Source organism: Netta rufina (genome assembly GCF_964035555.1).
Source record: "Netta rufina genome assembly, chromosome: 10".
Taxonomy (NCBI): Eukaryota; Metazoa; Chordata; class Aves; order Anseriformes; family Anatidae; genus Netta; species Netta rufina.
In genome coordinates, this window is record NC_140133.1 from 9,107,458 (window position 1) to 9,179,546 (window position 72,089).

The 72,089-nt window shown below is 38.8% G+C and overlaps 1 protein-coding gene across 1 annotated transcript; it reads right to left on the minus strand.

The window, feature by feature from the left end:
- Positions 1-22,369: 22,369 nt before the first annotated feature.
- Positions 22,370-39,023, minus strand: RFT1 (RFT1 glycolipid translocator homolog). Its single transcript, XM_084292491.1, has 13 exons — positions 38,915-39,023; positions 38,714-38,799; positions 38,312-38,428; positions 36,364-36,553; positions 35,689-35,790; positions 34,575-34,709; positions 33,584-33,662; positions 33,259-33,309; positions 30,957-31,087; positions 29,632-29,776; positions 27,762-27,867; positions 26,228-26,477; positions 22,370-25,302 (listed from the first exon to the last, which is right to left on the minus strand). The coding sequence occupies exons 1-13, from the start codon at positions 38,975-38,977 to the stop codon at positions 25,138-25,140; spliced, it is 1,620 nt and encodes a 539-aa protein (XP_084148617.1). The 5' UTR covers positions 38,978-39,023; the 3' UTR covers positions 22,370-25,137.
- Between the last annotated feature and the right edge of the window lie 33,066 nt (positions 39,024-72,089).

A 72,089-nucleotide genomic window follows, 5' to 3' on the forward strand; every position in this document is an offset into this window, starting at 1 on the left:
AGTTCTAGTTCTGTTTTCTCCAGAAGGGTATTAAAACATTTTCTTCCCTTGTGCACTCTAAAAAGATGAGGAAAAAACGAAAGAAACGAAGAAAGAATTTCAACTTGAGAAGTGCTTTTTAAAACACAAGTGCTACTCATTAATTACTTTTACTTCAGTCATTCAGCTTTAATATACAACCCCGCATCTTTATCACTTCCATTTCACCCATCCATCAGAAGCTATGGGGCCCCAAACCCCTTGTTTCTAATGATTATTTTTTTTAAATGTTGGGATTTTTTCCAATTGGTTGCTTTATTTTTTTTAATTTTTTTTTTGGGGGGGTGGGGGGGGGGAGGAGGGAGGGATGGGGGACAAGCTGAGTACTGCTACCAGGTATTAAATGATTTTGGCTGCTTAAATGGTAAACACTTTATTGACAGAAAACCTTTTCAAGGCAGAAGAGAGCCTCAAGCAGAGGAAACAGCTTTTCTATGTCCCATTAACTCTTCAGAAACAGCACTAAATTGGTGTTTCTTTCTCTGAAATAAGCCTCCCAACAAGACTTTATTAGCATGCCAAAGAACCAAAGTTAAAAACTCTAAAGTGTTGGGCACTATCAAAGCACCAACCTCTGCACCAACTGCATCTCAGAGCAGTGGAAAGAGGTCCTGGGTATCACTCCTTCCCTAAAAGAGTGGCCAGCAGGTCAAGGGAGGTGATCCTCCCCCTCTACTCTGCCCTGGTCAGGTACCTGGAGTACAGTGTGCAGTTCTGGGCTCCCCAGTACAAAAAGGACAGGGAGCTCCTGCCTGGAAGAGTCCAGCAGAGGGCCACAAAGATGAGACGGGGCCTGAAGCATCTCCCCTATGAGGAAAGGCTGAGAGACCTGGGTCTGTTCAGCCTGGAGAAAAGAAGACTGAGAGGGGATCTTAGTAATGTTTACAAATATCTTAAGTGTGGAAGACAGAGGGATTTGGCCAACCTCTTTTCAGTGGTTTGTGGGGATAGGACAAGGGGCAACGGCCACAAAATGGAGCACAGGAAGTTCTGCACTAAGATGTGAAAGAACTGCTTCACAGTGAGGGTGACGGAGCACTGGGACAGGCTGCCCAGGGAGGTTGTGGAGTCTCCTTCTCTGGAGATATTCAAGACCTGTCTGGATGCCTACCTGGGCAACCTGTTCTAGGGAACCTGCTTTGGTAACAGGGTTGGACCCAATGATATCTCAAGGTCCCTTCCAACCCCTGTAATTCTGTGATTCATGGTCTTCGCTTGCACAACCACATACTTACTTTCTACGGGGCTCCCTCCTCATTTTGTATACAAGCTCTCTAAAACTGTAAAGCTGCAGCTTCCTAGTATTTTAATACTCCGTTTCAAAACCCATTTCCATCAGTAATTTAATAAGCACACCTTATTGAGATGCCTGAGAATAACATAGATGGAAACCTGTAATATGCTGCTGACAGATTGTTTTTCTCAGCCTACGTACATAATCTTAAGACTAGCAGGAACATTACCATATCTCCAGTGTAGAAGTACGAGATTGATGCTGTGCTGTCAGGCAACCAACTACAAGCTAAATATCACACTTCTCAACACATGTATCTCCCAAGTTCATTAAATGCAGGAACTACATAAAGGGAGTTATGTAACAGAAAACATTACCACCAGGTTTTCAGAAATCAGCACAACAATAAAAGCACATTTGCAAATCCAGTTAGCTAAGACTGAATCTTATATAATGGTTATGAATTCTCTCCTAAAAAGTTTATAATTCCCTAATAAGATGAATGTCTCACTGTCTATGCTTAAATCTAATATCAAGTTCAAAGATTTCTTGCAGAACTGGTGCTGGTCAGATAGCTGTTCTAGTGCTCCCACAACAGCCTAGGACTGCTTTGCCTGTGGCATTAATATAATTCACATAAAAACTATAAATTCAGAGTGAGATTTTCTTCCTTTCATAGCTGTGAGTTGCAGAAGGAGGTATGAAGGACCAGCAGAAAGTTTAGTGTCAGAAATGAAAGACCTGAGCGTTATGGGAAATGAATAAAACAGTCTGCATGTAACATCCCTTGAATGCCACAGAAACTGAAAGAAGGTAGCAAACTGTAGCGCCAATTTTCAAAAAGCACTCTGGGGACATTCCAGAGAAATACAGGCCAGATCTCAGGCTTCCACAGCAGGCAAAATGCCAGACACGATAACGAAAATTTAAGGATACATGCATAAACAGAACATATGGAAGAAGAGCTAACACTGTTTCTAGAAGAAAATCACAACTCACAAGCTACTAGAGTTCTTGGAAGGAGTCATGGAGCATATGGACATGTAATATACGCTTGATGTAGTCTAACTGGATTTCTGTAGGGCTTCTGATAACATTTATCACTGAAAGTTCTTATAGAATCTGCCAGGGAACAGAAAGATACAAGTTGAATGGGTTAAATGTTCAGCTAAGAATGATACAGAAATAAACGCATCATCTACTCCAGGAGGCCTCTAGCGTGGTCCCACTGCTCTAAACGCAATCATGTGGGGATCATAGCACAGACTTCTGCTAAAGACTGAACTGTTCAAAATATTCGTAATTCATCCGGAGAAGGGGTGAACACCAAGATGACAAAGTTTGCTTACGTTACTAAAACATCTATTATAATAAAAACATAATTTGACAGCAAAGAGCTGCAGAGGGTTCTCATTGTGCTGAGTGATTCTGATTAAACAGCAGGCAAAATCCCAGACTGATAAATGTAAAGTAATGTATACATAGAAAGATGATCCTAACTTTTTACACACAGTGATTGACTTTGAAATTGCTATTACCACTCAGGAATGAGATTTTGAAGTTATACATGGTTCTGTAAACATATCAACTCAGTCTTCATTAGCAGTTTAAAAAAAATCAAATGCTAGGAGTTATTAACAAAGGAATAAGTGCACTCCCTTTTCTCCCCATCATAACAAAGCTGTCAGACTAGAAAAAGCACAGAAGACAGCACAGACAATCAAAGAAACGAAATAGCTTCCATTCAGATGAACAACCGAATACATCAGCTCTATGCCTGAAAAGAGACAGCTAAGAGTACAAGAAAGATTTTTAAGATGCTAGAAGCCATGGAAAAGGTAGATTGGAAACAAGTGCTCAATAGCTTTCATAATACAAGAGCCATGGGATGTCAAACGAAATTGCAACATGTAATTACACTGTAGAACGCATTGCCTTAGGATATAAAAGCTTACACAGGTTCAAAAATTAAGTGGAATACTGGAAGCATGAGAGAAACGTTAGTACGTGCTTATCTTGCTCTTCAGTGTTTTCCTAGGCATCCACTTGTGCACTGCCACAAACAGGCTTTAGGTTTAAGGAAGGAGTATGAATATCTGCTGGGCCAAACAAGTGTACTACAACCCACTTCACAACACACAACACACTCTGTAACAGATTTAACTTAGATGAAGTGTTACTGCATATTCTGAGTGGTTTAGAAACAATACAGAAGAAGCCTAGGTAACTCACTACGGAACTTTCTCATCTTCACAAAAGAAGAAAAATCACTTAACGGACCCTACCCAGCTTAAGTTACATAACCACAAACTGTCAGAAAAGTCAGGGCAGAAGCAGAGGCTGCAATAGTTTTTTCTACTGTTTTGGAAAGCATATTAAGAAATTAACCATAAAGAACACAGTAAAAGATCAAAAAAAATCTGATCCAGAAACATTAAATTAAAACAAGAGACATTTTAGTAATAGCTCCAGATCTTGCAACTTGCCATATCAGGTTCTTCCTCTCACCAAGCAGAAAGGGACATTCCCTGTTTTATTGCTGTTTACTGCTTGTGAAAAAACATATAGGAAAATGCCGCTGTTGAATTCTTAGATTACTTGTTTCCAAGATTAACACTGAAGCAACAAATATGTTCTCTCAGCCTTACGCTAATTCTGGAGCAAGAGATAGCACCATCTGCTTTGACAGCACAGCTACATAGGAGATGTTGTTATAAACTTGTAACAGCTCATTCAGATTATTTGTATTTCAGTGAATTCAAATCAAGGTAACAATATGCTCGCAAAACAATCCAGAGCTGGGCACTTAGTATGACTACTAAATAGACAGCGAAACTAAGACAACAGAACTAATATTTGCTGACTGACCCAAAACAAGACTGGCAGGAAGAATATAGCTTCACTCCTGTATTTAACAGCAAACCTCACTTTCTGCACAGCAGCCACACAGTTTCCCAACCATGGGAAAAGCCTTCACTCCCGTATCCTAGAGTAATATGTAGAGCAGGCTTCCTTCTTACGGATTTGATCCCTTTTTGTTACGTAGTTTCAGCTACCTATGCAGAAGTCAAAGCACAGACAATATAACCTGCAGATCAGAAAACTTGCAATTTATTTCTGGTTCCACCACTGCCCTGCTGCATTGCCTTGAGCGCATTTTACCTGCCTAGCTAAACACAGTTTGACATCCCATTTTCTGCCTCTTGAGTAGTTTTCTAGGCTCAGGCAGGGCATTTGCAGGACAGGTAGGAAGACTGGGGGGCAGAACTGGTTTATTCATTGGTCAGCTTTTGATTTCAACATAAAAAGAGCACAACAGAGCGTGAAGTATTCAGGAAAGGTTGGTATCTAACCCTACCTTCACAAAGATGAGCAAGACTTATCACAAGGTACCTTTAAGGACTTTTGACTATGATTTCTGTGAAATAAGGGACAGTCCTCTGGTCTGTCCATAAGTAGCAAAAAAGTAGAAGTAGGATTTGTGTCATTCCTTTTGTTTAAGGAGCACTTTCCACAGTTAATTTGAGCAACAAACCCTAGAAAGGCTTTCTGCAAGAAAGCAGATGTTACAACTGTGCAAACAAAAGCATTTGCAAATATTTATGATTTATTTATAGACACTCAATGCAAGCTGAGTATTCTCCCTAAAAAAAAAAATCACAGAAACTTAAACAACGAAGCATATTTTTTTTCTGATATGCACATTAGGCACTGTGGAGATTAAAGCATATTCCAGAAAGAATAAAAGTAGCACACGAGGGGCCATCCAGTCATTTAAGTAGAAGAAATTTTGTATTCAAGGCCTTAAGCCACTAGTCCCAGCAGTAGGTACACATTGCTGCTATGAAATATGGTAATATCTTTTAAAACAACTTCAAATCGCTCCTTTCAACTTTTTTTTTTTTTTTTCAAATAAATCCATTGCATTTGTCAAGTAAGTTCATTAAAGAAGTGGGTCTTTACATTAGAAGAGCTAGAGGTTTAAATACAAGAGACCTTGGCAGGAAGAGCACTTATGGATGCTTTAAACAGCAATACTGGGAAGTGGAGAAAAAAGAAGAAAAAAAAAAGAAAAAAGGTAAGATCATTAACAGCTCTAGCATCTCCCAGAACATTCCCTTGTATAAATGCAGGAGAATAAGGATGTGGAAAGAAACAAGGAAATGCTCACAAAGTCCATCCTAGATTTGTGTCAGGAAGGAGAGGGATGCAGCAGAGATCTGGATTTTTGCTGTGTCCTTGAAGTCAGCCCTATGAGAATACACTTCAGTTTCTTCTTCAGACATAATAGGTTTCCGAGGGACAGCCTCGGGAAACCTGCTATAAAAAGTAAGGACTTTGATTACATTACTGTCAACATTTTAGGTTTAAAAGACAGACATGGGAGCCCACTCAGCCTTACTACAAAGGAATACCACCATTCAAACTGCACTGCCAATATACAGCAATGTCCCTTTTAAATAACAAGACAGCATAATTTTTTGATCTCTAAAATACATTTATACATACAAACTGTATTTAGGATAAAATATATCTTAATTTTAACTTGATTTTAATTGAAAAGCAAAATTTAATTTCTTCAATAAGCATAAGATCAGATAAAGCCATCATATGATCAACTTGGAGTGTGGATGCATCATGTGTGGATGACTTGTCATGAAGCCATCCTCCACGATAAGCTCTAGAACCAAAGCAGCAGCGTGACTGTGCTCAGCAGCTCTATGAACAGAACATCCAGAAATCAAACTAAAACCACAAGCTGAATTTTTCAGTTTGCATCTTTGCAAAAAGAACAGGCAAGGCCTCTGATTTCAGCTTCCATTAACTTCTGAGCACTCCAATTGCAAACTGATCCTGTAATCTCCAGTCAATTTATTTAGAGGCATTAAATGCCATGCAGAATCCCCAGTCATATTATCGCACAGTGCCTTGTGTAAGCTTGTGTGAAGAAATGCACATTTTACCCTGCATAAGCCACATCTAATTGAAATAAGACCACCCCTATTCTTGTCTAAACCAGCAAAGATGGACACAGCTATCTTTTATAGTCAAGTCCTGGTGTCCAAGCCGCCACAGGCAATGCTTTTAGTGCAGCCCATTTCCACACCAAACACAACAGTAACATGCCTGCAACCTCAAGTCTTTTGTAGATTAAATTCTGTAGAGCTTATACAGAGCTCCTGGCGCTGATAAAACAAGCAAAGCATAGAGCAGAAATAAAATAATGCCATTTTACAGGGTGTTTCTCAAACTCTGGTCTACCTCCATATATTATGTCTGCTTCTTACTGTTAAAATGGACAGCAACACACCACAGGAACCTAAGGTCATTTGGTGTATCTGGGCAAAAACATGACTTATTTTTGATGACGTGTTTTCAAAACATGACTTTAAAAAAAAAATGAAAAAGTGAGTAAACCTGTGAATTTAAGTACTATTTCAAAGGTAGTCACACAAAGGATGAAGTTAAAGATCTACTTCTAGAAGGAGCTCAGTCTTACACACAGTACCTATTTTTCTCCTTTACCTCCCTTTCCCTCACCCTTCTCAATACTCCTAAAATGAATACACATCAAATAGATAAAGCAGTTGAATTCGTTAACATTTAAGTTTGTTCTTGCATATAGCTATGCCTTACATAGAATAAGCAATGAAGTGAGTATTCCAAATGCAGACTGCTAAAAGTCTGAAAGAGTCCTCTTATTTTCAGAGCAGTGCAAGTTTTTGCAAATATGGCAAAGGACTCATTTAAATAAGAACTCACCTCTTATGTTACATCACAGCTTCTTTTCCTACTTTTCCTCTCAACGTGAGTGTTCTTCATGCCAACTTTTGATCTAGCTTAAGTATCTTGTTTTTGTTTTTTAAAATAATGGACAAAAAATTACACAAATGCACATGAAAGCTGAATAGTCTCGTAACACACAATTAGAGCTGTCAATGTTTGAAGTGCCCAAAAACATACAAAATGCATTGAATCAAATGAACCTGCCCATTTGCTGTCACAATTACTTCACCTTCCCACACTGCAATTCATATTTATCATCCTTAAGTGCTTATATTGGTTTGGGATTATTTTCATTTTTTTTGGTAGGGCATGAGGGAAACAGTGCAATGTTTAAAATTTAATGTGGACAGGCTGATGTTATAATCATCTGTGCCCGGAAAAAGGTACCAAAATCCAAACTCTGTTCATCTCTGGACTGCAGTCTGACACGGACTTCCCATGTGCATCTGGAGGAGTCCTTTAACCTCTTTCTGCCCCATTTATGCCACCTACCAGACACTTCATTTATGCTCTAATGCTCCAAGTTACTGACATTTGAAGGGAAAATCTGCATTACTGGAAATGTTCAAAGCTAAAAGTACTCCTCTGCCTTTCAATTCTGTGAAGAGGTACAAAGTCTGGCCTAAAAAAGTGATATTCTAGAAACAAACAAGACTGCCTTTATAGGTGAGATTGCTATAGATAAACAGGAATGCTAGGGAGAAAAACCTAGGCAATATAAGATGCCAGACATTAGCTATAGAATGTAACCTAGCGGCTATGTAAAAATAGCAGTTTACCAAACCATACCCTTTGGAAAGTCACCATAGTGTTACCAAGCAAAAACGGCCACTCCAGGACCAGTTTTACCCATAATACTTGTCAGTGGTTCATTTACCTGATGAATCTAAATCACACAGCCTTTCCCCTGTGATTCCAGCCTCCTCCACCTTACCTTGATTAGTCTTTCCAGTGCTTCTTAGTGGTTCACATTGGCAGCACCTACCTCACTAGTTTAGTGATAACATCAAGTCACCTGAGAGGATACCTGAGAGAAATAATTAGAGTCCCTCAGCACAAAGGCAGACAGTAAGTGAAGCAAACAGTGACAAACAGAGAAAAAAATCTACAGCTTTCATGCTAGTGTAATTGATGGGAGTAGCTCACTTGCCAGAATCTAACAGGTAATTCTAGCATGGACAATGGAAATGAAAAGCCTATAGAAAAAGACATGTACCCAGCTACATTACAGCATGCACATGATCTTATTTGCCAAAGAAATTTAGTGTTCCATAGCAAGTAAAATTTCCTTGCACTACTGAAAACGTTAGTTTCTCCATTTGAAATTATGGCATGTCAATACTAATTTTAGTTTGATTTGATGAGGACCCCTGTATTTGTAGAAGGGACAGTTCAGACCATCAGCAGCCCAGGCAATTCTTTTTCCTGAAAAAAGTGAAAGGGTTATTTTAAAATACCCTTTCACACATAAGTAGACAAAATAATTGAAAGAAAAACTAATTATATAAGACCCCTAATTAACCCATTTGTCACCAACCCATCTGTTACCACCCAGTTTCGTCAATTTGTTACAACAAACTGCCTCATTACATTTAGCACAAATTATGAGAAGTATAAGCCTTTAACATTGTAAGGCAGCAGAAAACCTTCCCTCCTTGCAGAGAAGTTCCTAGTTGCCTAGAAAAGACAATTAGCTGTGCAGGCTGTTTGGTAGATCATTCACTCCATCTTTTGGCAGATGAAAGGACTGCAATGCTATTGGGTTCCCCTCTTCCTCCCCTACTCCACCAACTGTTGGAAACCCAGACTGCTAGAGATACGAGTCATTACAGCATTGCTTATCCCACAGGCTGAAAGCTTATCATTGAACATCTCACATTCAAAAAATAAAATTAGACGCCCAATAGCGATACCTTGCTATCAAGCAATAGCGAACTTGAAGCTACCGCAAGCTGCTGGACTCCAGCCCTATAGGTCTCTGTCCTCACTCAAGCCAGAAGTTATTGCTGAGTTAGTTCACAGAAAAAGCAGTATCCATACCTAAAAAGGGGAAGTCAGAACATCCTCAGAAGCACCTTAAAAAGCCACAAAAAAAAAAAATACTTTGACAAATATTAAAATTTACTACGGATGAAGGAAACCGCCTCATGCATTATTTACTGATCAATTCATTGGAGTAATGTATTTACTTTGTGCTTACCTATTACCACCAAGCTCTTTCATTAGCAGCTGTGTAAAACCAAAACAATGATAGAGAATTATTTAAATTATTTAAAAAGCAAACATGTAATAGCTGGGTTTTGTTTTGTTTTTAAGAAGGCTGACAGAACCAAGTAAATAGTTACCACAGAATTCTGAATGCATGTTTATGAGCAGCTTTAAATAACACAAAGACAATATCCAGCACAGTGAACATCAAAAACAGCTACAGCGTGGAACACCACAAAAGAAAATAAAATCATCTAAGGAAAGCATCACTTCTCTTTGTTTTGGGAAATGCTTTTACGTAACTTCACCTTGCCATTATAGCGTATTGCTTTAGGCTACATTAGCATGATGTGCCATGATATAAACCATGATTACATCAAGCAGATAAATGGCCTTACCGGAGCTACTTCCTGATAGTTCTCATTTGAACAACACTCATTTTCTTTTGTTAACATCAGAGAAAAGTAAAGTCTTATTTGTAAATCCATTTAAAGAAAAATAAAAAAAGGAATGCTTCAGTAAGAAGACAAATTTTTGTTAAATGTGTTCTCAGAAGTCCTGATTCCATCAATTAAAATATCCCCCAAAATATCCCTAATTCCACAACACAGAAACGTGTGGCAGAAATGCCCCCAACGGGAGTGGAAGCCTCATCCAAATAACATCATCAGCTAGATCCCTCTCTATCCCTCACATACCTAACAGAGAGGGAGAACCTGGGGAGCCCCAAATTTCACCAACTTTTACCTGTAATTTTAGAAGCAAAAGCCCCCAGAGAAATCCTTAATTGACTGAAAACTGTTTACACAAAAACAGCTTGGGGGAGGAGAATGCTTTGTACTTCACAGCTATAGATCAGATCACAAATAACAAAACCCACACAAGCTCTTCTCAAGTACTGCCAGTAAGTAGCAAAGTACACTTTCACAAACAGAGGTTACAAATAATAGCTTAGTTTAACCATTCAAGTTAAATAAAAATTATATCTTCATACTGAGAAGCAAATAAGGTAAGTATGTTAATGGACACTTCATTATTATAAGAAGTTTAACATTTAACAAAATTCATCTCACATTGTTATGCTGATGCATACAGACAGTAAATCCCACACAGCAGGAGAAAGAAAACCCCAAGCCTGGGAAAGAAACATCTGGAGAATAAGCGAATCTAGTGCTAGGGTAATGCTAACGTCAGTGCTAGGAGAATGTAACTACTGAAAGGCAAATGGAGATGAGGGGAGTAGTACAAAAGTGATGGGGGGGATGCCAGGGTGAGAAAAGTTGACAGAAAACAGAAGTGTATTAGGTTAAAGCCATTAAAAATCACAACTACGTGCTGAAACAGCAGTTATAATAAACATCACAGAGGTTGCATCATTACAAATGGGAAGGTTAAAATTCATGAAGGCTAGTCAGTGAAAAATGAACACAATTTCAAAACACATGTCTAAGCAAAAAGCAGGCCACAGTTTTTAGTTGTGTGTAGTTGCGTGCACATGTTCGGTTTGGTTTTTGCTTTTTTTTTTTTTTGGGGGGGGGTGGGGGGGGGGATGGATAGGGATTGCTGAAATTTATTAAAAAGGCTGTTGATTTTTATTAAAAAGGCTGAGCTAACTCTCCAGTATCTGGTACCAGTTCTAATGCCATATAATTTGCAAAGCCTTTTCGCAGGTTACTTTCGTTAAGAAACTCAGTGAAAGTTTCCCCTCTATGCCTAGAAAGTTTGTATGTTGGCTGTGAAATACACTTGTCAAACCTTCATCTCAAGCCAAGAGCTCCAAAATGCAAGTTTCATCAAAAAGGCTGACTGGCAGCATCTGCCAACACAATACATCCTTACGGAGCCAATGAATTGTCCTTGTCCCTCTTAAATGGCTTTTAACCATCAGAAGAACCTTGGATAAAATCTGTAGCACATTAAAATCCACATGAGTAAACAGAAATGGGAGCGGCTCTTTCCAGCACAGAGTTCATCCTCTAGGTGCTATTTGAGAGAGGCTGAGGACACATTCCCTAAAATGACCCTGAGCAGATTCTACTGAAGAACTGGGTCAAATGCAGCTTGTATCTAACACGGGAGGAAAGGCTCCACTGATTTAAGTTTACGCCAGTTCTCACATGTATCTTGCACAAGTTTCTTCCTCTGGTTCTATACTGAGTTTGACTCTATACCTCAAGGCTCTTATCCTAGAGGAAATACAAGACAGTAAACACCTGTAGGGCTATATAATCTACAGTTTATAGTGCGTCTTTATGGAGGTTAATTTTAGTCCCTCTCAAACAAGAAGTCTTTGCTGCCAGTTCTACAGAGATTGTTTCCCAAACAGGATTTAAATGGGGAACAAACTAAAAAGTTGTAATTTAGGAAAAATTCCTGCCAACTGCTGCAATTCTACCACGCGCCAGCTGTACAGTGCTAACCTACCTCACCCCTTCCTTACATTTCACTCCTCTCAGATTCTTGTAGACTATCACAATCCTTTGCCTTTCTTGCACGTATTTAGCAAATGTCTCTATAAGCATCTGCTGCTGTGTTACCACCTGCAGGGCAAACCCACAGTGCAATCTACACCCGTGCTTAGAACTGAGATGGATGTGCCAGAGCTAATAGGTGAAAGTACGCTAAGTAGCAAGACAGTTGCAGCTGCAGAGGTCGCAGCCCAGCTTAACTTTGTAAAAGCCACAAGCAGGTGGGGTGCTTGCAAACATCAGTGCATCCAGCACTGACAACTGAACTGCCACCAGGACCTGGGCTTGCTACGCTGGATTTAGCTTAGCTCTGCTTTCATAAATCACACTCACATCTTCCTGCTTAATACAGCCTATAAAATTCCAGCCCTGAGAAGAGTGTAGTTTCATTTAACCTTTCAATGCCTTTTTTTCCCCCTGGCCTCTTTCTACACTTTACCTACTTTTCTGGTAACTGTAATTTTGTCAGCTCTGTAGTGATGAAATGTCCTGACCAGAGGCCAAGTTCTAGCAGCAGCACCCACATGCTGCAGCAGGAGACAGTTCTTACAGCTAAATCACCCATCCACTTACAGCCTTCTTTTTGCCCTCCAGGAACACGTATCTTTGGGAGCTGATAATAGTTTCACTGGTAAAATTCAGGTGCTTCTGGTTTTAAGTAGATCCATCATCAGAATTTGAGCAGTTCCTGTGAAGAGAGGCCAAAGACATTCAAATTTGTCTTGAACCTTCCACCATTAAGGTGGTGATCCAACTCATTTGAGGATCCCTCAGAGAGCTGTTTTCATACCTATCCATAAGCACAATAGCTTTGCAGATTAGAGTCTGTCTCTGTCCCTGATTTTAAAAATTCTACAACAAGATGAAGCAATGAAAGATTACATAGAAGAAACACAAAAAAAGAACAGAGTAAAACAGAATAAAACTCCTTCTCACTAGCTTTCAGAAGACAGCTAAAGAGAAACAGAATTTCTGTATTTAAGAGAAGACCTACTCTATATAGCACAGTATCACCTGTTATTACAGGCACACAGCTGTCCACAGCACACACAGGCAGCAGGGTTTCAAACACAGGCATGTGTTTTACATAGGACGAGCAAGAGCACAAAGGTCTAGAAGGCTCAGAGGGAAGAAAAGAGCAGAATCAGGAGCACAGAGCTTAAGGAGGAAATGCTGGCTGACTGCCTGGGAGCCATGAAAGAAGCAAACTCTCTCTTCCTTGTCTTATCACCTTCTTGTGCATTTTGGGGAAAGGTGACTTGCTTTTTTAAACACTTAACACAGCAAACATCATGATAGCTGCTTGATACGAGCTTCAGCACCACCTCCATCCTTCATTTCGGTAAAGCAGTGATTATTATTATTATAGATCCTGGATGTGGTCCAGTCTAACAAACCCATTCCTTCACCCAAGGACCAAGTTATTTGACAGTACAAGGCGAACTTTGCCAAGACAGAAGCAAAGACACGTTATTAAACACACACTAAAAGTACTAAATTCAAAATCCCTCATTTAAAACTATCTTTCTACCGCTGATGACTACAAGTCTGGCTCTTTCAATAGCAAGTATTGTAAGAAAACTACAAACTTATCTAGTTCATAGACTCTAGAAAAAGAAATTCAGCCTTAAGTTTTATACAATGCTAAGCAATTCCTCTTCTAATTGATTCCTCGTTGTTCATTACTATATACATACAAAACGCAGAAGTACAAAGTCAGTCCAACTACTCTCCAGTAGCTGAAATACAGCATCAGTCCTGCTTTACAGCTTTAAAAAAAATTAGAAAGTTAGGAGAAAGCTGACAGGGAAAAGAGAAAATATTGGGTACCCATGCCCTACTTTTATGACACAAATAACCTTTGGAAAGAAAAAAAGCCTGAGAGAAACCAAATACCTACCTGGGAGAGATACTTTTCATGTTGAATGGCCAAACCATCAAACTAAAGTTCAAATGAAATATTTCAAGTCAACAAACAGAGTACTGAGATATATGAGATATATATTCTTTCCCATTCTACATATATATATATAAATAATAAAGTGAAAGTGTAATCATGCAGAACAAGGACAGGCTATTCTAAGCATACAGAAAGTGTCAGGATGATAAACCACATAAGCACAGAATCAAATCAAAGTTAATGGCCACTAGCTGATATTTAACTTTCTTTCATTTCTCTTTTCTTTCTGTTTTTTCATCTAGCCTGCTTGACTAATAGAATTGCCATTGTAAGTGAGAAGCAAAGGCACGACTCAATGCTACATCAATTATTATGACTTCGTGACACACCGGTATTCAGCTGATCCCAGCAGGCTACCCTGATGCCTTATATGCAATTAATTTTTGATTGATCTAACTCACTCTGCATGTAAAATGTTCACAGACATTTGAATAATTCTATTACATGCAGATTACTGCACAGAGATCATTTGAAATTAATTGCCAAGTTATTTTAGTAAATGTAATACACCATTCCAGTCCTATTGTGGTAACAGTTATGTAATTGCTTTACAAAGTAAACTAATGAAATAAATTAACTCTCACTAATACGTGGCACAACAGGGCTCAAAAAGTGAAATCACGCTGTAGATTTATTCTCTACCACTACAGGGTTGGGTTTGGGGACTTGACTTTCAATTGCAGAACTGAACAAGAATGAATGACCTCATAAAAAGGATTTGGTTTCACTGGCAGCAGGTGACCTCAGCAGGGAGCAACTTTTAAAAGAATTGATAGAATATAACCACTCAGTACCTTGCTTACAAAACCTAAGGACAGAGAAACCATCATTATCACAAAAGGTTGCTGGGGTTTGTTTTGGTGTTTGGTTTGTTGGTTTCTTTCTCTAGCCTAGGATCATCTTGGTTAAAATCAAACCCAGCAACAGTGCGAGTCCCAGCAGACATTGCAAGGCATAACCAAATGAATGGCCTGTTTCCCCATTAACTCACTGTATCTGCAGGACTAGGCAGGACCTGTTTGTGACCTGATACAGCTATCATGTCCGGATTTTTAAAAGGAAGGCATTCTTCACAGGTTTCTTCTGCAAAAGATTCTTAATCAGATTTAATTTTGGGTACAGTCTGAAGTTTTTTATCACAATCCAGACTCTGCCATCTATGGGGAAACAGAGCTCCTGCAGACCACCTGAAATTGACAGCACTAATTAACAAACTTGTTAGATTTCCCCTGTGACTTATTTCTATTCATATTTTAAATGAAAAAATGTAACAAACTATCCACAGAAGAACAGCTTTAGAGTATTTCCAGAAATTCTCCAATGTACCAGGGCTATAGATACAATCTTACAATCTTTGCCAGTGTATTATTGCAGTAAACACATTATTCCTTCAAAAAGAAATCCAGAACTGTACACTACAGGTTTTTAAAAGACCTATTATTATATATTATTATATTATCCAAATGTCAATTAACTCTTCTAAAGATTTTACATGCATACATAAACACACATTTTAGTAAAATATGTAATTTAAATACATTATAAGAAGTAAATTTGGCTCTGATGCTACAGCAAGCATGACATACTCCAAATTCCAATGGCAAAAGCTCTTTTGCTCTGTTTATTCCAAAGAAACCAGAGTAAAAATGAGTGCATATAGCAGGCGTTTTTAGGGATTCTGGACTGTCTGGAAATGATACTGAAAACTAGAATGGGCATAATTATTTAACAAATACTTCTTGTAGAATGACAATGTTTTGTTAGAAGAATCTAGCATGTGTTTTGAGTAGCTGGTACACCTACAAAAAGTAGCGTCATCAAGAACACAAAAACACTCAGCCATCCTGGCCTGTCAGTGATCTGTCAGATAGCCCACAGCAAAACACCTCTGGCCAAATTTCCTATAGAAAGTGGGCTAATGTTAACCCCACTCACAGGCATCAGTGCAGAAAATGCTCCATACTGTCACTTTGGCACACTTCACATTAAGAGCAATAGAAATAATGAAATCCCTACCTGTGAAAACTGACTGGAGGTCTCTCTCTAATCAAAACACCCTGGAAGTAACTGGCTACTGCTTTCTTTACTGTTCATGTGCTTAATGCTGCAAGCAAAGCTCCATGTCAACTTCACGTTGGTGCAAAAAGCAGCCGCTAGCAATTCTTGTTTTGCAGGGCCATGGCCTTATTTGAGGCTGGAATTATTCCTTGTCAGGCTTTAGAAGAGGACAGGAAAAGTTGGTCAGGATCCAAGCAAATAAAATAGATGTCTGATGGTGTCAATGCTTTAAACATAGAAGTTACAAGAAAAGTGCTTTTCCTATTTGAATATTTTGTAAAAAGCAAGTGCTGAAAATATCAGCACAGAGCAAAATTTATATTGTGGTATAGTCAAAAATCTAAAAAATCCCAGACTCCCTTGTCTCTGGCACACAAAGGTAATCACCCCAAGGAAGAGGTAAGTTTTTGTTATGATTGTTACTACTGGATAGCAGAGCACAATTACTTACTAGCACAATGAAGCGTGGTAGAGGAATCAAAGTCAGTACAGATTAGCAATACAGTGGGGTGAACTAACCAAAGTTAAGTACAAGATGAAACCCCTTAATGTCTCATATGGCCTGTATTAACTCAAAATCTAAGAGCAATGTAAATAACTACAGGAGTTTAGGAAACCTTAGTCACAGGCCTCCAGACTGCTGTGCGCAAAATCACTAGCAACACTGAAAACATGCTAAGGAAATAGAGTTGTGGAGATCTTGAGGTGGAAACCATTGCAAAAAAAGCAGCTCTACCTGATGTTTGAGCAGTGTGAGTATTTTGTTTAAACTTACCTTCCAAGCACACATCTAGGGGAAATCCAGCTCCTGTAATCCACACAATGGTCAAAGACATTACTACAGCAGCTCTGGTCTAGAGTTATTTTTTCCATTCCAGCGTTCACAGTATTACTGGTGGTAATAACTATGCTCTCCACAAAACAGATGTTGTGTCATGACCTCTTTACTTTTGCAGGCTGAATTCAGTGCCAGCAGTGAATTTGCTAGTGACAAAACAACATTATGTTCAGCTGCAGTATTTTTCCATCTAATTCACAGCTGCAGGGGGGAAAGAAAAGTCCAAACAACCAGTCAGAACCCTTCATAAATTGTTCAAGTTATCAGGAAACTAGTTTTAGATGGCATATTTCAACTCAGATGACAGATTCCATTAGCTAGTGGAAGAGTGCATTTGCTTAAAACCTACTGGCTTTGATCCTGTCTTTTTCAGGATCCACGTCGGCACTGATTTTGTAATACTCATGAACTGAAGTTTGTCTATAACAGAGAGATGTATTTAAAACAACTAGTGTTTGTTGTTCCTTTGCTGTGACCGGGTAAACACACACATTTAAGTCTGGAAATAGGCAGTGGAGTGCAATGGATCTAAATCCTGTTCTGAATTGCTTATACATGGACTTTGATCAAATAATTAGAATGACTTGGGTTGGAAGGAACCAGGAACCATGACTCTGCTCAAGAATAAACTGAAACAGGCATGTAAACTTGACATAGTTCAGAGTACAAGAAGGATGACCTGTTGGGGGGTCCTATAGCCCATACAGCAAAAGGACTTGAAGGAAAACACAGATGCCACCAAGAGACAGCAAAGTGAGCATGGTGAGACAATATGCAGCGGTTTTATTTTTTTTTTCTCCCCACTACAACGATATTGTTGGCAAAGGTTAGCAGTCCATGTATCAAACAGTTTATACCACGTTAGGGACATTTTGGGGAGGTAAGAAATGAAGATGCAATGAATGAACTCACACAGAAATTAAGAAACCTGTAGCATTACTTCAAAATCAGTTTCAATTTGCTAAAACCACCACTGTTTAGCAAAGGCACTCTAGATAAAACCTTATGTAATTTCTCAAGTGATTGTCTGAAAAGAAAGTCAAGTGACTCCTTGCATATATCAGAAGAACAGCCCATTTTTACATATAGCCAATCTGCCGTGGCACAGCATGAGAAGCAGGGCCACAGTTAACTATTGGTTAATGGTCATCATAGTCCCTTTGCCTAACCCTGACTTTGTAGAAGTCCTAGAAAAAAGATCCTGAACAGCCCACCACAGAGAACAACAAAAATGTATCACAGAGTCTTACAAATTATTTCAGAAGCAAATTTGCAAGCTGCCCCTGATCTTCCATAATAAATGGTTTCCAGAAGCTACTTGGCAGAAATGTAACATACTGAAGTCTATTAATATTTATGTGTACATCAATAAAAACGGGGTTTTACCAACAATCTTTCTCTAGCAACAGAAATGTTTCTTTTGGTTTGTGATGTTCTGACACATGCATATTTGTTTGGCATATACATTCATGTTCATCTGGGTGAAATCTATCTGGCAGTCATTGCACATTGTCATAACCTATACAAACACCATAAGTTTGTCATGGCAGCAAATGGCACAGAAATTGATTAAAGTTTTAACAAGAATAATTGTTTCCAAGTGTCAATGGCCAAGTGATTTATTGATAACAGACTCAGCACCAAAAAATTCCTTATTAGTTGCAGTACCACATGTTAACAATAATTGGATGTACTGACTTGCTTGAATTTGGTACGAACAGCTATAACTTACATTTATACTTATTTTCTTTTTAGGAGCATAAAGCTTATTAACTTTTTCTTCATAAAGCTTGTTTGTAGTTAAGACAGGTCTTCAGCTAATATTCCATGACTGATATTCTTTAATTGTAAATTCATATGCTGTCACTGTTGCTTGTCAGTTCTAATGACAGAGAAATATTGTCAAGCATTGAAGAAAAATAGAGTACTATTATCTGTATTATTTTTTAATCTGATGAAGTTAATCATAGAGCAGAGTTCCTACCTTTGTAAAGCATTAATTGTACTCAGACAGCAAACTTCTAACCATAATTTGGGGTGGGTGTTTTTTTTTTTTTTGCTAATATTCTTGCAAGTAAACTAGAATATTCCTCTTGTATAACATTGTTGTGATCTCTTTATACTTGTTGTCTATTTGCTTGATACTCACTGGTTTCACTTTATGCCCCCCCCCAAAAAAGCAAGTATGCTTTGTATCTCGTCCAATTAAATAATCATTAAATCTATAACAGTATTCTAATACAGCAAGCAAAGAGCAGTAATTATGCCAAGCTGACATGATGACTCTTGAGTAGTCTCAGTGCAGACTTCTGTGCTCTGAACTCTGCTCCTGCACCAAAAAAAAAAAATTCTTTCTAAGATGTTGGCTATTGTTACTAACCTATGGGCATCTCTACAATTTTTGCCTTAATTCTGAGAAAAAGTATTTTCCATTAGCTTTATCAACATTAACCACGTTCATCAACTGATACTGTGATTAACATTTGAAAATATGATACAGATACACAAATAAAGGGAGGCAAATTAAGCAAGCTTTGGTTACCAGACACACACAAGCCTCCCTTTATACTTACCTATCTCATCTTCCTTGAGCACTACCTCTATCCCAGTTTGATGGCACTATTTCCTAAGTCATTTTTCCTTTGTATCCACGTTAAACTCCTGAGTATTCAACTCCTTATTCAAGAACTGTACGTAGTGTTCCTCCATTTCAAACCTTTTCCCTTCTGTTCTATTCACCCTCCTGGAGTACCTCTATACTTACACACTTTCTTGAAGGGACATTACTGAAGACCACATCATCACTAGGTTGAGCTGTTTCTCTTTAAACCATTAATGCTGGCAGTGTTGTTCTGTAAAATAAACGGCAAGAACCTACAACAAATATTAAGTTACATTTTTGATTTACTCTTCCAAGCTTTAACTGAAACTGATTAAATCACTTGGTCCAAGACTTTTTGTTGTTGTTGTTGTTTTGTCTATTCTGTTTTGTTTCTGCTTCCAGATCCACTATACAACCAGGTCTTTCCACAATTAAAGCTAGGCTGTGACTTTTCACAAACATTTAGTCATCTATAAAACTTGGAGGCTGAGCTGCATATTCCCAAGGGTGAAATGTTACTGTTCTACCACTCCCAGAGCACAACTCTCTTTACCTGTATCAGTCATGACTTAGCAACAGCTTGTCAAATCAACTCTTAATCTATGAAAACAGTAATTTGAGTTTTATTACTTTAACAGCTGAAGTTCTACCTCCTCAAGCAGAGGGGAGGCTCTTTTTCTTTCATTTCTGTTTCTTGATTGACCCAAACTGTGTAAATCCTACCCATTCCCTCTTTGTCTAAAGTAGATGGAACTGTAACTGCTTTTTGCTAATCTCCTTCTTTTATTCATTCAAGATCGAGTCCAGACTTAAGTTTCTTCTGTTTTGACAGTGAGCACACACTTCTATTTGCAATTCATGCATTAGCTTTGCAAAAACCTACTTCTCTACCACTGTTTCCTGATTCATTAAACCTAGAATCCCCTGTGCCAAGCACCGCCTTGCTGTATGTCCTGTGTATCTTGTTGGGGATGGTGTGGTCTGCACCAAACTTAGCCCTTTATTGCCATATGTTCCCTGTGTTCTGTGATCCCCGTTAAAGATGTACATTCCCATCCACATGGTGTGACAGCTTATGGGAGCCTCAGAGTTTTTGATCTGCTGGCCACAACCTATGACTTCTCCCATTGCTTTGCATCAGGACTGCCCCACAGCAGGGTTAGTACAGGAGAATTGTTCTTAAGGCATGACACAAAGAGGCCTGGGGAGAGGAAAGGGGTGTTCTCCAGGTAACGCAGAGGATCTCCACAAAGCAGTCCGGATTGTACCAGCTATCTCCACCTCAGTCCCAACAGTCAAGGTTTTCCCATCTAAATCCTGCACTGATTTCAACCACACCTTGTTCTACCTGCAATGTTGTTCTCAAACACCAAGCAACTCCTCTAGCAAGCTGAATGATCCAAACCACAGCACTGCTTATAACCACCCTGAAGCTACTTAAGTGTCTTTCAACCCTCAGTCTGACTCAGCTTCAGTTTTCATTGTCCAGCCTGGGACAATGTGCTTGGCACAGTCTGCAATACTCCTGCTTTCCCAGGAAGTTACAGGTAAAACCGTGAAGTCTTCTCCCAGCCTCTGATATGTTCTTCTATTTTTCAAGGTGTCTCTCCAAACCGTATCACGAAGAACAAAACGCAATTCTTGTTCACTAGCAGATTCAAATAATTTAAGCTCCTTACCTCTATTTAAGGGCTGCTATCTATTTTATTTTTTTCCATGACACAGCTTTAATTATTTCTGTCTTCTTAAATGGGTCACAGATGTAGCACATCTGTCTTCCTGGTCACTTTCCTTTCTACTTTCTCAGTTTAGGGAGATGGCATAAAGCTCTCTGGAATTAAGTCACGCTGAAGGCAGACATCTGTGAACCAAGAAACCTACCTAGCAAATGAACACACAGAACAGAGCAGTATTAGATGTTTGCTTAGAGTGACTAAACAGGAAGTCACAAAAAGTTGTTCTACTATTCCCCACAATTACGATGTTCTGCCTTAGTTGCAGATAGGAGCACACATCTGACTCCATGGATGAAGCTCACTACAGCAGCACAAAGTTACAAACATCCCAACAGGAAACTGGTGGTTCCTCCTCCTAGGTCACAGCAAGGTAGTGCATTAACCACAGTTCAGATCCACAAATAGAAGACCACAAGCATCTTCTTGGGTCCAAAATGCATGAGATGAGCACTTCTGATCAGTGTTTTGTTCAGATCCCCCAGCTGCTTATGCTTTTGAGCGTGTCTTGCACTTCACTTCCATGGCCCAGCTGTACATCAGACATGGAGAGCTTCAAACTTCATTTTAAGCTTATAATGAAAATAAACTGCACTGACATAACGCTACCAGAATGCAAATGAGTTGGGCATTTTATGCTGACCAAAATCCCTATCTCTCAGCAGATGTACTGTGGTTCAAAATCACTCTGATCCTTTCTCTGCAGTATTCTTGTTATAAAAAGGCAATTAAGCCACAAAACTATGACCAAACAGCAAGAGAAATGAAATTCACAAAAAGCACTTCAAAGTTCAAATTTAAGCACTATCCAGAAGCCAGCAAATTAGGCTGGGGTCAAGGTACCCACACTCAGGTAGTCCTTCATATGAGCTAACAATCCAACACCTCTCATGGGTGCTGAACCATTATCAACATCCAAGCTTACGTCTCCTGCCTTCTATGCCTACTGGAGCAGGTTACCCACCCATCAAGGTGAAGTTTTAACTCCTAATTTCTTTTCTTCCCAGAAAATGCACACACCCCCACGCTAGAAAAGAAAAAAATAAACACTTGCTAATATTGCCAAATGCATAATTTGGCTAACAAACTTCATTAAATACCAGGTTTACTCCTGACCATTTGAACAGCATCTGCTATAACACCCTGTTTAAAAGCAAACAAGCCAGCAAGCAAAGCCCAGTCATTCCAATCCATACAAACATACATTCTGGCACAAGCAAGGAGGCAGGAGGAGGGAGGAGAAGGTGACCATGGTGTTATCACAAAAATACTGCAGTGTTTCCTCAATGAGTTCATTAGGGGACAGTGTACCAGTTTCTAGGTTGATAAATGTGTTTATACATAAGAGATCCTAGGAAAACCAGCCAAATTTAAGCTTCAACTGAACCAAAGATACCAATAGTACTCCAGTAAGCCTGCAACAGCAAGAGAAAGACAAAACATACAGGAAATAAACTTTATTTGTTATCCTACTGTATAGCCATTGTATATTACAGTTGTCTGAGTGTCATTCATCCAAGTACTAAAGAACCACGTCACATGAAGCATGAAATCAATTTTTTCTCTGAATAAAAACAGTTTAATCCTCCTCTTGCTTAAACTAAAGTATTTCAGACAAACTCCGCAAAACAGCTTCACGAAACTTAGAAACATCCTACTGTGCGTTTGACAGAAGGAAGCATCAACAAGTCAAGTTCAATCCCAACGTTGTTTAACGATGTTTACTTCTTTATAAAGCAATTAACAGCTTTCACATTAAGGATCACAAAGATAAATAAGAAACCAGGAGACAGCTCTGTAGGTCTGTAAGTCCTGTAACTCCTTAGGTTTCCTGCCACATAAAATACAATAAAAAACACCTACTTAATTGCTAAAGATCAAGCCTGAATAGGAATGTATCCTTAATTTGCAAATGAACAATGACTAGGCCACCTTAGATGTCTTCTTGATATATGAAATTCTATTTTCAGTTGTCGAGAAGAGATACCAATAAGCCATATCAATATAAAATCAAAATAATTAAAAAAATATACAAATTCCCTTTAGTTCATACACAGCATCTATGGGAAACAAGATTTATGAGACTGGGCAGCATACTGTTTGAGCAGTGAGACCCAACATCACCCTACTTATGACAATATTAGTAGTAGAAGTACTACCACTGTACAGCTGGGATCGTAAGACTAGGCAACACAGCAAGACTTCAAGCTCATTTTGCTTTAGAACTCCTTCCATCTCCAAAGCACATCATGTGCAGGGCTACACAAAATCTCTCATTCTAGGAAGCAGTTATAATTCACCATACAGATTTGAGGTATTCCCACAATAAGGTCCCAGAGTCGTGCAGAAAAAGACAGGCCATAAAAAGAGTCTGAAAGTGCAACTTTTTTTTTAAATTATGAATTAAGACGTCAAAGAAAAGAGACCCAAGCCCTTGCAATGTACGGAGCTGCATGTCATAAACTCCGTATGTGATAGAAAAATGAAAAAAGCTGCAAGACAACTCAAAAGAGAACAAATTTAAAAGCAAACAAATAGCAAATTCACATAACAGGACAAACTGCTGTCAAGTTTATTTAAACAAATTTCATAACAACCTCAGAAGAACCAGTAAATCTCTACCTACTACCTTCCATCAAGGCCATGGAAACACCACCATGCACTGAGTAGCACACTTTTCTTCTCCTTCTACTGTTGTATTTTGGTTTCTCTGAGATAAATTTTCTATCACTAAATCTCATATAAAGTTATCTCTGGTGATACCCTCGGTGTGAAAATTACAGTTTACAAAATGTCTCTAACAGCACCAAACTGAAGACACTGACACCTAGAGCTATGACTACCAGCATGAACTCCACAATGCCATTACAGTGAAGTATTTTTAAAAGCTGTCTCCGGATCTGCAGAGTTGCTATGTAATTAAACTAAAATCTTCAGACTGCATGTCTGAGAGCACTTGACATTTCTGGTCTGTTCAGACACCACAAAGGAACACTGATCGTTATAAACGCAATACTTGTACATTCGGAAACTGCCAAGTCAAGTCTTAGACCAGCAACAAAGTAAACATTTGGCAAAAACATATCAGCAACCTAACGCATCATTTTAAAGTTTCTAAGCATCCGAGTTTTCCATAATTTAAGTAAAAAAAAAAAAAGAATATAAAAGGTAAGACTGAACATGTAAAGGATCAAGATAAAAAAATCTCTTTGCAAGAAGCAGCACTTTCTATCCAAAAACAGAAGCATATGCATAAATCCTTGAAAGGCATCTTATTAAACATTTAACATTCAGTTTTGGAGAAAAGCAGAAGTCTTTTTTATTAAGACATATTTTTCATACTTGCATTGAAAACCTCAAAAAACAAAAACCAACGGAGTGAAAGAAATTGTGTTTAACTCAACCTTCTGGAACTTCAGCATGGTTGCACTTCAGACCTGTTTAACGAGTGCTCAAAAACATATATATATATATATTATTTTTTTTTTATTTTTTTTTAGTTAAAGCTTCAGAGTATTTTTGACAAGTTAATTAATACCATTAAATGAATGACGCTGAAGGAAGTAATCTTACATAGCTAGCTTGGACACATGCTGTGTATTCTATTAACTTATCCGCAAGCGTTGGAACTTTCTGTTTAATGCTTTATCCTTCAGGACACTGGCAACTCAGATTTCTCTGCACCGCGTTACATTCTATGTTGGTAACAATTGGTTATTGGTATTTGGTAATAGTTGCTATTGGTCCTTGCTCCAGTGTTTTGTTTTTTATTTATGTCAGACCATTCCTTTTCTAACGAGTTAAACAGCCCACCGTGCTCACTAAGGTCATTCTTAATTACATCTTAATTAAATGTAAGCCATAAAATACCTTCATATATGTACTCCCTATTGGCAAGAAGGGAAGCTCCCTACATTACGTCTGGCAACTAGGTTATGTCAGAAGGGTATATCATAGACCTTCATCACCAAAGAGGCTCTTTGAAGAAAAGCTTGAAACAAACGATGCATGAAAAGGAAATTACTTAGCCCTTTCACTGTACTGGCCAGTTTAGAAGAAATAATATTCAAATAGCAACCATCTACATCGCTATTCCAGTATCAATGCTTCCCAACAAACTCACGTGGAAACCTTTTTCCACACAGATCTATGCAACAGACACAGCCCTTCACTGCCAGCACGTAAGAGAATTGTTTTGCACAGAAGTGTTTCATGTTCCTTTCTTCATATACCGGGAGAGGAACTGGCTTCTGACAAAGTGAACCAGCTTGGTCTCTGTGCAGAACATGGTAATGATGGTTGCTGCAAAGCACACAGCCCCAATGCTGACGTGAATCAGCCTTGCCATCCAACCCTTATCGCAGCAGAAGAATACCTAAAACAAAGGAAACAAGCAATTGCAAAAACTAGTCAGTACAAGGTAGATAAACTGTTGCAATAAACAATAAGGTCCAACACCTCTCTTGACCACGCTAACACCACCATCAATGTGAGCACTGCAAGTAGATGCAAGAAAGATTTGCTATGTGCACTCATCCTACAAATTATTTTAGTAGTCACAACATTTGCTTTATTAAGAACACAAAAACAAACAACTGTAAAATTGCAGAAAATGAGTATTCTGTATATACCTGGTAAATGCTGAAGTTATTTACCACACAGAAGCAAGTTAATTTACCAGGAAAACTCTGCATGGATGTTTGGGTGGATGCTATCCACACAAGTCTGACGTTTTACAATAACGCATTGTGCTATTTTTCAAAAACAAACAAACAAACAAACTCCCAAGCCAACAAAGCTCTCCTAAGGCAAACGATTTTCCATTTGTCAAATTTTTGAATACTGAAATGCTACCATCTCTGTAATAACTAGTCTGTGCAGTTACCATGCTATAATCTGAATACATGCAATACTGAATACTGCTTTTAGCAATTTTCTCTTGTTTTTTAGTACTGAATTTTTGACAACAGTTTTTGTGCTATCACTATTTCAGTTACTAAGAACCGAGGATATGGATTTACGTACAGATAGCAGAAATGCATTACATTTTATTTTACTTGTCAGAGAGATAGCCCTCTGCCACCTGGAGGTGCATCAGATACACACATGAAGTTCAATATAACCTCATGTATTTGTTTAATCTTTTAATAGATATAAGCAGCCTTGCAAGCCTGTAATGGAAGTCTCCTAGCCTATGGTTATAAGCCTTTTTTGCTAGTGATATTTCTCTGCTTGTGGAAAACAAAAGTCATCTGATATTCGCTTTCACAGTGAAAGAAAGGTCTGAGAAAGACACTTACCTCTGAAAAAACAGTAATTACTCCACTTACGACATAAACGAGTATCAAAACTGGTGAAGGAAGCAAGCCTGTCAAAGGTCTGTAAGTGCTTTCCTTGAAGTAATCATAGATATAGTGGGTGCTGTGAGCAATTCGAATACCCATATTAAAGCAGTTTGCAAGGATAAAGCCTACACTGCCATACCAGTGGGTCAAGAAGTAGGAGATGCACAGGAACGTGAAGGACAAGGCCAGCATAACAAAATTGTACCTAGGTAGAAGAAACAATTTAAACTACGTATACAGTTACAGTATTTACTAAATGTATCTTTGAAAAATAAAAGTCCCACAATTTAGTAAAATAAGGAACAAATTCTCTCATCTTGAAACAGAAGAAAAATTTGAGAAAAGAAAAAATGACTGAAAGAATAGAAAATACATCAAGGAAACTAAACCAAGAACTACATGATGTTAAATAAATTCAATTGTACTATTCAGCTGCATACTCATTCCAGAAACTCAAACTCCGTAACAATTAGTAACATGAAAACCTGAGGATTTTTTTTTTTACTATTTTATATTAGGTATCAAAGAAAAAGAATACTCAGCAAGATGACACTTATTTAGTTTCTGTCCAAACAGTGCTTTTGAAGCAAAGTTCTAGGTTACGACAGCAGCCCTTGCTAGTCTAAAATGATATTTCTTTATGGAAAGCAGACCTCGTTAATTAAATGACTTCTTAAAAAATACTTATTTGATTTGGTATGGTCTTTTAATAGACAGCTGCTACAGAGGGAAAAAAGCCTAATGGTAGCAGAGGGGAGGCCACCAGGCTGCAACACCAATATGCCAGGATGAACACAGAATCAAGAAATAACGCAGGCTGGAAGGGATCTCAGGAAGTCATCTAGTCCAACTTTCTGTTTAAAGTAGATAAACCTGAATTCAGATGCACAAATTAGATCCATTCAGAAGTATAATTGATATATAGTAACTGTACATGAAAAATTTTAACAGTTGCAAGTTCCTAATAAGTTTTAAATGATAGTCTGCCTTAAAAGCTAAAACTTTAGGTGCATATGTATAATAAGTAAGACTTCACATTTAAATTACTTTCCCAGTTAGTCATCTACCAAAAGATGATTGAACATTTTTATTTATTGATTTCTGACCTTTTTACCCCAACATTTAAACATTTACTAAAGCTGTCTAAATCTGCATACCAGCACCTAAATAAGGAGTTTGGGTTTCTGTGGGGCAAGGCATTTTTACGCTGGTTTCAAATGCACCAAGCTCTTTATCCAGTCATGATAAACTGATATTAAGACAACGTTCATTAACAAACACATAAAAAACAACACTAGCATGTGTGTCCTTGCCCCTCTGTTGCACCTGGCACAAGACAGGAACAGAGTTCTTAATGGCTGCAAAAATAAATTGGCTCTTGGGGCAGCAGGGATGTGCTTTTAAGCACATACCCAAGCAGAGCAACTGTCCTCTAAGCATACCATACACAGATTAATTACAGGAACATTCTGGGGACTTTACTACTTACCTGTCTACCTCTTCTTTGCACATCAAAGCAAACGTAAAACATTCTGTTACTCCATTGATAGCAAGAAACAGGACATATAAAGAGTAACACCGGAGGAGATTTGGACCTAAAAAAAAAAAAAAATCATTTAAATGATAAGATTATTTCTTTATACAAAGAGATGTAGTTTTTACACTTGTTGATAAGATAAAAAGTTGTGATGTTATTGTTGATGATAATGGAAACTTTTAAATTCATTTGAACAAGCTTCTGGTTTAGATATCTTCACAACAACATGAACAGAAAAAAACAAGGCAAAATAAAAACAAATCCAGAACACAAGGGTGTAGCAGTTATAGTAACAGAAAAGATCTCCATTACCAAAGTGTTATTGTATTGAATGGGATTCCCTACCAAATTAGAATTAACATTATAATCCAAGTCTTCCTTTGTACAGAAATTGGTGAAAATGAATTCAATAATGTGAGGTTCTCAAGGCAATAAAATAAGTATGTTTTGAATACAAGAGCATTAAAAAAAAAAAAAAACTAGAAGGCTGTTTAACATATTCAAAACTGTGCTAGACAAAAGATTCCAATTTTATACGTCAAAGGTAATTTTTATATCTGACTTCAAAATTCTCATTCAGTCTTTGAAATAATGTTATTGTCATTTTGCGACTAGTTTTAACACTGGGAAAATCATTCCCATGGTTTTTAACAGGTTCTTGTGTATCCCTGAATATTCCTTCTTGAGAGCTAGCTCAACAGCAGCAATGTAGTTCCTATCACGTCTCCTCCCACTTCAGTCACTGTCCAGTGAGCAGTAAACCCACTGCAGACACGCGGGGTAGAGCTGCTGACAATGTTTTCAGGCATACATAAAAGCATTGGACTAGGAACCACTCAGAAAAAAATCCAAAATAATATATCCACAAATAAGATGGTCCCACAGCTTCTGAGAGACCAGATTTGCATCCAAGCCTGATCATACTTTTCTTAGAGCTCCTCAGCACATCTCAACATAAGGTGAGTACATATGTACAGATGCTACTGCAGTGGGATCAAGTTCTGGATTTGGACAAGCTAAGAAATTCATTTCAGTGGGAGTTTTACAGAAAAAAAAAAATCTGTAAAGAGCAACTAACAGGTCATGAAAGCAAATTATTATTAAAAAGCTGTAATTCTGAAGCACTGCTTATATACATAGGCAAAGCCCACACCTAACAGTTTTTTTCTGCAAGCTATATCCATTATCTAAGTAATTGTGTGTCCTGATTTAATTTTATCCTTTGTGCAATCCACACAAAGCAATCTTACAAGGGATGCTGCATTAATTATTCATGAGAGCAACACAGCAGTGATCAGCTTCAACTTTACCAACAACATCAGGACTACTAAGAAAGTCAGATACAACAGACAGTTCGGAATGAAATGGAAGGCATTTCACAACAACACAATCATCATTATATGGTACCACACGACTACAAGTTAATGCGCTAGTGCACAAGACAAGAAAAAAAAATTCTTTATTCCTCCTTCCCAGTAAGTCTCCACATCTGGTTAATACCACTGTTCAGCAACATTCCAGCTTCCGTAAGAGTTGCTTCAAAAGCAACTTCACAAGCTAGAATGCTACAGTCAGAATATTCTTAATTTAAGCATCTACAACAGGACAAAGAAATGAAACAGTTTAGCCAAAATAAGGCCAGGTGACAATATACCAGTGCTATTCAGTTCAAAATGTGCGATACAACTCGGAATTATAAGCTTCTTTTAATCTGGGATGATCTTTCTAAAAAGATCAGCTGATTTACTCAAGAATTCATAATAGCTGAGCTGCAGTTTTTGTTTATAAAGAATGGCTTCGTTGCCAGCTCTACCCTCTTTACCTGTTCCAGAACTGAGCATTGAGCCTCCATAAATATCTAGAGCCAGCTGAGAAAAGGCATATCCAAAAACAGTGATGGTAAGGCCAATCAGAAGCACAAGTTTCAACAGCAGTTCTAACACATTTGCAGCCATAGCAATGTCATCCTGAAAAAAAAAAAAAAAGGCAGTCATTTACATGGATCAGAATAGCATAACAATTACTTTGACAAAGCAAAACTGTTCCATGGAAAAAAAACTGCACACTGTAAAAAGGTGTCAAAACTATCATTTGGTATTGATTTATCTGTACACACGGTCCTAACTTCCAACAGTGCTCAACTATTTATTATTCTGTGTTTTATGCATTCAAAAATCTAAACAACCATAAGTCACCAACATGCCCGCTGAATGGGTGCCACTGCTGTTTCCTTAAACAGTAAGAACTAAGCTCAGGCAAAGAAAAGAAGGGTGTTTGTCCAAGGCTGCAGCCTGAACCAGCAGAAGGGTCAGATTTTGATTGCTGCATGGGACTGCAGATCTGTCACACCAGAACAAGCAACTTGTCAGTTCTGCCACCTCCTAAGATACAGCTGACAACAGAGAGAAGTCAAACATTTTTACCAGTTATGCTGTATACATACACACAGCACACTACCTCTAAAATATCAAGCACACAAATAGGTGCACCTTTGTTTAGCCTACCCATGATCTGAGGCACAGGATTGTTCAACTGCGTGACCCTCACACCTGACTGAGAATTTCTTATTTAGAGCATACAGAAACCTGTTGTTCAACATTCATCATTACACCACAAGTGATCCTGAAGCTCAAGTAAAATACAATTCTCTTCCTAGAATTGCACTCTTTGGAAGCACTACTCCTTAATACTTATGAGCAAAACACATCTACAAGTCAGTCAAATATTTTAAAACAGCACTTGCTGCAAAAAGCATGCTTTCATGATTTAATCTACAATAATTGCCTAAGTGCACCTAGAAATACACAAGTGTTTACACCACATTGTTCAAAGCAGATGATGTTAACTCTAGTTATAATGCAATGCAGTACTATGCCACTGCATATCTTAACTTATATTTCACTGGCTTTTTACCTAGTTTCTTTTTTTTTTTTTTTTTGGTACAACCTCCCTTGACATGTTCTCCAACTTACTTTCAATTTTAAGTCTTTATACTCAAAGACTATAGTTTTTTATTTTACATGTTTTTTTACTTTAAGTCTTCATACTCAGTTTAAATGCATACTTCTGCCATTCACACTCCTGTAAAAAAAAAAAAAAACAAGCATTTGACATGCAATTAAACCAAAAAAAAAAAAACAAACATACCTGCTTCTGATCCTTTACATTCTTCCCTCTTTCCAACACCTTAGCAAAAAAGACATAAAAACTCTCTTCGATAGGCAAAAAGATGAACCTGGCCACCAGTGAACCAAGATTATTCACAATATCATATACACCTTTAAAAACAAAAGATAACAGCATCCTGTAATTTAAGACATTTCTATTCCATGTCTTTAACAGCGATACGCATTCCAATTTAATGTTTCCACTGAACAAAGAGAACACAAGTGGAACTTAGTGCAACATTACAGCTGTGTTCCCAACAATCTTCTGACAGTCACAGCAAGCCCAGCTCCAAATTAGACGTCTTGCCCACAGACAGATGGCAAAGCTAGAACAAGAATTTGGTAACAGCACCAAACACATTCCAAATTCGTACTGTACAGGAAGTTCAAAGATTCTGATGAAAGAAAATCTCTTCACTGACCGGGGACAGAAAGATATGGATTTTACTGGTATAAAGGAAGAGAAAGAATCCATTTTTAATGTTTTTTCTTTCTTTCTGTTTTCATTGAGGTGGACAAGAAACCCTACGTAACATTTTACTACCACTTCTATCCTCATCAAGAGGCTGAGCACTGCTCCAAACCCGCTCAGACGTGTTACTGTAAGACGCTGAGAGCACACCAAGTTGGGCATATGGATAAATGCTTTACAAGCTCACATTGAAATAAAGTTCTGACTGATTTCATAGGACTCAGAATCAATGTTTCCTAACATTTTGAGCATGCAAGTGACTTTGCTCTCATTGCTCTTTTACTCTTTTTAAGACCCTTGAGTAAGAGGCAGCACATTTGTTCCTCCGAGGAGGATTAGAGTGGCTGCACTTACTAGTGGCAAGCACATACAGCCAGTACTTATGGGGGAACATACTTCTGCCAGCAATTAAAAGCAATTCAAACTTGCCAAAAAACTTCTAACATTGGGCCAACAATTATAGCCTATTTTCCTTCCTAAGCTGAAAGACCCAAGGTGCTGCCAATGCAGTCATCTGAACTGCTACTGCCACACATAACTCTGTAATGACACCGAGTTCTTTTATGGAACACAACTCAGTTTTGAGAAGTACTGCTACAAACAACGCTTCTGCTGTAATGTCTGGCAGATTTGAGAGGAAGACAAAACAGAAAAAAAAATTAAAATATGAAGAGGCAGACAACTGTAATGTATCAGATATTATGTCATAATGATGAATTTAAAACCAAGTATTAGGTCCTTCACTTTGGCCACAACAACCCCATGCAGGGCTACAGGCTGGGGGCAGAGTGGCTGGAAAGCTGTGCAGAGGAAGAGGCTCTGGGGGTGCTGGCTGATGCTCACCTGGACACGAGCCAGCAGTGTGCACAGGTGGCCAAGAAGGCCAACGGCATCCTGGCTGTGTCAGGAGTAGTGCAGCCAGCACACCAGGGAGGTGATCGTCCCCCTGGGCTCTGCTCTGGTGAGGCCGTGCCTCAAGTGCTGGGTTCAGCTTTGGGCCCCTCACTCCCAGAAGGACATCGAGGCCAGAGAAGGGCTGCGAAGCTGCTGCAGGGCCTGGGACACAAGTCCTGTGGGGAGCGGCTGAGGGCACTGGGGGTGTTTGGGCTGGAGAAGAGGAGGCTCAGGGGAGACCTCATTGCTCTCTGCAGCTACCTGGAAAGGAAGGCGTGGGGAGCTGGGGGTCAGCCTCTTCTCACAGGTAACCAGTGATAGGACTAGAGGGAGTGGCCTCAAGTTGCGCCAGGGAAGGTTTAGGATAGAAATGAGGAGGTATTTCTTCTCAGAAAGAGCAGTCAGGCACTGGAACGGGTTGTCTGGGGAGGTGGTGAAGTCACCATCCCTGGGGGTGTTTAAGGAAAGGCTGGTCATGGTGCTTGGGGACATGGTTTAGTGGGTGACACTGGTGGTACGGGTATGTTTGGATGATCTTGGAGGTCTTTTACAACCCTAATGATACTGTGATTCTGTATCTACTCATACAAATAAAAAAAAAAAAATACATGGCGCCATACACGCAGGATAATCCAGGATAAATTAAGTTTTCTGAGCAACATGGTATAGTGGGAGGTGTCCCTGCCCATGGCAGATGGTTGGGGAATTAGATGATCTTTAAGGTCCCCCTCAATCCAAACCACTCTTTGATTCTCTCTCTTTTTTTCAATCATGCTTTGAAAGATGTCTCAAAGTCAGAAAGGCTTTGAAATCTGAGACTTTCAAGTTATTTTCAAATGCTGTAAATTATTTTCAGGATCAGATTAATAGTACCAACTAGAACACTGTGACCATTCCACAATATCATCACACTTACCCTGATCTCCAAAATTTAACACATTCAAAAATGTCATCACATATCGTTCACCTGGAAGTTCAAAAATAAAGAACATAAGAACAAGACCCTAAGTCTTTCCTAATATATATTCAGGTACTTCCAACATGAAGTATTCAAGAGACAAGGTGAAATGGGACAGGACCTAGTTCAGGTGTTGTGAAAACCCTCAAAACTTAATCTGAGTAGGTAACATCGGCTGCTGCCACCCTCTGAACATCACCACCCAGCTATCTCAATCTCCAGCCCAATTTTGTAAATGGTATTCGCTCACCCTTCCCCAACATGCCTACACATCACACCTTACCCTCTGTCAAAATCTGCTTCAAGAAGGATTGTTTGAAGAAGCTCCAAGTCAACCGTGCTTCCTTCCAGTTAAGGAAAGTCTGTAAGAAAACAAATACTGGAAAGTAATAACCATGATAGAAACTACAGAGCAGAAATACAAAATAGAAAGTTTGTTCATTACGCTAGCTCTAACAACTCTGTATTGATGAGGAAAACCCACAACGTCATAGCTACTAATATCTAAAATATCACTAAACTCAAGCACAAATATCACTCTGGTCTGGCCAAGTAAGACTTTTTCCTTTGCTGAAAATGACTGATGTTATACATGTAGATAGACAAAAGGACCTGAATAATCTTTCTACAGAAAACTCTAGCAGAAAAAAACAGAGGAGAGGGGGGAAAAAAAAGCATGCCATTATAGCTTTCACTCTCATAGTAGATGTAGGAACAGTTTGAAAAGCAGTAAGTAATTTAGAAATCCCACAAGGAAGAACAACCTTTAACTTCTCAACATGGAAATCCTTTTCAGAACATCTTCCTTGCTGTGTGTTTTTTTGTTTGTTTGTTTGGTTTTTTTTATTACTTTGTCCCACTTCCTTATACGAAGACATCAGAGATCTGAGTATCTGAGTATCTGTAGGTTGCTGTACGCTACCATGCTTATTTTCTGGAAAATCTGAAGTTTTGTTTTCTCTTCTGTCTCCTACCTGATACTAGGTCATTCCCCTTAGCACTGTAAACATTTAATCTCCAATTAGTGGTTCATACAAAGCTATTGAAAGATAAAAAAGCTCCTAAAAATACAAAGGGGTCAAGTTTCATAATGTTTTTCTGTTTTACTCATGCAAACCATAAACAGAATTTAATGTAAATGTTTTCTCCTAGCCATATATTCTGAAGTGCAGAGCTACCCTCAGAATGATTCATTTAACTCTACCATCTCAAAATAAATTTCAAGGCTCTCTCAACAAAGGTTTAAAATAAAAGAAATAAACTGTGCAACCTACCTCATCTTCCACCACTTTAGGTAATAGAGCTTTCATTCTAGTGACTGGAAATGACTTCTTTGTTGCTTCAGGAGATCCCAAAAACATTCCAAAATAAATTATATAGCACATTACCAGAACACTGGTATATAAAAGCTGAAAAGATAAGAAAAAAAGAAAAACAGTAAAACAAAATTAACTTACAGATGCAGAATTACATGCTAGAATTGCATGTGGAAAAACATGCTGGAATTATAAGTTCAGCAGGAACAGAACACAGAACACAGTAAGTAGCTTTTACTCCTATCAAATTTTAAGCTAGCTGAAGACATTGATTTAAGCCCCACCAAGAATGCTGGGGATTTTGATTAAAGAAAAAAATAGGTAAACATTAATAGTCTTTTGCCAACTTTTGTAACGTTCTATTCAGCATTTTTAGAAAGATTATGTTAAGTCCAATTTTAAAGTCAAAAGAAGTTGACAACCGACTACCAGCTACATCTCTCACTTCCATCAGTTATAAGCTATCTACTCAGGTCACTGCAAAAACCGAAAGATAAGAGTCATGTCTGCAGCAGCTCACATTTTCTTTTCTAGTGAACTGACTGCACAGGCCACAACACTTTTAAGGTGCAAATATATTCCTTAATCATTGTAGCAAGGCAAACTTGTAACCCAAGTACACATTACGCACAATTAGCACTTTCTGATAAGGTGGCATTATAGGTTGGTGGTATGTGGTGATAAAGGTTACATAGGATTATATCCTTCTACACAGCAGAATCTGAAGTTGAACCTTAATACTGCCCAGTGGTGAGCAGTCTTTCAGCATTACAATGCATAACTGATTTAGAAAAAAAGTTAATATAAAGCTTATATAAATCAATAACCTTATTTGCAAAACATGCTTTTATAGACGGAACAGGGTGCTTTCTTATACCTCCATTAAACTGACAGGGATCAAAATGTCAAGTCAGTAAGTATCAGCAAAATACTACATATTTACAACTTAAACCTCACAGGAGCACTCAGTCTCACCTCCCCGGTTATGTACCAGGCTAAATATCAAAGCTAACACCAAATAATTACTTCTGAAGAATTAAGAATTTATAGAGAAAGACCACAGGAAACTTACCTGAGCCAAGGAAAAAATGTAAAGGCCCCATTGAGGATAAAAGATTACTAAAATAACCGTCAAAACACATTTTGACACCACCGAAAGGCTTTCAGCAATTACCTTTAAGAAAGAGAAAATAGAGAATGTTTAGCCAAGTTAAACACCTACAAAAGCATAAAATGCTTTAGTTTCACATACATTTTATGTACAAATATAAGACTTTGAAAGTCAGTAAGGCTATCACATTTTTTCTGCTCAGTCAGCCACCTGAGATTGCAACTTCTCTGATTTCTCTCATCTTACAGTTTGATTCCTCCATTGCACTTTCCCAGTCTTTTGCATAGGACATAAGGGGAAAAATTTTGTGTGAATCACAAGTTCATGCCAACAATCATTTGAAATGCAAAGCTGTGGAAGCCATTTGTGCCTCCCTCCACTTAAAATCACGACTATACGTTTCAAGATCATTTAACTGATAATTTGTAAATAAACCGATTTCTTTAACAGGAACAAACTACGTTACAATTCAGTCATACAGTATTAAACAGTACATAGCTTTCTTATGTTATTGAACATAGGAAGATCTAGTTCAGGAATTTTTTCTTTACATGCTTTGCATCATCTTTTCAATGAAAATAATTTTCTCTCTCTCTCTCACACACACACATCTTTGTATTTAGCTTCTTTACTAACCTTAAGTCTTACAAACAAATGAGCTTGGGCTAAAACCCAGAATGGTTCTCCCAGAAGCTCAATAATTGCAGAAAGGCCAAATGCCACTACACCAGCCTGATAATGAGGAACCACAGAAGGATCAGGTACTTCAAGTAAGTGTAGCCAGACTAAGCCCAAGAAAACAGACCAAAAAACACCGAGAGGGACTCTAAAAAGTTAACATAAAAACAGTCAATACAAATGTTAATTAAGCAGAAAAAAGAACACGTGAAAAATCAATTAAAATTTTAAGCACTGCCATCATTAAAAAAAATGCCCTGGTGAATTCATTTCTATTTTAACTACACCATGAACATATTTTTCTTTTTTGGAGTGAAAATTCAATGCATTCTTCCACCAGACACAAAACATATATACCTGACCTACTCTTTGTCTACTCAAGAACCTAACATAAGGCCACCTATTGGCATTTCTGGTTCTGTAGGACTCAAGTCTGATCCTGCATCGCCCTGCAGAATACTATAAATCTCTTAACAGTGCAATTTTACTGTCTTCTGTGATTACCAGAGGTTTGCAGACAAGCTTTAGTGTATCTTGCTGTAACAGATAAAGTTGCTATTGCTCCAGCTGCTGGTCTGAATCTTCCAGAGAGCGACAGCAGTCAGATGAAGGAAATGCACGCCTGCACCTCAGTGATCTACTGTAGCTCAAAGCCACACGGATTAGCAACTGCAGCTAAAAAGCAAAGCTAGGCACAGGAGTATTACTCTCTGCTGACAGTGCTTCAAGAACTCACAGCCTATTGCAGAGCACAGAAAATGTTATACCATTGCAGCAGGACTTATCTGACCCTCCCATCATTAGATTCCTAAGGTATTGACAACAAACTCCTAAGATGCATTTCAGATCATTCAAGAAACTATCTTCATTTTAAATTATGCTTCTCTAGGAAAAAAAAAAAAAAAACACACGTGGTCATTTATAACTGTATCATTCAATGTCCATTTGAAAAGCTGTCAAACAGAAGAAGATTGATTAAAAGAAGTTACAAAGAAGAAAATTAATAAATTTAAAGTATCATGTTTAAAGCTCTCTCTGGAACTGACTATCCCTCTCTCATACACCTGGATGCAGATGAAAACACACAACCCCCCAGCTCCCGGGTCAGATCTAACCCGATGGAAGATCGCTGTTTTGTCTTGCAGAGGCAGTTCTCCAACATATCACTCAGACAAAATTGACTTCCCAATCCACCTGTCACTGCACAGCTGCTGCATCTGACAAGGGACACAGCAGAACGGTGTGCCCAAGAGCCAGAAGGGAAAAGCTAGCCATAAAATCCCTTTATCTCCAGTGGGTGATTATGCACGCTGGCCGCAGCTTCACATGGACTTTAAGCATTCCACTTTCTGATATGAAACAGCACTGCAGTTAAAAGAAGTGGACCTACTTATTTCCTGTTGCTTGTTTCCAACCTTTCACATGCCTCCTAACACAGACATTTACGTCTCCAACATCATTAAATTGTATTAGAGTACAAGACTTTAAAAAAAAAAAAAATAGTTTGAGGGGAAAAAAATCTTAAGCAGCTTCATAAACACATATCAAGTAACAGAAGAGTCAGAATAAGTAGGCAAAGAAAGAAAAAAGACTAAATATCTGGGTAACAGAACTGTCCTTTACCAGCTACAACATAGATGAAACTCCAGGCTGGATAACGGAATAAACAGCTCCTGATAATACCTTTGGTGACACACTTTCCTATGTGCCCCAAGACCAAGTTCATTAATAATAAAGCACCAGATCAACCTGCTTCCTGCAGCAGTCCTGAAACGTGACTGGGATTACTAAACACTCAAGGGTGAAATAGGTACCTCAGTAAACACAACTAGCCCTTCGTTTTGTATGCTCTTAGATAAGAATCAGAAATAAATTCTAAAGAAAAAAGATTTTAATGGGATCTTACGTCAGCCACAACAGATTAATTGTTTTGGTCCAGTTTCGCTTCGTACTCCCACTCAAGCAAGCTCTGCGGAACGCCTCCCTGGCTAGGAAGAGAACTGTTGAATAAAGTAGAGTTAGCCTAAAGATAAGGAAGAAAAAAGAAAATTATTTCATTACGTACTGTTTCTGAAAGCATGCAGTACAATTACTGACATAAAAAAAAAAAAAAAAAAAAAAACACACAACAACAGGCTTTCTGGAAAACAAAAACGAGAGTTACACACAGCCCACAGCCTACAAACCCCGAGGCCCCACAACACACCCAAACACTTTAAAAACCCGATAATAAATGAAAAAAGAACCCGATCGTGCTGGGAGCCCCCAAGGCTCCTGGGAAGGAGGCAGGAGCGCGGCCCGGGCTCACCTCACGTTGACGACGCCGAGGAGCTCCCGGGAGAGATGGCGCAGGGTGAAGGCGTTCAGCCCAAACGTGACCGCCCGGAACAGCACCTGGCAAGGAAAGGAAACACCTGCGGGCTGGCTGGGGCTCGGGCGGCTCCCGCCAGGCACCCCTGAGGAGGAGGAGAAGGAAGATGAGGAGGAGGAGCCCGGTGCCGCCGCGCACCTGCAGCAGGGCGCTGGAGGAGGCCAGCCGGGTGGTCTGGCTGAGCACGTCCTGCGAGGCCATGGGCGCCGCCGCCAGGAAATGGCGCCGCCGCCGTCGCGCCGCGATCCCGTCAGGAGGAGCGGGGCGGGCCGGGACCGAAGTCTCCTTTCCCTTCCCTCCCCGGCAGCCTCGCAGGCTGGCATTTCGCTGAAAAATAAATAAGGTGACAGGCACCGAGAGCTGAGAAGAGATGCCCCGTTAAATAGCGTTTTCTGACAAAGGGGGTTTTCCAGTGGTTTCTGAAATATCTCCATGCGGGTTCCATCAGGCCCGTTCTCAAGAGTAAGCCCACGAGTTGTGCAGATGTAAGGAGAAGATGAAAGCTGAGGTAAAAGTGGGAGAAAAAAACCACCTCACTTAATTCTGTTAAAAAAAAAAAAAAAAAAAAAAAAAAGCTTCAAATAGAAAAAAAAAATACAATCTAAGTGGAACCTACTTGAATTTAATAATACACTGACTTAAAATCTTAAACAGTTAAAACCTTTCTCAGTATAAATCAGAAGTGTCCCAGACAATTTCAGATCACTATTTCAGCACCAATACATAAAAAGAGCACAGCTGTCAAGGTTGCAGAACACGTCCCACCAGAGCGTGGCTCAGTTCAGAGCAGTAATGTTTTTATTAGCAATTCTCCAGTTGAACGAAAACTTTTTAATTCTAACAGCAGCTGTTAGAAAGTGTTCACAGGGGAAAAGGCCTACTTGATTTCAACTTTATGACAGAATACAAACAGCAACAGTTTAAACTGGGATCTTAAGAGAAACTGGAAAACCAAATGAAATTCAAGATCATATAGAGCAGCAGTTTCCCCAGCAGCCATCCCTCCTCCTCCTCTGAGATGCTATGCCCACCACTCCAGGTTTTCAGAGCAACATTTTTCAGACTCTTTTATTTGGTCATCTTTGCTGATAGCATTCTTTAAACAATCTGGAAATGACATAGAGGTGGATGTACGCAGCAGAGCAATGTATCTTGTGAATGCTTAAGTGGGGTACTAATATTGGCAAGAGCTAACTTGTATTTCATACATCAAAGTGCCTAACAAAGGTTATTGTAAAGACAGGGCAATGAGGACAAAGAGAAGACACTGGCCTGTGTTGGTTTGAGTAATCAGACCAATGGCAGAGACAGGAAGATGATCTCACGTTTTGTGTTACGGAAGAGACTTCAGGCTCCTCCACTGCTCCTTCCTTCAGTCAGCTTTACAGTTCTCACAGGGAAAAGTTGATGTCACGATAACTCAGGCTCTGGGCCTTTCTTAGTAGAGGCAGTGGTGACAGTGGAAATCAAAAGACAGTATGTTACAGTTTGTGCTGATGCCAATAGTGGTGGTGAACTGTAGGCTTTGAACTGTTGTATTAAAATCCTTCACAAGTTGCTATATACGCTGCAGAGGGAAACAAAAGTGCAGTTGAGCATAAAGTATGCAGCATCTGACAACACTGCAGTAAGGATTCACATAGTTCTCTGCATATGCCTACATGTTCTGACAAAAATAGGGATCATCAAATAATAAAACAAGAAATCAGTGTGCTAACTGTAGGCAAGAGTCCAACCTTTTTGGGCATCTGTCATGGGCAACAGTGAGTGACAACCGATAATGTCTTGTTGGACAGTTTCACCTCAAAGTTGGAACAGAAACAGCTAAGCCCAGGGAGCTAGGAAATAAAATATATATTACAAAAAAAAAAAAAAAAAAAAAAAAAAAAAAAAAAAAAGAGAGAGAAAACTGCAGCTTTAATTGGTTTTAATAGGAAGTGGCTTTGCCACTTAGACCATTTTGGCATTAATGCATCTAAACCACTAGATGGCAAGCAGCCACAGATGAGGCAGCCAGCAGCTAGACAGTCCGGTCAGTCCCCAAATGAAGTGGTTTGTCAGGGAAAAAAAAAAAATAATAATAAATTTTTTTTTTTTAACTAACAATTTGAGAATGGTAAAACTTATGTTAACGAATGGTAAGCCTGTGTTACTGAATTTGTATGCAGTTTGAAGAAACTTCACAAGAAAATGTGTTCAAAACCATTATCCTGCGATTCCCACAGCGGGCAATGCCCACTTAATGCATTCCTCCAGCCTCCCATCACAACGTATCCCTTTTTTGGTTGTCATGAGACAACTATTTACAACAGCATACTCTAAGATAGTTCAGTTTCCTTAACAGCAAAGGAAGATAAAGTAACCATTACAAAGGTCCTTATTCCCAAAGTTAGGCTGCAACTGGAGCTAAACTAGGCTGATGTTCCTCCAGCACAGAACAAACATACTGCTTGGCTCAGGGCAGTCGGATAAACCCCTGTTGTATGAAAGGTACATAGAACCTCTGGAACATAGAGAACCAGTAGATCTGCTCTAAAGTTAAACTAGTCCAAAAAACACCACACAGTTGCGTATATGGGCCTCAGAATGAATTGCGACTATTCCTATAAACTTTCAGAAAGAAAAATATCAGTGTTTGTAACTTCATTTTAATATCCCATTTATAAAGTATTTCATGACAAAAAGTGATACGAAGTCAAAGTCCACAATTTTTACACTAATTGATAAAACTTTGAGTACTAACTGCTCTTAACATGTTATAAGACCTTCCATTATATCACAAGGGAAATCATCTTCAGCTAAACTATTACAGCAAGTTTCCTTTTGGACAAAAGCTTCCAAATCAATGACAAAGTGACAATGGGCAGCAGGAATCTTAAATCAGCAGTGAGATCTTGAAACAAGACCGCATTTTAAAACAGCTCATTGCAGAACCAAAATTAAAGCCCCTGTAAAGGATCAATAGTAAACATGCAGGTTATTAAACCAAATAAACACTACACTTTATATTTAGTAACCTAACTTCACAACTTTGTCTTATTTGTGCTTTTTTTTTCCCTTAAATGTTGCTTTTAGGAATGAAGTTAGATAACCAACTATAAAATCATAGGCAAAGTTCTCTGCTGCTGCCCAACACCTCCTGGAATAGTGCATGATGTAGATGGCTACCTATGCTGTGAGCTAAAGACTGTAGATTTCTACAGCTGCTGCAAAAACCTTTAGCTTTGCAGTCAGGACCATTTTTAGAATGAACAACAACAACAAAATACTCAAAACCCCTACTGCTGGCTGAGCACCCGTGTCCCCAGATGGCATCCTCTCCAGTTATTTTGCACACAGAGACAAAGCAAGATCCCTGACAGCCAAAGCAAGCAGCCAAAGGCTGCTGTTCATGTGCCCAGCCCTGCTGCGTGCTTCCCTTTGCCTGGACTCTGCTGCAGTTGGAAAGAGAGGCTCCGAGGGCAGCAGGCCCTCCCAACAGCACTTACTGCACTGAAGGTTGATATGCACCCCTCTTCCCATCCCACCCCTCCAACCTGCAGCCTGCAGATACCACTATAGGAGACGAGGGGAGGCAGAGCTGGAACCGTACAGCGCTGGCTTTGCAGAGCTCACCTTTGCAGAGCCCCATGCATTGTAGGAAGCACGAGGCTCAACAGAACTGCTCTACCTCTGCTCTAAATCCACTCTTTGCCATTTAATTAATGAGGAAAAAATACTATTTTTTCCTGGGTTCTTTTTCAAAAGATTTTCTTACACTGCTCAGAAGCTTTGTGTCAGTACAAGACCCAAATTATGTTTTGTTTTGTTTTTTTTGTTTGTTTGTTTGTTTTTGTCTCAGATTTTTAGAAGAAGGCATGTGAGAGATCTCTTTGTTCCTGATCATATAAAGCTTGTCCCTCCACAGAAACAACTAGGAGTTTGGGGAGCAAAGCAAGGAGTCACATTTAGATTTACCAGACTAGGAACTAAACCTCATTAAGCTCTCTGGAGATCACTCCTCTCTCAGATCAGGGATGTATCTGGATGTGAGGATGTACTATTTCCATTTCAGTGCAGAACTGCAAGAAGAGATAGAAGAAATTCACAGGCCATTCACCAGCAAAGGACACTAGCAATTACTGCTGTGACAGTTTCTCTTCTCTCCAAAGTGTCCCTAAAGGGTTTTTCAGATTAATGTTCCCAGGCTTTGTGGACTGAGTTAATCTCTCAGTGCATGTTATGTGCTTAAACAAAGAATTGCATCTTTTTCTGGCTACGTTACTAGTTCAGCAAGGATTTCATTTATGTCTTTTCTTTGGGATTAATGGTCTCCTTGAAGAATGCAGAGGATTTTTTTTCTGTAGTATGCTACATTTAAAAAAAATGCAGTCTGCTTTCTGCAGTGGCCTTGGACTACTAATTAACGTTAACACTAGTTAACACTACCTTTGCCTCACACATTTTCAGAGTACATTGTTCTTAAAAACACTACTTCCATGTAATTTGGTCAACTGTTTTGCTGCTTTATCAGTTTCACTTTTAAATTATTTTTATTTATTGAAATATTTTAAGTATATAGTGGACTTTAATATGTAATGTAAACTAATGTTCAACTCAGGAAAAACAAAAAATGCCGCAAGTACACAATTCAAATAGCCAAATATTAAGGATGGGATAGCGCCAAGTTTTCAACAACTGTGTCAAATGATTACACTGCATACTTTACAATATATTAGGCAGATTTTAAGAAATAGCATATACATGTATTAGTTATAAGAGCAAAAAAGGAACATTCTGTGCAATGCTGTGTGCTTCCAGTAAGCTTTACATTTTTCTTCCTCTCTTTGCACTTTAAAAATCCATAGTGTTCACAGACACTAACATCTACAAAAAAAATCCAAGTTATTGAATCTGGGGGAAGTAATAAATTACAGTAGTTTTGTCACTGGAGCTGGCAAGCTCCTTACTTAAATTCTTGCAGAATTTGTACATTCCTTAAACACGTACATATTCAAATCTGCACGATCTTTACTGTTCAGTATGTTCTAAATGCTAAGCATTTCCTTTGTATGTACTTTTACGTGTTCAAATGAATTTGATTTTTGTCTTGCCTTCCTCAAGGCTAGAAATTCCAGTCATGTTCACTACAATCTAACATTCTCTTCTTACCTCTCTCATAGTTGGCTTAGGAAACTTTGCATCAGCCACTCACTTCAAACATAGCTTAGACAATTCATCTAACTATTGTAGCTCTGGAAGTCTATCAATATATAATGGAAACATCTCTATCTTTTGAGAAAGTTCACAATGTCAGCAGCAATCTTAAATGAAAAGTTCTCAAGGTTGTTTCCTTCACCTTGTAAAATATTAACTGTTTTCATTTATCGTTCAAGCCAGATATATGCTACTTTAACTATCATTGAGATAAGCAATATTTCCAGGGAACAATACATCTCAAATTGTAACTTACAAACCTGAATTACAAATGTGATGAGTAGGTGTTGCAAACTTCTTCTTCCCTCATACACATTGTATAAGGTTAAACTTTGCAATTACGCTTGCTGTGTAGGTTTGGTGCTGGTGAACGCATTATCAGTGAGAATACACAAGTATTCTCTGGGGATATAATTGCCATACTAAAATTATAGAAAAAGATTCTGCAGCAGTAAGCACTTAAAAATCTCTGCTAACCAGTGCTTGGTATCTTATTCCTCCATAAGCTCCAAGCTACTTTCCTTGAAGGAAACTATATTTGAAAGATACAGAGGTGCAAAAAGCCTACAGGAGACTCCTAGTTGCTATGCAAACACATGCTCATATACACTATTTCCTCTAACAGTTATATAGAAATAAGGCTCTGTTCATTAAAACACTTCACAGCTTCTGAGTATTCATACAGGGTGATCCTCCTATATTTTCAAATTCAGCAACAAATGCTATTACACTTGCTTTGACCTCAGCATCACTTCTTTTTGCGTGAAATGGCCTTAAGACTTGAAATCAACAGTGACAGTAACTCAACGAACATGTTAAAATATTCATCCTGGAAGGACTCCTCTAGCGTTTCTTCAAGACATAACAGAGCTTGGGTTCTGAAAATGCATTAAGTAAAAAATATTCTTGTAAAATATTCCAGTTTCTCTTTTCTTCTTTAAGTCATTGGAGATTTACTTTTAAAGAAGCTAGAAACATCCAGGAGTTACACTTTACAGCTAGTAAAGCCTTATAGCTGACACAAAACAGGATAGCTTTTTTTTTTTTTTTTTTTTTTTTTTACTACTTCAAGTACTTTTGAACGGAAAAGAATCACTTAAATGGAGTACCTTATAAAAGCTGAGAATACAGGATTTGTGAGTCACCATATACCACCTTCAGATTACCATTGTGTGATGTTACATAATACTGTGAATGATCACCTGTAGAACAAAATTAATTATGAGTCAAGTATTTCTTCATGTCATACATTTCCATCTCCCTCAAGAGCTGACTTCCATTGTTAGCTGAAATAACCCATCTGAGCATACAGTGATCAGTTTGGCAAACTTTAAAGATTAAAATACCTCTATCCCCCTTATGGGACTTCCTCTAGCATTCATTACAGTTACGGCTAAGTGAAATACATTTTTGGGTTCCTCTTATTCCTTAGTGACAAGTAAGCAATCTCTTAAAACAGTCCCAAACTGTATTTCTCTCTTCAGGCTCAGGAACTCTCATGTTATCCTTCAATGGCTAAACTTCACTTCCAGTGCAAAACCCTGAAAATCCAATTAGAAAAACTCATTAGCAATATGGGAAGCAAAGCTTCTCCTCCATCAGGAGATAACTTCTTTTCCCAAAATCTCCATTTTTGAGAAGAGCTCCCAAGAGGACCATCCACTAAAAGGTAAATAAACACCTAAAAACAACACAGGGGGTTGAAGAAAGTTAGACTCCCCTAAATTTCAATATAGGGGAATGATCTTGAGAATCAACATCAATTCTGCCTCTAATCCAGATCTGCATAAAGTCACGTTACTGACCTGTATTGCCTCAAACTGTATTGAAAATATGACTTCATTACATACCTTTCTCTTCAGAAAAAAATACTATTGTTCTGTCCTAGATTGAAGCCCAAGGCCATAAGACAATGTATTTTGATGAGCCCTTCATTTGTTCTCAGTTCATCAGGAACAAGCCTACTCTCCAAGTTTAGCTGCACTGCTATCCCAGCTGGCTCAGTCTGTAGGTTTACACAGAATAAACATAGGATGGCTTAGAGTCTAACGATGCCACCTGCCCCAAGCACTGTGCTGACGATGGACAAATAGAAAAGACAAGTGAGATCACTCATTATAGGAGATGCCTTTCTGAAAGTCCTCAAATACAAGATCTTGCATCACACTAACAAAATCATGGGCTTTACCAAACCTCTTCCATTAAGAAGGATTGTAATGGTTACAATTTGACTGAATAAATGGAAGTTTGTTGGTTTTTTTTCTACTTGACTGTATAGCACAAGCTCAGAGTGACAGGCAAAGCTAAAAAACAAAGTATATCTTCAAGAGGAAATGCAATGCAACAGCTTATTTAGTAAGGAAGCAAGAGGGGACTTTTTATTTTACAATTAAACCACAACGTTTGCAACTTGAAAAAGACAAACTAGAATGTCCATGCAATTCTAAAGGTTTGTGGGTGTGGGTGGTGGTTTTTTGAAGTGGCAGCATAACAATACGTGGGGCTAAATTCACAGTTGGAAGAAGCAACTAAAAGAAAAAGACAATGAGCAATTAATTTAGGTTAGTTGTTGCCTCAACTTTGCTATCCATTTTTTGCCTTTCCTCTCCCTCTTCAGACTCATTGTTTTGTTGCAGAGGGTAAAAATCTGCATACTACAACAGATGTCATCATCCTCTAATCCATTCCTGACCACACCTACAAGCTGGTGGGTACATTGGCTGTAGTAGCATCAAGACACTTGGGCATAAATAATTAGGCACCTTACTTATAAAGGAGTTACAGCTTTCATGTGACTAGGAAGGCATTATAGACATTTAATCGACTGTTTCCTTTCCCTGGTAATCATCAGGGCCACAGGTGCACCTTGATGCTGGTATGTGTACATACTCCGTAATTCTTACCTTCCTAAGAACTTGTGCTATGAGAAGTTATATAAATCCTACTAGATACTCTATTTTTACTAGGAAGTCTGCATTCCTACCACAAGTCACAGCCCAGTGGAAGAGAGGTTAAAAAGGAATGCAGTCAACCCTACAGCCCATAAGGGGGCCCAGATAAGCCAATCGAACAACAGAAGTAAGTCTTCCTGGGTTCAAGTTCACTCAAAAAGTAAACTTACATCAGAAGAGAAATCTCTCTCAGTGGAAGAACTTTCATCTTCCTGACCTCACGAGCATCACGTTAGAAACCTAAAGGCTCAGCACGTGACACACTGCCAATCTGGAGCCATAAACTGTCACTAGTGCCTTTACGAACTGCTCTGCAGCTTGTGGGTCACAGATCACACCACGGTTCTTTCATCCGTACATTTCAAAAGGACTATGTATTTCAACATACATTTTTAGCTCTCCGTTTTCATCATACCTAAAACACAATTCTTTTCTGAGAAACCAGTAATAAGGCAGGCTCATAGCAACATGTTACAGGAGTCATTTAAAGTTTTTGTAAATGGTAGAATACTCCCACTCACATCCTGAAGAATGTTGGGAGGTTCAAACAAAAGGATCTGACCATATGTCTGAGACTAAACCAGCAGTGCATATCTTCTACCCACATCATACTCCTAAACCTTAATGTTTACTATGAAGCAAGTTCCTGTCCACTTGCATGCAAAACCTACTTGATGTTATCAGTCACGCTGAAAGTCCAATGCAAAGAGTGAGAAATTGTTCTGTCTGTGGCAAACTGTTCAAATTCCTTCTGTCAAATACAGAGAACCTCACAGCATAAGCACTATATAAGCACTTAAGCACATATGGCGCTTCTAACTATTTCACTGACACCGTGCCCTGAGCCTCTGACTTCAGTCACCTCCCCCTCTCTTAGGTATTAAATTGTGCAGAATGAAGCCCGGTAATGTTGTTCATGTCTTCAAATGTGGTATGCGAGTTCACTGCAGCCTAGGAAAGCACTAGTCAGGAAACTATGAAATCAACATTTTTTACTGCAATCACGGCAGTTTTCCAAACCTTTACGTCACTAATTCCATGTGATTATTGAAAAAGGAAAGTGAGCCATGATACTAAACAGTGAGATCTTATCCGTTACACAAATATGGAATATATGATTTGCAACAACATCGGCCCAATACCTGAGGTGCCTTGTTAATGTATAAATACAAAAAATAAACAATCCTTTTCACTATACAACACTGAATATGCACAGGACTGAATAGTGGGTTTTTCAAAAAAGTCCATGCAAAACTGCCCTCTTTTTTATTTTAAACTTGTTCTTAAATATTTAACAGAATATTTACATTTGCAGGATGAAGCCTGACAAGTTTGACTGACAATATTAAAATAACTTTTTTTTTTTTAAACATATTTTTTCCCCCCTAAGAACAATCTATTTTAAGGACCATGGTCACTTGTATACATCCGTAATTAGCAGTTACAATTGCTTCCCCATGAATAAAATTGTTTGCTTTAAAGTGCCATTTACTGATTTGTGTCCCCAATGTGACATTACACGTTCTTTCCTGTGCTGAAAGTGGAAAGATGCTGCAGGCCCCTAAAACTGAGACCTACACTGGCAGAACTGCTTCAAAATAGTTATGCAATAAGTCATTGTAAATTTGACAATGGAAAACGTTGCCAAAGCAGTAAAAGCTGTTCAAATCTCAGATTTTGTTCTAAGCATATTATTAAAATCATAGGCTGCTTCCTGCTTTTTGAGTAGTGAACATAAACACACAAAGCTTCACCAGTTAAAAAGAAAAAAAAAAAAAAATTCAGTTTGTGCTCGTCTGTTTTTTTTGGTTTTTTTTGGTTTTTTTTTTTGCAAACCAGACTTACATTTGGTCAATTTTCACCTGAACCAAAATCTATCGTCAATAATGAGAGGCAATGCAAAGACATTCATTTAAAGGTAATTCTATTTTTCTAAATTCCATGAAGAAAAATTCTATTTCATCACGATAATCACGCAGAAGTACATAAGGAGGTTACAGCTGGATAGTGCTGTGAAGAGACAAAAGCTATTTGCTCAAAACTGAACTGAAAAAACAGTAAGCTTCATCTTTGCTCACACCATCATCACCACTTTTGTTCTAAAAACACAAGCTAAGAAGCACAGCTGTGTGAAAAACAAGCTTTATGCTAACTATGGGACACAGGCTACTTACGCATGGCTACTCTTCCACTGATAGTGTTCTTTTTATGCTTTTTGCTTCAAAACTGAGCAAAATAGATACTCACCAAAATACGGGGAAATAAAAAGAGCAGTAAAATTACATGAAAAGTGATTGCAAAATAGACACTAGAAAAATGCTCAATTCTTATAGGAGAAAGACAGGTTTTGAAAACAAGTGAAGCTTACTGCATCAATCATTTTAAAAGAATGATGATTCTATATTTAGGAAAGAAGTCAGACACTGAATTTCACAACCATATGTGGAAAACATTAAAGAGAAAACTGGATGGGATTGCTAAGGCAGTGTGGGACCAAGAATTGTTGTTGTGTTTTTTTTTTTTTTGTTTTGTTTTTTTTTTTTTTTTTTAATCTACCCCAGAACACCATAGGAGGGGGGAAAAAAAAATCACAAAAACCTCCCCTCTGCAACTATTTCTGAAGCGAGGTTGGCTAGCAATATGCAAAAGCCGACAGCACTGTACTGCCACAGAGACTGAATTATGCTGACAACATCAGAGCTGGTTGGGCAATTTTGGGACAGTTTCCAGTGTTACTCCCCATCCTGTGCTGGTTTATGAATAAATAGGAAATTTCAGTCTAATTATCCTGTACAATTTGTGAGATGAATAGACAGCACATGGAACAGAAAGACTTCCCAATTTTCCTTTGGAAGTGCATGGGAGGATTTTTATGGTCAATAAGCAGCACAAGTCTGCCAAAAGTTTAATGTGAACAGTAGAAAACTAGTGACTGTATTGTCAAAACACATAAAAATAAGTAGACTGAATAGGCATTGTTACTACTTTCTTCTGGATATGTACCAAAGGAAAGCAAAAGATAAGAACAGTCTTGCTCATAGTTCTCTAACAATTACTTCATTATTAGTTCCTTCCTTTATACGAATAGATTAAACCTACTGAAAGTTTGTACAACTAAAAAGTCAAATATTCTTTTTTTGACCTCATCTAGTTTCTGCCAAATGGCATACAGTCATGCTGGCACTTACTCTGTTCAATCCTTTGCACATTCAGGGCATCGTATCAATACTGATTAATTGCCAGAATGCTTGTAGGAGACAAGCACATAGAAATATGACAGCCAGATGATACAAACTGCACTGTATTAAATCAGATCTTATCATTGTTGCTTTCCCCTAGTATTTTCAGCCTGGATAATGTAACTTAAATTGCACATACTCAATAAGCACACCATACAGTATACATCAATATAACTAAATACAAGCCACAAAATAAAGCAAAGTAAGGGGAAAGAGGGAGCAGGTCATTTCTTTATAAGGTTAAAAAAAATAACATCTTGGAATTCTTATTTGAAAGTTATGCTGTGCAATTCCTGAACTTCCTTTTCATCCCAATGTTTCCCAGATACTTTATCCTTCACAAGACTGTTTTTGCCTCTGGGGAAAACACAGTATTTCCACTGTTCAAGCATTACAACTTGAAAGCACAGGACAGGAAATAAAGTATACTTAACTGAGTGAAATTCTAAGTTGCATTTACAGCCTGAAATTATGCAGGGACCCTAAGAGTGAAAGTCCTCCTCTTATAAAAACAGCATGGAGGTTTCATCACCAGTCTTTCCTTCTGTCACTGAAGGAGCATGCTGGCTCTTTAAAAGGGCATCTCCTCGATCCTCTCATTTTCTAAGGCAAGAATCTGAGAGGGGTTGAATGACTCATTAGGGCTCAAGGTCTCACAGGACTCACTAATGCTGCATCCCCCCAGGCAAAGAGCAAGCACATGTAGAACTCTGCACAGTGCTCCCAGGAGATGCATGGGAAGACACGTACAACAGCAACTGTCACCTCCCTGGGAAACAGGCTGACGAGGCTGAGACAAAGGACGAAGTACACACTTCCAGTTTACTGTTCTGCCTTCTCAAACAGAAAGGAGGAGTTGCCCGCGACTAAGCAGTTTTGCTAATAATTCACACTTCCACTACCTGGAATGAGAGTTCCACTGCTTAGCAATCTGCGTAAAGAAACAGGGAACACACCTGCGTAGGTCAGAACACCAACCACGACTTCACGACCATATCTTTACATTCATCTTCTTGAAACCAGCCAGGACAGTCACGTTTCAAAGACGACAGCAGTCTTCACTGACTGATTTCTAGACCAATTTCTCACCCTGTGACTCCTTAGCTCTTCTCTGTCACATTATAAAACCACAAGCATTAGAGATCTTGCGCACACCTGCACAGAGAACAGTGCCTCCCACTTCAGGCCCACAGGATGTACTCCAAATCAGTCCCTACATCACGTCGTATTTCATCACTTCTGGTGGCACTGGCTCTAAAAGATTATATAATATGCTCTACACCTACATAAACAGGGCACTTATCTGCATAGTGGGTTTTAATCTAGGCTCTTTGCTTGCCAGCTGTTACTCTGGGAGACAGATAACGCAAATAATTAACATGCAGCACATTCTTCCAGCTGCTATGCTATGAAATAATTTCTTAGAAGTTATCCCAGAACTAGATTAATACTGATTATCAAGCACTTGATAATGACAGGCAGTAGTAGACTGACAACTGTAACACTGAACTAACAGCACACAGGAAGTGCTGATTTTCATCTTACTGACTTTCTGCCTCTGTTTCTCTTTGTTTCTCTTTTTTTTTTTTTCTTTCCTTCAGCAGTGACAAGAGTGAATTAAGAAACTTTTTTTTTTCCTGCATGCAGACAGTTTTCTAACTCCCCTCCCTGCACCCCTATCACATCTCTGATAATAATATCTTTCATTAGTGATGGGCCAAGCACTACCTACCGCCACAAGCTGAGTCACCTTCAGGTGGGTGCCCACAGTTTCAGGTGTGCCCTGCTGCTCCGAAACAGATGCTTCCCTCTTACAGCTAACCACGCAGGCTGGCTGTGCTGCACCAAATATCCACATCCGGCTTGGCAGCCAGAAGACAGACAGTAACAGTCATCAATATACCCAGCTCCATGCAGCATTTCGATGAGCCACCAGGTATATTGCAGGCAGAATCTGCCAGGGTTTGGTTGTTACACTTAGTTGTCAGAATTAGCAGACACTTCCCACGAAGTTTTCTCTGCCCTAAGAGCTGCAGAAGAGCCCACTGCCACTGCTTATGATGGGACAGAAGTTATTTCAGCCTTTGCAAGAGCCAATGACTTCACAAAGGCTTTTGAGCAGATGCCAGTTACTAATACACACACAAATTTACCAGGGTCTGGTAAAAAAAACAAGCCTTCCACAAATGTTTCATCAACCATGAGACTCTCTGTGAGGAGCTTGCCCAGGACCTGAAATTAGTGAATCTAGGCAATGAAGACTCACTATTTAGGAAACAGATAAGTTCACAATTAAAGCTACACTTCTAAAATGGAAGTTTAAAATTAGCATGTCTGTATGGCTTTTAAAATGGAGTACCCAGAAGCTGCAGTGCATTGGACTAGGGCATGTTCAACTAATTTTATGTAATTAACCAAGACGTAGAATTCTTTAAATAGCTAGAACTGCAGTCCTTATACTGTCTCCTGCTTTGTCCTGTACCCAATCCCATTCACCCTAGTATATTTGTGGACTTCAGTTTCAACAGCATTAAACATTCTAATTTAGTGAAATATGTTGAATTTGTTGAGAGCACTATTTACATTGACAAAGCCAAAAATATTAGTTACTCTAAGAGCTGAGTGTTACGGATATATCAGCTGAAGGCACTCAGTACTTGGATGCAATTCCTGGAAAAGCTTCAGGAAGCTGTTCCATTAACAGTGCTAAATCAGTAGGCTTCATATTTCTCAGTCACACAGTTACTAAACTGATTTTTTTTTATTATTATTATTTGCAGAGGCTCCCAGGGTCTGATTTTTTTATTATTATTATTTTTTGGTAAAACTGGGCTACATATTCTGAGCATTAAATGTTACTAGATAATATTTTGTTTGTATGTGAACAGAGTATCAGAGTATCACTGCAAACCCAATCAGGAGACTGCACTGACTTCTAAGGAAGCGTAAGGCTGCACAGTAGCATATAGAAGCACTGTTCTGGGGCGGTTGCTTAAAGATGAGAAATCACGTCTGAATTTGACCTGTAAGATGGTAGTCAAGTCAACACCCTTGAAATTTTCCTAAGTGTCAGTTAAACTCACTTTCCTGTTGAATGAACTCTCAACTCCTGGCTGGAAGAATCACAGATGAAATGCTTAGTGCTAGGACCTGAAAGCCTTTTTTCTTCAAAAACTACATTTTTACTGTAATTCTGTCTCACGGTTTTGGCTGGGATGGAGTTAATTTTCTTCACTGTAGCTGGTACAGTGCAATGTTTGGGGTTTTCAATGAACATCAGTGGTATTAACACCAGGGGTTAGCTGTTGCAGAGCAGCGCCTGCACAGCCAAGGATGTTTCTGCTCCTCACAGCACCCCTGCCAGCGAGGAGGCTCCGGGAGCTGGGAGGGGGCACAGCCAGGACAGCTGGCCCCGGGCTGCCCAAGGAGATGTTCCATACCATGCCATGTCAGGGCTCAGCAAGAAAAGCTGGAGAAAGAAGGAGGGAGGGCACTCAGAGCGCTGGCGTTTGTCTTCCCAAGAAACTGTTTTGCATGACAAGCACTGCTTTCCTGGAAACAGCTGAACACCCATCTGCTGATGGGAAGTAGCAATGAATTCCCTGTTTTGCTTTGCTTGCAAGCAAAGTTTTTGCTCTACCTACTAAACTGTCTTTATCTCAAACCCAAGAGTTTTCTTACTTACAGCTTTCAAATTCTTTCCCCCATCCCACTGTCGGGGGGGGAGGAAGCAAGTAGCTGTGTGGTGCTGAGCTGCCTATCAGTGTTAAACCACAACGTGCTGCTACCACGGAGCTGCTGAAAATGATAAAATTTATCAGTTAAAGAAAAGGGGAGGGGCAGGAGGAGACAGGGAGACTCATACCCATTCCTCATTGAAAGGCAGCTATTGCTTACAACCAAACATTAGGAGAAACAAAAATCTCCTTCCATGAGACAAACAGGCTTGCCTTGAGGCTGGAAGCAGAAGGTATTTGCACATGATTAGGACAGAGTATCAGTCTGCAGCCTTCAGAATGTGGTGTGTTTTCAAAGATGTTCTGATTAACCAGATTGCCTGATTTAAGTGTCTCTTCTATAACTACTAAGTGCCTTTACTACTGCCTTGTAACAGTTCATTTTAAACTGTGACTGGATAGAAGTTTGACTGTGCTGATAATCCAGTTATGTTTAGGGAATTACTTTGCATCAATTGATTAGATTAAGAGATGAAAACAGGATTAGGCTCCATTTGCCATAGCTACATCAACATAGGCTTGTGTGCATGTCATAGGGCTTGCTGCAGCAAATGAAGCAGAATCTTCTGAAGTAAAGATGATATAGGCAAGAGCAGCTCTTTGCTATTTAGGTTAACCTGTGAATAAGTAAGGCAGGAATGCAGGGGAGGGCTATTATCTTTTCTTTGATTAACAAAGAAACAAGTTGTCCTAATAAAAACATAGGCAAATCTTACATAAGCAAATCTTATTTTCAAAACTTTGTCCTGCTTCTGTCATCACAGGAAGAACCAAAGCAAGCCACATCAGGAGTATTTCTTTTTCTTTTTTTTTTTTTTTTTTTTTTTTTTTACTGCAACACACAAGTAAACTGTGTTTATTTGTGTGGGGTATACTTTTACCAGCCCTAACTAGACTGCCAATCTGAAAGAGTACATCAAAACAAAAAGCAAAAGATGTGATTTTTCATGGGATTACCCATACACACAACCACACCACCAGACGTTGCATTTGAAGGTTTTACTATTAAATAAACCATAGGTAAAATCTAGACTGATTCTCTAACCCTACATTTTTATCTTGCAGTAAAATCTGAAACTGCTTTTTAGATTTGCAATGGGAAAGATTAGATATGTGTATTCTTATCTTTAAAGAAGAAATACTTTTTGGTGGCAAGGACATACATTTGCAGTTAACTTGCCACACATCACTGCACATTATTCGGAGATCTCTCCCAAGCATTTTAAGAGTGATTCAGCAGTAATTCCAAATCATTTCTCAGAAATTCTTTACCATGTATGGACACAGAAACTTTTCCCCTTTTTTTTGGAGTATGCTGCAACTTAAACAAGTGTACTAAAGCAAGATTTCTGAAGCAACTTGAAAGTGGACTGTGCTCCAGACTTGCAAATGATCAATTATTTCAGTTTTGGGCTCAGCAGTTCACCACCGAAGAGGCAATATTACCTACCAGTTAAAGAGAGGTGTGTGAGTCTAGACTCCAGGCTCCATTCCCAGTAGTGTTCAAGACCTGTGAATTCAAGCAATCGTCTACATTTCAGACACCTTTTTTCTTATTAGAAACAAAGTATGTCACAGAGTTACTATAGCACAGGATAATGTACTATAGATACACACACAAAAATAAATTAGTTAATAGCATAAATCTTGAGGCATTAAAAGGTGAGATATTAAAAACTAAGTTATGCTTCTATACCATGAAACATTAGTGAATATTAATGTATTTGCTTTGGGAAAGGAAAGAGGTGTTGCTGAAATGAATGCACAAGGCAAACAGCTCCTAAATCTTCACTGATAGATGAAGATAAGCCATAATTTTTCTTCATGGAATTTATAAAATGACTAATTACTAACTTATGAATTAGTGAAATTCTCATATATTTCATCCACTGCTGTTAAAGAGGTTATTCTAAGATGATACAGGATCTCTTTGTAACCCACCACCTCCAGTCCTGACATATTTCTCTGAGATATATAAAAATCAGCTAAATAAAGTTAGCTGTATGAAAACTGTATTTTTAATAAAGGTTCTGTTGCAACCTTTAAAAATGAAAAGTGTTTAATTTTCACTCTTGCCTTTTCACTACCCAGGAAATGGTGTTTTCTTCTGAGATGTTTGGGTATATGCCTCAAGCAACATTTTCACAAGCTATAGTTACGAACTTTAGTTGCAGTAACCCATACACTATACAGAACAAACAAAAAATAGCACATTCCTCTAAGTCATTGACCTCCCTGGATCCAGACAGGGGTAGTAAATTGACAGTTGGCCTTAAGGACCACAAGAATCAATAAAAAGACATAAAGCATGGATGCTATTAAATGCCTGACTTTAGGACTGAGTATTGGTTTTTATTGTCCAACTGTACCTGCTGCAGGCACCGGGTTCACTACAGACTTCTCTTTTGCATTCATTTTGTTGAACAGTAATCAAGAGTTCAGTATTTAGTGGCAGGCAGCTCAAACTGATGCTCCTGCTTACAACACAGAGGTTTTAATCAAATTAATTCTTCCATTACTTTACATATTCTCATTCACTACATAACTGCCTTGCATAAAAACATAAAAGAACAGTAATGCCATTTTGTTGTCATTAATACTCCATGAAAATTCCCTTTACTCATTAATTTAGCAACATTTATAGGTCTTCACTGTGCAGGACTTCAAAGCAGTCTGAAAATTGTCAGATTTTCTGCATGACTTCTCATCTTTGCTACTTAGAATTACACAACTGTAATGAAAGAGGCACATTGAAGAGAATAATTCCATCACTTACACAGCACTGGGTCAACTTGACCTTATTATAAGGGGTCCAATTAAAATTCCCTTGCCATCTAGAGTTCAGATAACCCCTATTGATTACAGTTACAACATCCAAGATAATAACCTTCTCTCCAATAAAAATGAAGTATACTTGGTCTTTGGCAAAGATGGTGAAATCACAAAAAATAAATCCAAGAGAAAGCTGAAAAATAGTAAATTACAGACTTTGCTTGATATCAGCTCTTCAGATTGTGTGTGACTAGTCACACACATGTAAATATACATGCAGAAATTCATTTCTACTTTTGTAACCTCACCTTCACAATGACTTCCGGTAGAGACAATTTGTTACTACCGTAAAAGCAGAGTAATGAAAACCTGAATCAATACTCATACACTTGCTGAATCCACTGCAAAGATAGAGACAAACCAAGTACAGCTATGCGGAAGGTCAGATTTTGAGAAGACATTTAAGTAACTAAGAATTATAGTGGACAATAGGAAATAGAAGGAACTATTAAAATCCATTTGTGTGAAAAGCAAGCTGGAGAATGACAAATATAGTTATGGTATGAGATTATTCCTCCTAAATTACGTGAAGCAAGATATAATCAGACAAAACTTTCTGGAAATACAAAAGTGAAAGAAAGCAAAGAGACTAATTAGGGCTTGTAGCCAACAGATGATGTAAGTATGGGAAATGACTGTACAGTCTGAAAGAATTTAAGTACATGGCTAAAAGACAGTACTACAACAGGAAATTAGGTCCATTTATATATGTGAAAAGAATGAAAATCAGCTAACTAGATTAAGCGTAAGTAGCTTTTTACACTCTCCTATTAATGTAGGGCCATTGTGATCACATTCCAAAAATAACTGCTGATAAAAAACTAGTGGAATCTCCGGTTAGTTCTCATATCAGCCAGTCTCAATGGTAGCACACAGATGTGATATGAGTAGAAACTCAATTGTATGAAAGCTAAAAATTATTTCAGGGGGGAAGGACCAGAAAAAACATTATACAAATGACCACAAAAAAAGAAGAGAATGGTCTTATCCCTTATAGCCTCCAACCTTTGAAAAATTAGAAATGTTAACAATAAATAACAAGGAGCTTTGTTAAAAAAAAAATATATATATATATAATAATAAAAAAAACTTTAAATGATACAGTAGTTTTTTGACGCTGTGTGAAAAACTAGGAGAAAGAATTAAAGGAGACGTAATAAATTTTCTATTTAAAAAGTGAAAACTGTTTTGCAACACTTGAAACTGTTTAGCTCTCCTCTGAGAAGAATGCTCTGTACAATGTATGTCAAGAGATTTATTTATTTATTTATTTTTAATTGTAGGTGGTAAAGACATGAAGCGGAACTGTAAGTTTCTGACAAGAAGTGATAATTGGCCATGGTACAGAGGCAAAATCCTACCCAGAGTTGCATGTTATCTACCAGTATTCATCACCTCTGAAAAAACAAAGCTTAAAGTTTTAACAAAGGCATTCGAACTTTTTACTCTGTTCAAAGAACTGTCAATGAAGTTAAAGCAAGAAAAACTATTACCAGGAAACAGTATCTGCAAAGTACAAAAAAAAAATACAATTCTGGAAAACAAACCAAGAAAAAGTTAAAACGAAGATGAGGAGGAAAGGCAAGAAGTGGCAAAAAGCTTCTTGTTCCTTTTCCCACCTTTCTCATTGAGCTCTGTGCTAACTGATGCCAAACACACAGTGCCATTGATTCTGTTGATCATCTGCACTACAGAGCAGGGAATGCTTTGTAAAGTCATTTAACTAGCAGTACAGCTATGTTCAGATGAAATGGTTGTGGCAGCAATCAAGAGACAAGGCAGGGGGTCATTCAGCCACAGTAGCTCTTAGCTGGCTGGGAAGCTGGACGGATTGCCGCAGGCAGAGCAACTGCCTACTGTCAATATCCCGATAACCTATCAAATCAGTATTGATCCGTGGACACCTGCCAATAACTCCAAGAAGCTTCAGCTTTTTGATCATGAGGGACTCCAGCCAATGAACATAATGCAGAATTTCAGGTGCAGTCTATTGGTTCCCAATGCAAGACAATTTGTCAAAAAGCTTTAAGAAGTGACATTCTGGTGACAAGAGCTACAGGTATCAGGAGCAATGCTTCATTCCAGCAATGCCTCCTTGGCTGACAAACAATATCCACTCTCTGTATGGTTATCAGTCCATTTAGTGATAGATAAATAGTGAGTCTTTGAAACTACATTGGTTTCTTATCTAAGACAAGTCACAGTGGACAACTGTAAATCAGGAACAAAAAGTCAGTTAAGAAAAATGAGTATATCTGAAATCAGGCGAAAGATGCAAAACCTCCTCTGCTGCTGTAAGGTTTTTGTTCTTAAGTACTAGAACACTAAATGCAACTAGAATGATCAAAAAACATAGTTACTGAATAAATTATATCCTTTCTCCACAGGAACTGCATACTTTTTCCCCATAGTCCTCACATGAAGTACTTCAAATGAAACTGCCACGATACGTAAATAATTGTTCTGCTCATATCTTATGAGGTTTGAATAGCAACAAACACGCTCTATTTATGATGTGGCATCATCTTTGGGCAGCAGACTGATACTCTCTAAAGGGTAATGATTTTAAGTCAACATTCAGCTGGGTGCTCCCCTGCCAAACCCTGAGCTGGATACTAGTGGAGGGATTCAAAGGCCACAGACTCCAGTGTTTTACTGAGAGGAGCTTCTTCATGCAAGTGTTCAAGGTCAGGTACCAGAACTGTTCAGCTGCTGCATTCCAGATCTCTGCATGGCCCAAAATGACATAGTGGGTGAGAAATATTATTAATATTAGCAGATAGCTTGCCACACGTTAGCATTCACTGGAAATGCACTCAGGAAGCCCAACACTATCAGTTTGCTAATTCCCATCAGCATGAGCTGAATTTTGCTAGTGCCTAACAAACTGACTTGTGCGTGGTCTTCCCCACGTTTCCTGTTCTAGATTGTGATACTATGCACCTGAAGCACGTGGAGCCAAGCATATATTCTAAGGGAAAAAAGGGTCCATCTTGAATAGGGTATGCAGCAATAAATGTTTCTATCTGTAATGAAGCATGAACATTATAGTAGCCAGACAAGGCCGTCACATCCCCCTTGTGTCACTAAGCAGCACGTGGGACTGCAATCCAGTATGTTAAGGTGATGGTCAAAACCAACCCGAAAGTACCAGGGGAAACCCAAGCTACATGTCATCCTTCAGACTTTATGAAGAGGGATTTGTTCATAAAAAAAAATTAATTAAACAACAGGTTTTGGCCAATGATCAAATATGATAGATTCACAAAAGATGGAAAAAAATTGTACAGCTGACAGCACTAAGAGGAACAAAACATTGCCTTTTTAAATTATTTAACTGCTCTTACCATCTGCAAGGAAGCCATCAGAATTTGGCTGCCCTTCCACTGTATTCCACTTCCTTTCATCTTGAGCATGTTATCCTCAGGCTCCCATGGAAAAGCAGCTTTTTACTGGACAGGAATGAAAACAAATAAGCTGTGAAGCTAATATAAAATTCAGTCTCTTAAAATCTCAAAAATAAGACCTACTCCCTTCCTCCATCCATCCACCCAAACCTCGCCAGACAAGAGTAAAGTACTATTGGGTAATACCAAGTAGGAGAATGAGCTTTTCAGGAGACAACATCTTTGCTCTTACTTTTCTGAGTAGTAATGTTTCAGGCTACCCTTATGAAAAGGAGGTGACCTTTTAAAAAAAAGAGAAGTCTGCTTCTTTCATCAAAATTAAAGGACATTCAAAGGTCACTCTGGAGACTCTGCCTCAGTCATAAGCAAACTATGACTTCACTACCCTTTGTGTTTCATACTACAGAATGGAAATCATCTGTACTGTACATGTTAAACCTGTCATATACAGCTGTGCTATTTAAAATGAAGATTTAAACTAAGAAAACAAATGTGTGAACAGATCACAGAATGGTTTGGGTTGGAAGGGACCTCAGAGCCTACCCAGTTCCAAGCCCTCCTCCCACCAGCCCAGGCTGCCCCCAGCCCCATCCAGCCTGGCCTTGGGCACTGCCAGGGATGCGGCACCCACAGCTCCTCTGGGCAGCCTGGGCCAGAGCCTCATCACCCACATAGGAAATAATTTCTTCCTAATATCTAATCTAAATCTGTACTTTTTTAGTTTAAAGCCATCCCCCTTGTCCCATCACCACTTTCCCTGACAGAGTTCCTCCCCAGCTTTCCTGCAGCCCCCTTTAGGTATCTAAGTCACTATAAAGTCTCCCTTGAGCTTGTGCAATTCTATTATTAGTTCTTTAACACAAATTCCCTTAAAGCAGCATCCATACTCCCCCACAAAAAAGGTCTGTTGGACAACCCAGAATCTCATGTCTTTTCTGCATTGGGGATTTGCTCCTGTTGCTTTTTTCTTACCAAGATCATTCCCTGCTGTACTAGTATTACCTTGGTTCTAGATTCTTCACTGTACTTTTTCTGTGACCAAAGACAATGTTACTCAGCACCGCTTGCTACCTTTCACTACTCTCTGCAGATGCCATTCTGTTCATTCATACATCCACTTCTACAATGTTATTCTCTATCAGTTACCTTCTCCAAAAACAAGAACATTATTCACATCACCAGAGATATGGCAGTGCAGCTCTGAAGAAAAGTCCATGTCAATAAGCAAGAATTAGACATACTTGACCTTTGGGCTAGAAGAAAAGGGCCAAAGCATTTAAGAACTGATATCCCTAACACAAAGAAAATGAGCCATGATTTCAGATGCTGCTATGCATCCATTTCACTGTGGAATGTACAAAAGGAAATAATATCAGTGTTGATGGAGTACCTAACTGTGGGAGTGAAATGGTAATGCTTACCAAGGATGAAATGAAGCACAATGTTTAATTGCCCACCTGTGCTCATATCTACATCAAGCTAAAAATGCTGGAGGACATGAGAACCTTGTCTACATTCCTGATGTAATCCCCAAATTCTGCAGTCAGCAAGGACAAACTTGCTGAGAAACAAATTTAGCCAAGTCCAATGTCTTGCCAAGCATGGAAGTGGCCATATGGTTTTCCATGTGATGCATCTAAAGCATAAATCATTATCTGATGTATTTTAAGAAACAAGGGAATAAATGCATTTTGTTATTGCTGTGCCTGAAGGATTTTAACACTCTTAGTGATACTTCTGTCCCTAACAAATACCTTCTTACATACAGCTTTGTGAATTAATTTCTGAACTAACAAAGAAAAGCCTGATCCAGAGCTCAAGCTCCCCATGAAGCATTTCCCATCAAAGAAACTCACAGAAGCATCACTGCTCTGGTCTGTACACAGCACAGCAAGATCCTGGACCTCATCACTTACTGCTGAGGATCTTTTCCAGCACCTTAGGGCTCTGCAGTCTGGTGCAGAGCATTAACAAATCACAGTGCTCTTTGTCTAAACTAGAGTAATAACTTAGACCTGATTTACACTTGCTTTACCTGCATAAGTGACAATGAGGTGCACACCACTTGAAAACCAGATCCAAGAGCGAGCTGTGGAAACAGAGGTTGGAAAGAACTGCTGAAAAACAAAAGAAAGGAGTCATGGGGTCTTCTTGTCTTTCAAGAAGGAAAGAAAACAATATTCAGGTAGAAAGCAATGTTGAGAGCACTCAACAGCGATGAGTCTGTATTGGATACACACAGTATTTGTTTCCAAAGGAGTATTTAAAGCTTCATTTGTCTGCTCTGTAAAGAATGTGAAAACCATATAACAGATGTGAATCTGTTATGTAATTTAAATAGATATCATTAATACAGATACTGAAATAAATCACAAAACATGTAAAGTCAATACTAATTTAGAACACCCATGGTTCAATGAATCTCCCCCACCTCATTACAAAGACTTGCAGCAGGTGATTTTGTGAAGATAGCAGCAGCAATACTTTACAGTGCCTGATGTCAGCTGCAGCCCTCAAGCATTCTTCCCTATAATCAAGGTTTGCTGTAGGAGGATGTGGGGGCTGTAATTGTCCCACTGAGGGCTTTTGATGGATGATTGTATTTCAGATATCTGGGCCTGCTATACTGTTGATTGCTTTGATTTAGCTTTACATTAAAAATAAAACATTCAGACCCCTGCCAGAAAAAAATCATTAAAATGGTTGTTCCTAAAGTGATCCACTGTAAAAAGAGAGGATTGTTTTTACTCTATGTAATTTTAAATAAAATTGAAGATACCAAATAAACACAGGAAATTTCACAGAAATCCTGGATGCATGGAATCATCTACTATGAAAGTTCAGCTAGAAAGTTGGTAGATTGTCTTTAACAGAAGAAATCACCAACAGAGTATGGGAAATTAATTTCCTATGTCACTTTCCTTAGGTTAACTTCACTGAAGAGATTTAAGAAAGAACTGTCCCAAGATATTTGCACTAGTCTTTTGTCAGAGGTTATAACAAGGCAGCAGAATGGGACACATGCCTGTGCCTCAGCTGCTGTGCACAGTTTACTACAAAAAGAGATGAGTTTGAACCTAAAGCTTTGAATGTGATGGCAACACGAGGTGAGGAGCAGAACTTAGTTATGAAATTTTAAGCTACATCTACTAGAGCTCTTCTGAGACATTCATCTAACCTCAGCACTTGGGCCCACAATAGCCTGATTTTGCTCTTAGCATCATAGTTATGCAATCTGTTGTTTTTAAATTGCATTTTACCACCTTAAAGAAATAAATCACAGTAACTACAACAGCTTTGTTTCCCCAAACTCCACAGAAATCAATACTTGTCCAAGCAAAACCATTCCCAAACTCTTCAAAATTCACATGATGTGCACAATCGAGCACTTGGACAGATAAGCTGCGAGAGGCAAATTAACAGATGACCTGAAAATGGTATTCAGGAATAGAAATCTTACTTGCAGGGCTGTCCTGATTTCTATTCCTTTACTAACATTACAGAACACAGACTGCTTGCTGTTTACATGTAACTTTCTACATTAACTGCTGAACTCACAAGTCCACCTACTTACCATATGTAAATTTGTTGCATACAAATGCCAAACCACTTAAAGTTCCATTGTTTTTTCCTCAAGTGACATTTCTATGGCATCCCCACGACAGCACAAAGATCACTCCACGAGAACTCAGTGGTTACCATTTGAGCAAAGAAAAAAGGTTCTGCAGTCTGAGTGACACACTGTGCTCCTCAGGGGTGTCACTGTAAGGCCTACCCAGCCACACAGGAAAATATGCAAGTTTATAGAAGTATTTAAAATACAGAGGGGTCTGACTGTATTTTAAGTTTTCAAATGCTCATATTATACAATATAGACAAAGGTGATATGATTGTTTAATCTAGGCCTCCACTTTAAGAGAAGTGCCCAGAGTAGTGACATTTACAGACTGCTGATACTGAACTGAAACCAACCAACTTTGGATGCAACTTCACACCAGTCAATAGTTACCCATATGTACCTTCAAGCTATTCTTTTACTTCATTTTGTTCCTACTGTTTTGATGAGCGTCAGGTAGCTATTTGATGATGTCACATATGTCAAACATATGTGCTCCAAATTTGATCTCTATAAAAAAAAAATTTAGATTAAGCTTTGGAAGAGGAAATGAAGTTGCATTCTTGGACTTCTTCAATCTAAGTGTTTTGGAAACATTCATAAAACAGTCAGTTCAAGATTATTCCATATGTTCAAAAGAAAAAGAAGCTGTTTCTCCACAAAGGCCTGTTAGAACTACTGGTACTAGAGAAGGAAGAAATATTTGATCAGTTGCCAGTGATTAAACTCACAAGTGCTGAGTGGGGATCTGAGAACTGAGCTCAACATCAGAGCAGCTATTCATTTCTGTGAACTTGTTTATCGTTTCCCAACTTTTCAATTCACATCTCCATTATGAGATTTCAGCCCTTCCATCTTGCCCAGTCTAAATATACCTTTCCTCACCACCACCAGAAGTGATATATGAGTGATAGCCATAGTTTTACTACACATATAAAACACTCATTTTAAGGCATTAGCTTGAGTACCTGCATACAGGAGTGATCATGAACTTACATTTAACAGATAAGTTTCTTATACTTCATTAACACCTTAAAACATCTCAGTGCATAGTTTTCATGAAAGGAAGCCTTTAAACATCTTTAATCTTTCAACCTGTATTGTGATCCCTAAAGCTCCCTTTTCATCCCAAGCTTGTATTCCATTCAGTTGGCATCCTAACATGCTCCAGCCACCAATGAATCTCAAGTATCTGAGCTGCTTGCAACTGTCTGCTTTCCCCAGTCAAGGTGGGAAGAGTTTTGATAGCAGCAATTCGGAAGAAAAAATTTTCTAACTTTTTTCTTCTATTGTAATTTTACCCACCAAACTAAGCTGCTCACTGGTAGAATACCATAGGAATGTTCCTCTTCTTTTTTCATCTGTTCTTCTTTATGGCGCCTTAACACTCCACAGACTGCTCTACTTGTAAAGACTATAGCTCTAAGTCAGGCTTTGTGACTTCTTTTATCATAATGATATAATATAAACCCATAAGTAAATGCCCTAATTGTAAAAAGCACATAGAACTGGTAGCTTATTAGGCTTGCCAGCATGGACAATCAAAATAACACTTACTTGAGAGCTTAGCTAGCGATCAAAGAACAGAATGCATCGACTTAACTCTAGGCATTCAGCTTGCTACATTATTATTAAGTTCCTTAAATGGCAGATTGAACTTATTACTGCCCCGGAACACACAGTTTAAATGAACAGGTGACAATTTCACTTAGGAAAAAAAAGGTACATTTTTATAACTAAAGCCATGTTCTCATTCATAAGGGTACCAGTAACAGTACCATTTCTGAAGCACCCTTTATTAAGTTCTTTTTGTAGTATTGCACAGTCCATACATTGTACAAATATACAAGGCTGGGCTATGAGCTGAACATTCATCCTGCTTAAGAATGATTTGAAAATTGCCCGGTCATAGGAAAAGCAAACATTTCATATCCTTCCCTCAAACTAAAAGGTATGAGACTGCACCTGATCTACACGGAGAAACTCTCAACGCTCAGCACAGCCAATTACATTACGCTGGTCTGAAGTTACTCATCCTGCTCCATAAAGTTTTTGCTTCCAACTAAAAATGCATTCACTACTTATTTTTCCAAGAGAGCTCCATTCTTTCTGTTTAGGCTTTCACATTAAATGTAATTTAAAAATAAAAATAAAAAATAAAAGACTCCTAGAGATAAATGTTTGACTATGCTAGATACATATGAAATTTATGTTTTCTAATTCAGGGAGAGAAAAATCTCTTAAGTATTGTGAAACAGCTTGCCTGAGTATTTTTGCATGTCTTTTTGCCATTCCTTACTTGATGGCATGCCATCAGAAACAATGGTGAAATATCCAGGACACAAATTTGATCATTGCAGAAGCCAAAGACAGTAAGGGCTGTGGATGTCAATCTATTCCCCATGAAATTATCAGGGTTTAGATATCCTTGTCCCTTTTATATAGCCATAAAGCGTCATGAGCTTTCAAGATAAGAAAAGATCCCTGCCTGGCTCCACTGACACTGTTAGCATCCAGGTTGCATCAGAAGCCTCAGGAGTTAAAAAATCCCTTCAGAATCTTATCCATCTTCCTCTCTTCAGCTTCTTTGGGCGTTGTTTTCATATCCATAAAAATGCATTCAACTCTGATGTTTGCTCTTCTAGCAAAGTTCTTGAAGACTCTGAAAACAGCCTTCCCATTCTTTCCCTCTTTACTACTGTTAGATAATCTGTACAGAAATAGCTACATTGTAGATCTGGCCAAAAAAATAATAATGTAAAAAAGCATGTGAGACTTTATTATGACCCCCCCCCCCCACCTGCATCACTGTTTCAAGATGCTGCTGGGTGTTCTTCTGCCTTGGCCCCTCGCAGAGCATATTTCTTTTTTCCCCCCGTGTTATGGAGAGAATGTCAAACAGTTTTGCGTTAAACAACAAATGTGGGTGGGAGCCTGGGGCTCTTCTCTTAGATCCCAAGACATAGTCCAAATACATAGCAAGCACCCATGCAAAATTAAAATAATATTATTAAAATATTTTTGCATGCTGCATCTGTTCTCAACACCCACTATCTTGCTCCTGCCTTGGTACTCTTGCCTACTGGTGTGAGTATTTCAGCTTTAGATAGAACCATTTTAGGGAGGGGGGCCAGGAAGATTAATGTCAGTTCGCTTTTATTACTCAGATTTAATATGGCCAAAATTAAGGACCTCTCTTTGTATAAGAGCAGGAGGTCTCTGAATCTATGTTCACAGAGTTTTAATAAATAGGCACAGCCTGTGGTAGCAGACAAGTTCGTTATTGCAGAAGAGGACTGCCGTGTGAGCTTCAGCAACACTTCCAAGACTATGCCTATGCAGCACCTTCAGGAAAAAGTGTTTTTGCTGTCTCTTAATGATGCTCTTTGATCACTCATGTCTTTGTGAAGGCTGCCCATTTAACGTGCTAGGATAACTCTGACATTAAATGGATTTGAACTTTTAAATCTGTCCATGATCCAACTAAAAGTTTGAAATGAGAAATTTGTTTCTGTGGCTCTGCTTCTTAGACGTCCTGTCAGCCTAACCATTTCCCATGCAACATTCTTTAGGTGACCCTGCTTGAGTAGGGGGGTTGGACTGGATGGTCTCTGGAGGTCCCTTCCAAACTCAGCCATTCTGTGATACCAGTCTTAAATTATCCAGTTCAACAGACAGTTGTACAATTATTAGAAAGTCAGTTCCAGGACCACTGCAGTGAAATTGTTTCTAAAAAGCTATTAAACTTACATAAAGGTGCACTTGTCAGCTCAGATTCCTCACTTCTGTTCAATATGTGGCATATATTTTCTAAATTAAGGTGACTGAATTTTATAGTCAGCTGTGAACTGGAAGAGTAACAAGGCTTGTCAAAGCATACAAGACATCACAATGTCATTTTTGAAGTTTTCTACAACTTCCACTATTTGAATAATTAAATTTGAACTTTTTGTGTGTGTGTTCTTATTATTTATCTCATACTTGAAACTGATACTTTCCTGAACACATAATACTCACCAAGACCACAGGAAACAAAAGTATTCAGTCCAATAGTCCCTCTCACTGACAGCTTTTATTACCACTGAAATGAGAAAAAAATATATCAAAGAAAATATTTTATTACAGCTCTTCCTATTCTTTCTTTTGTAATGAAAAGATGAAATGCAACAGGGAGAAAACAGGGTAAAAATGTAACCATTCTAACAAAAACATCTAAGTTTACATGTTTCCTACCCCATACAACTCAAGAATGGAAAAAAACAATGGATTTTTTCCCCTCCTCTCAGATATCTGAGGTTGGCCTGACTTCAAGTAGGAGGCTGGGCTCGATCTCTCTTTCAGATTGTTCTGACTCTAATTGTTCTGACTCTAATCCCCTCAGCAATGCACTTCAAAATGGCTAGAAAATGCAGCGTAAGGAAGGATTCCTGTGACCAAAGTACCTCTCCTACAGTAAGGAGCTTATGTACTTCATGCTCTACAATTTAACGTCAGTTTGTTCACACACAGATTCTACTGCAGAAATGGGGTGACAGCAGAAGTCACACTCAGGCATTGATGCACAGCAACTGCCCTGAGCAGTCAACTGGGACCCTGCTTCAAGGGTCATTGGGAACAGCCTGCAAACCAGTCACCAGCTGGATTTCCCTGCAACATGAGATATCCATGAGGTATTCGTATATTTAACAGCTGATAAAGCACCAGAATGATAATACACTTGCTGAGAAGTAGCCTCCTCTGTTTGGGATCACGCTTCAAAGGAAATGGATGTACCAGTGAACAACTGATGGTCGAAGACTATGTGTTTGAATGGACTTCTCCATTTCATTCCTTCAGAACATTCTTCTACTGTATAGAAGCATCTCAGCCATCACAGACCCTTTTCTAGGATGTTTCCCTACACTCTGAGGTCTTGCCATTTACAAGGAATATCAACACAGGTTTAGAAGGACAATTACTGTTAAAGCACAAGCAAAAGCAGCACCCAAGAGCAGTTTCATTGTTACTCAGCTTAACAACAGAAGTTAATTTATCTGAGAAGTCCATTTCTTTTTTGTCCTCCTTGCAACAAGACAAGAGTTCCATTTATTCTGTTGCTTTGGATTTGCACAAGGGTAACTCACTCCAGTAGCTTCAGCTGAGTTATTCTGGCAAGAACCCAACGTAAGCAAAAGCAAAATCTAGTCTCTCATTTGTTCTTATAAGGCTCCTGATCCTTCAATATCAGGCTGTCTAAAACCTGTCCATAGTCTTCAAGTAAGACAGAAGAAAAATTGAACGTGAAAAACACAAGTATGCCAAATAAATACGGTATTGTTCTATATTCTACCAACTCAAAGATGCAGAAACTTGTTTTTAAAGAAAGGTTATTGCGTTTAGCAAGAAGGCACTCTTAAGTGAGTATAGCTTACTACTGACACTGCTGCTTCCCCTCAGTATTTTTGGGCAAACTGACAATCTTTTCTTAAATGGAAACCACAGCTCTTGCCTACTGTGCTTCATGAAAGGATTTAGATTTTTGACTGCTATTATAAAAGGTTGGGTTTAAGACAGACAAAGCATTTACTTCTGAGGTTTCTTAAAGCATGACTTATGAGAATACAAAGTCATCCTGTGTATCATGGCAAGCTCATCACAGGAGACATCACATATTTTGCTGTCTAAAAGTAGCAGCATAAAGCTTGTTAGTTTTGAGGTGAGGGCTCAGACAAGCAGCCTTCCTTTTGCAAAGATTTCCCCCCCATGCTGCTAATCATTGCCTTAAACTCCTTTTCTGGGTTTCTCTCCCTATCAAAACAAACAAAAAGCGACAGTAATGACACCAGTGATGGATGGACTATATGATCTACAATTATTTCCTGCTTCTCTCCAGAGACTGGGATGAGTAACAAAATTTGAATTTGTATTTCCAGTTATATACCATTCATGAGAACATCAGTGACCAGCCATGAAACTTAATACCATACCTTCTCCCCAGTTTAGTTATTTGGACCCAAAACACCCAAGTACAGAAGTGTACAGACACCGTATCTGGAACGCAGATGTCTTCTAAGATGTGGGTCCTCTGCCTTGCTGCCCTGCTAGAAATGAAACTGCAGAGACCAACAGCCTCAGCTAAAAAACGGTACCAGTTTCCTTCATCTTTTCAGCTGGTTTGTACACTGCTTTGTAGAAATTAGCCAAAACATCTACAGGATGCATTTTTTCCCCTCCAGTAAATGGTAGTGAAAACTCATAATTAAAAGAATGCAGTCTTTACAAAAAAATAAAATTAAAAAAAAAAAAACACACACACAAAAAAAAAAAAAAAAAACAAAGGAAAATCTTTCAAAAGATACAGAAAATATTTAGATCCAGAGGAACAGCATCCCTGAGCATCTCAGAGACCCTGAAGACGAAGTTAGAAGACTATTTTCTAACTGGCCACTGTAAAGGCCTCATCTTCACCCAGGCACTGGCAGAACATCCTGACCATCTGCTGTGCCGGGTTTCAGAGATGCTGAGCAGTCCCAGTATGACAGACAAATTTCCAGACACCCTGCAACATTTGGTAGGGTACCAGCTTCGCCATAAATAAGCTGTACACAGAGACATTTTAGAATCATTCAGGTTGGAAAAGACCTCTAAGATCGCTTGGTCCAGCCTTTAACCAGCATTGCCAAGTCCACCATTGAACCACAGCACTAAGCTCTACATCTAAAAGGTTTTTGAAGACCTCCGGGAACAATGACTCAACTACTTCCCTGGGCAGCCTGTTCCAATACTTCACAACCCTTTCAGTGAAGAAATTTTTCTTAACATCTAACCTAAGCTTCCCCAATGCAACTTTAGGCCATTTCTTGGGAAAAGAATCTGATCCCCACCTCACTACAACCTTCATTAAAGTAACTGTAGAGGATGATAATAATGTCTCCCCTGAGTCTCCTCTTCTCCAGACCAAACACCCCCAGTGCCCTCAGACGCTCCCCATAGGACTTGTGTCCCAGACCCTTCATCAGCTTCGCAGCCCTGCTCTGGACATGCTCCAGGGCCTCGATGGCCTTCTTGTAGCGAGGGGCCCAAAACTGAACACAACACTCAAGGTGCAGCCTCACCAGAGCAGAGCACAGGGGGACGATCACCTCCCTGGCCCTGCTGGCCATGCTATTCCTGACACAAGCCAGGATGCTGTTGGCCTTCTTGGCCACCTGGGCACACTGCTGGCTCATATTCAGACACCTCTTGACCAATACAGGCAGCTTTCCAGCCACTCTGCCCCCAACCTGTAGCACTGCTTGAGGTTGTTGTGCCCCAAGTGCAGGACCCAGCACCTGGCCCTGCTGAACCTCATACAGCTGGCCTCAGCCCATCAGTCCAGCCTGTCCAGGTCCCTCTGCAGAGCCCTCGTACCCTCAAGCAGATCAACACTCGTGCCTAACTTGGTGCTATGTACTTACTCAGGGTGCACTTGATCACTTGTCCAGATGTTTTCCTATAGTGAGACAGGGATACATCTCTATTTGTAAGCATAACAAAGGCATGAAGTTCTGATGGAATATTATTCACTAAAAATCAATGCTATGTTTAGTAGAAATAGGTTCTTGTTTTATCAAAGGGTTCTGAACCAACAATTGAAAAAAAAGTAACAAATGTCTTTGAGAGTGGCTCATTTATCCTACTGAATTTCACTGATTAAGAATTCCATCCCCGCCTGGCATGTGATTGCCACACATAATGCTCAGCAGCCAAACCAGTGACCAGCACAAGGCTGTAGCAGACACCAAATTAGCCACTATGCACTGGCAGCTCTGTGCAGGTACTGCAAGCTCAGCCAGCAGCAAGCTGAAGTACCATGCCAACACAGCTAGTCGGGAGCAGCAAATGACGAAAGAAACAGAGCAGTTGTTGAACATTGTTCTGCGACTGCGCAGTCATTTTAGCTCTAACAGCTTCTTTTTGCCTGCTATAATTTAGTGAGCAAAAGCAGCTAGGAGATAATAGTCTGTATTAGGAGCTATTCAGGACATCTTGACTGAAACACTTGTCACTTCTAAGTTCCTCAGCACTGCTCATTAGTCCAGTTATTAGGACCCTCCTAGTTTTCTCAGCTGCAATGCATCTGCTAGCCTAATACCTCACCAAAAAAAAAAAAATCAAATACTTGCTTAATTAGGCCCTCAGGACCCTTATCACATCATCAGTGCTATTCAAGTCTGTGAGGCTGCTAGTGATACAATGAGCTGCTGCATTAGTGATCTAACATACGGTGCTAATTTCAAAATAACTGAAACAAAAAGTCATTGGGTTTCTTCCCTTACATTTGTTTACAGGACATACATGAAGCATTTAAGACAAG

What these genes read in the sequence shown, in the direction of transcription:
- RFT1 (XM_084292491.1), bottom strand. Translation starts at nt 38,977, where the DNA reads ATGGCCTCGCAGGACGTGCTCAGCCAGACCACCCGGCTGGCCTCCTCC. An exon ending in CTCGGCGTCGTCAACGTGAG is followed by an intron (nt 38,429 to 38,713) that starts GTGAGCCCGGGC and finishes CCTTATCTTTAG; the next exon opens with GCTAACTCTACTTTATTCAA. An exon ending in AATGCTCAGTTCTGGAACAG is followed by an intron (nt 27,868 to 29,631) that starts GTAAAGAGGGTA and finishes TTTTTTTTTTAG; the next exon opens with GTCCAAATCTCCTCCGGTGT.